Source organism: Manacus vitellinus, unplaced genomic scaffold (assembly GCF_001715985.3).
Source record: "Manacus vitellinus isolate BGI_N305 unplaced genomic scaffold, ASM171598v3 scaffold_8_pilon, whole genome shotgun sequence".
Lineage (NCBI taxonomy): Eukaryota > Metazoa > Chordata > Aves > Passeriformes > Pipridae > Manacus > Manacus vitellinus.
In genome coordinates this window covers 14,756,919-14,829,007 of record NW_021940864.1, presented here as the reverse complement: position 1 = coordinate 14,829,007, position 72,089 = coordinate 14,756,919, and the positions used below count along the sequence as shown (strand labels likewise).

The window sequence follows — 72,089 nt, the reverse complement described above, 5'->3', positions numbered from 1 at the left end:
TGATTAAACAAAAAAAAGAAAAATAAACCCCCAAACAACAACAATAACAAAAAAATCTAGTAGGTTGTTCCTTCCCTGTTGACACAAGTACCATGTCCACACATTGGCCCTGCACACACTGAAGAGGTACTTAGATGCAGACAAGCTGTTGCTGTCATTATTCATAAGAGTATTTCCATTAAAGTTTTTCAAAACTCTCATTTTCCTTCTTTCCAAATTAAATTTTGTTTGCTTTTGTCAGCTGACATTTGAGACCCATTGAAACACTGGAAACAGGCTTGGTTAGGTGCTGCCTAAAACTTCCCAGGGTAGTGGAATGGTCAATAAACTTTGTCCTGAAGATTTTTTGGTTTAAGTTAGATAAGAATAACCCTTCTCAAAAGAAAAAAAAAAAACAGTTCAACAACAAACTAGCCCAGCCATAAATTATACGGCATTAATAAAGTTATGTAACTATAATTTTTTTTCTTACATTTGTATAATCTACCAGGGAATAATTTCCTAATCAGATAAGAAGAAGAATGAATGTTAAACACACATTGCTTTAAAATAGATCTGGAGTTTTAGTTTCTTTGGATCTCTGTTGCAAAGATGTTTGGATCAAAGCTTATTTCTTTAATGACAAATAAATTGCATTAAACACAATTATATGCCTTTCATAAAGATTCAAAGACAGAGCTTGTCAGCCATGCAAATATTTTGGTACATGCATTACAGGTTTCTTCTGGGCTGGGCAACCTCTAATTTAATTTAAGAAATGAGTGGGGGAGAATCATATTTATAATAATAAAATCACTGTTTCAGAAGAAAAGAGTAGGAGCCTGTTTACTGCCTTCAGTGGGCTTTAGATCAGAAGCAAAATTATCACAGTTATCTCTAATGCCCTTAGAATTATTGTAATAAACTTCCTTTTCTTCTCTTCGGTATCCACGTGGAAAATCTCGTAATCTCTGCTAATTTTGAGGCAACAGTTTCCCTGACTTTATTAGACGCTTTCCAGAACTGTGTTAATGAAACAATGATACATGACAGGTTGAGTGTTATGGTCTAATAATGATCTGCCTTGGAGGTTAATGGCATTTGGCTGGAGCCTTTTAGTAATAGGCAGCGTGTGCACTCATTGCCCAGGTGTAGCGTTTTTAATTCACTTTGGTTTACTCCAGGCTGTGTGTGTATCATCGAAACACTCGCCCCTTCGTTCTTCAGCCCCAGAGTAGCCTGAGATTTGAGGAGAATGGCAAGATTTTGCCAAATACGAGTAATGCATCTCAAAACAGAGACGGGTGAGAGGAGCCTTCCCCCTCCTCGTCTCCTGGCCGCAGCCTGCCCGGCCCGCCTGGTGCCGTACTCCCTTGCCTGGTGCCAGGCTGCAGCTGGGCACAGAGCCGTGCTTTGCTGGCCTCTCCCCCTGCCCCGCTCTCCTCAGGAGGAGACAGCCTGGGCTGTGCCACTTGTGCTACATGCCTTGCAGAGAGGGTTCAGCTTTGACAATTAAACCTCGAGCATGCAGGGGCTGAAAGGCCGTGGGAAGCAGGCAAGAGCAGTCTGCTCCTAGGGTTTGGAGGCTTTTCAGGTGGATTAACTTCAGCCAGGGGGTTGGAATGAGCAGGGTGGAGGCAGGGGCAGAAGCAGAGTAGCACGGGCTGGCATGAGGCAGGACATGCTTCCAGTATCACTGATGTGGTGGTGGTGTGTGTGTCTGTGCACTGAGGCAGTGTGCATTTACAAATGTTATGCTTTTTGATACTTGAATGACTATTGTTACTGTAAAGAGAGGTAACAACATGTGAGTACTGAATAACATATGTGTAATTAGCTCAAACCTGGGAGAGAAGGAGGAGGCATTTTACTTAGCTGAGGTGTGCTCACTCTGGAAGAGAAAGCAGCCCAGAGGCTTAAGAACAAACTTTATATATAATTTCCTTAGATTACAATTCAAACCCTCCCTCAAATCCTTCTGCTACAGTAAGAATAAGAAAACTGAAACCACCTACTTCCTTATTGAGTTAACACAACCAAACAGTCCTGGGGGTATGAAGTAGAGCACTGAGTACAGACGCTGCTGGGTGGGAGGGACGCAGATGCTGCTCTTGAATGAGACACCACTGCCTGCAACTCTGCTTTTCTGAGTTACTTAATGAACCCAAGCGCTGCCCTGCATCTGGTAGAAAAGGACCAAGAAGAACAAATCCGGGTCTGATTCTCACTGGATGAATTTTGCTTGTGGGTAAACAGGCTTCGGGTCCCAGCATTCACTTCACTGAGAATGACTTCCAGGGTGAAATGCCCCACTGTTCAGAGGAAAGGGCATACAAAAGTGCTGTATATTTGGTTTGATGTTTGTCTAGTAGAGTGATTTCTTTTGTGCTCTGATTTTTGGTTTATTAGGGCTTAAAATGTGAGCTTTTTTTAGCAGACATATTACTAGACTCTGCAGTGATGTTGTCCAGTGGTTAAAAATAGCCTCTTACATAGTAGGAGAAACTATGAGTTTATGGTGCAAAACATATCCCTTAAATACTATCCAGACAACTGATTTGGAGCAAGGAATATTAAAATATCATCCTTGTTGTCTAATGTGTCCTGGCCCAGTTCTTTCTGCTAAAACCTCAGTTCCTGAAAAGAGTAAAGATGCTGCTCCTGTGAGGTTGTTGCTGCTCTGTTCTCCAGAGCCACTGATGTCTGAAAGGGTGTCTCTAGACGAGACCAATGTCTGCAGGGTAACCGTGTGGGAGACTCCGTGTGGGAGACCAGGTGTGCTGTCGGATAGAGGGGGCTCAGGAAGTCAGAGTGCTATTTCTGGCTTTGTCAGGGTCCTGGTGCATGACCTGGGGAAAGGCACTCAGCCTCTCCCTGCCTGTGTTTCCTTTCCTGTTTATATAGCCTGCACAGGCTTCAGGCAGAGTCTTCTCTGTGTTCAGTATTGAAAGTCTACTTTTCATCTTCTCTGAAGGGCTACGGTCCTTAACGTGTGATGGTGGATAAATTAAGAGGTTCATCGTGATCCTGATCAGGCAGTTGCCTATGAACAGCAAACTCGTCTGTGTGTTTTCCTGTGGAAAATAGATGTGTTTTTTTTTTCTGTTACGACTCTTAAGTTGCGCTTTTTTCCAGTTAAGTTACGTTGATCTAAATTCCAGAGAAGTAATAATACAGTAGTCATTGCATATTTTTTTTAAAAGTCAGAATGAACTTTAGGAGACAAGGTGCTGAAGCAATACTTTGTTCCATATGAGTCCCTCTTTACAGTTAGAGTATATCATGAAACATACCTGTGGTATGGAGTAGGAACAACAATTTTTGTGCAAGTAATAATAATTCAGAAAAGATACTTTATTGGGGGAAAATACATCACCAGCAGCCTGAGATGGGGGAGGCAGCTTTATTCCCAGGTCCAGCCAGCAGAAGGTTAGTCATGTATTCCCAGGAATTAGTAAAGACTGCACACTGTTCCCTTATCCAGCTGAGGAGGACAGAGGTTCTCTAGTGAGGGATGGCAGGAAAAGTATATATATTTTTGGCCTTGGTCTCCAGTAGCCAATCCCCTTGTATTCTTGCCCCTATAGACATCCCTGGCTCTCAGACTGGTTCACCTCTGCACTGGCTAGTTTAGTTCAGGCTTTGTTTGTGCTCACATACTCCCTCCCACACCTGTACTCACTCCATGGACACACGGATACTCACACTCTGGTCTCACTCCAGTAGCTGCACTCAAACCCCTATACAAACAAACACACACACACATAAAAAACAGAATCCCTAAACCAGTACAAAAGCTAGAAATTAATGAGACGGTGAGTGCAGCAAGACAAGTGTACCAAGGAGCCAGCTGCTTACATGACCAATCTTTCATATTCCTTTATCTCTCTGTTTTCCTCACATCCGTCCACCTCCTGTCCAAATCACCTAAATCCATTTCTTTCTCTACCTCTGGTGCCTTTCCTAAACATCCTGTAGTAAGTCTTGTGCAATCCCAAAGTGCTCTTCCCCAGTATCCCATAATGTGTCCCATTCCTCTGGGAAGCAACCCCTCTCCATCCAAAAGGCATTCTAGCGTTGACCTGTCTTGATGGGTTTCATGCTTGGGCACTGGAGCTGAAGCCCTGCTGGCACAACCCCAGGAGGGGTCCGGATAGAGCACCTCTTCTTAATTTGGGTTTCTACCTGACCTTGAGCCCCTGTACTCTTCTAGGATTGTGAAGATCAGGCTGTGGTGAGCTGATAGCTCCCTTGGCTAGCCAGGGCACAGTATTAATTGGGTTTTCCCTCCTGCCACTACCTCTCTGTGCTCATTTGGGGGCATGCAAATGAATTTTTATAACATAACCTAGCACTCTTGAGATTTTCTTTTCAACTTCATAAATAACTAAGGGAAAAAATGTGAGCAAGCAGGAACCCCCAAATCTGTAGCTGGCTAATTCATAGCCAACCAATATGCCTGAGAAACATATGTATCACCCTTGTCAAAACCATATAGGTAAACCTAAGGAAAACTACTTTTTCATATTAGCAATTCAGCTCTTGCTTGCTATTTCTTTTGAACATCATTCTTCAAACTGGAAGTACAAAACCATAATTAGTACGCAGAGCAGATACAGCAACTTCAAAAACAGAAATCAAGGAATAACCCCCGAGGCAACATAACCACATCTTGGTTGTCACTAGCATGTTACAGAGGCAGTAATGATATACGGAAGTGTATGGCTTCATGGGGAGATGAGATAGGAGGCATTTATGAAGGTTAACACAATTTCTGCGCAAAAATTGAAGGGCTTTATCTGATGATGATGGCAAGTTTTGTTCTTGTGGTGGGTTAAGTTGCTTATCTGCTGGTTGTTTGTCAGGCTGTTGTTTGGAGCAAGGTGAAAGCTAGCAGGTTCCCTTTCCCACTCCTGTATCATCTAGTTACCAAATTCTTCTACAAGCTACCAACCTCCTTGTTGACCTGATAACCAGTCTACCAACCTCCTTGTTGACCTGATAACCAGTCTGATTTTCACCCTCAGCTTTTGCAGAAATGGTTTCTTTTCCAAATAAAAAAAGCAAGCTGGAAGAAAGAAAGGAATCGTAAGTCTTTGTCTTCCATGTGGTGCTGGGCAGTGGTTGCGTGTCTAGCACAGAGCAGCCTTTTATGAAGAGGCACTTACTTCAATTTGAGCAGGCTGAGCTGAGCTGAGGACTGTGCCCGGTCAGAGCTTGTGCAAAAGCTCGGTGTGGATGTACAAAGGGACTAGTTGACTGCAAGCCAGAATCTCATAATCACAGTATTTTTGGTCTTGCCTGTGCTAAAAAAAAGAAAAAACAAACAAACAAACAAACAACAACAAAAAAAAACCAAACAAAAAAAAAGGCACAGCCTTAACTGTTCCAGAGAACAGTGTTTTACGGAACCCACAAATACAGTTGAACTGGTAGGGCCAGTGTCATAGTATTTTATATTAGAGTATCTTTCCCATTCATTCCTGTATACAAAACCATGAATCATGCTGGTAGAAGATACTTAAATAAAGCTGTTTCCATGTCACCGTACCAATGGTCTCAAGCAAATGCACTTTCTCACTGTCACAGTGACTGCCTGATACCCAGGGAGGTACACACATGCACATGTACACTTTGCATGTGTGTGTGCATCAGTACATACAAAGACCCCGGATGCAGTCATCCCCCTACACCTTTGGTGGGAAAGGAGCTGGGTGTGCTGCTCGGACAGGGAGCAGAAATCCAACTCTGCTTCATCAAGGAGCTCTGAAAAAGGAATGAGTGGAGATGCGGATGAGACCAAAATGGGTTACTTGGAGAGTAATGTAAACTATGATCACAAAATTTGACCCTAAAACATAACCTGGAAGAAGAAAACTGTATTAGTAACAATGCTTTGAGGCACAAGGGAAAAGAGGAATAGGGTAAACCACTCAGCTCTTTCTTAAAAAACAAACGAAAAAACAAAAAACCCAAAAAACCAAACCAAACCTTGTATTTTTTCACTGATGTTATTTTCCAGGTGCAAACACATAAGAGAGTTGTTAGAGCAACTCTATGAGGTGCCCTGTGCCAGAAGACTTCTGTTCTCTCCCCAGATGGGCATTAGTTATATTGTTCTGAGCAGTTGTTGAGGAATACTACAATGTTTACCCTCAGAGAACTTATTATCTATGATAATCTGGGTAAAACAACAGCACTTCAAAGTAAAGATAAAACATAGATAAAGATATTTTTCCACCTGTGACTCTATTATCCTACTCTATTATTCTGTGTTTTGACCGAGTAGTTTCTAATTTCTTTTCTGTTTTTCTGATAAAATAATTGGTAGGTTTAGTTGAGGTTTTCTGAACTAAAAAGTGATGTCTAGCACTTTTTTCTTTTCTTTTTTTTCCCATGAGAACCTCTTACTTTGTGGTTGCTTGAGGAAGTTGACTTAAGCAATTTAAGATGTAGTCGTGGCTTATTTAGAAAGAGACACTGGCTGTTAACACAAAAATATATGCCTAAATATGCCAACAGGTGCAAGGGCTGCCTAATCACATGATGATCACAGGAAACCTATTAACCATACTGTTTGGGTTAAGGACAGGTCATACTGATGATTAAATACAGAAAGTAAACTTTTTTCTGTATTTTTTTCCTCCCCCCGTGTTCTATGTTTCTATGTTCTAGATTTAACATGAAAGGTTGTGACACTGATTAAAATCAGTGATAGTCATACCTGTAGTAGGAACAGAAATAGAGGTGTGAGGTTAAGCAAATGTCAGCACTCATTATGAACTTCTGTGCTCTTTCAGGTCACAGCTTTCAAATAATTTCTACGTATTTCTAAAATAAAGCTCTTGAAAATATATTGTGAAAAATACAAAACTATTGTCTAAATTATTGCTTGGATCGCTTTTGGCTCCACAGGTCTTATGTAAGGCACCATTTGGATTTTGTTGCTAGGGCTAGAACTTCTCTTCCTCACTGTAAGGAGAGAGCACACAAACACAAAATAATCTTTGGAGTAGATTTCAACTTTAGTAAGGAGGGGCTCTCTTCTATGCTACCTGTTCTATCAGGTCTATAGTCTGTGCATGTAAGTATATATACGGCCCATCTCAAAGCCCTCTAGCAGCTGAGTGAAAATCTGTTAGCTTTCTGCATCACAGATTTCTTTAGGCAGGGTAACCTTGTCAATTCATCCTTAGCTGTGATCCAAAGCATTTCACGCTCTTGATATTGTTGTGCTTGCTGGTTTGATGTGCAGGTTACAATTTGACTCTTACTTTTTCCCCTCTGATCATGGCTTCTAGATGATATAAATTGCCTTCGAGTTAGTTGGTGCCATCTTGCTGCTATACCTAATTTTGAATCATCAAAACCTGTCTGTGGAGCATGTAGCTACATCTGGTACTTAGCATAGCGATGTTTCTGTTTGAAATCTGCTTCCTAAGAGTGCTTAGAGAAAAATCCCAAGCAGTGTTCTCCAGCACCTATCCTTTCCAGGGCAGAAAGCACATCTGCCTGTCTACAGCAAAGGCAGTGCTTCTTAGAGGTTAGGTCCACCATGCCTGCGTGTCAGGGTAAGTCTTTCAGCAGCAAACAAGGTGTAGGGGATTCTGTCCTACAAATGGAAAAAAAATAAGCGATTCATCTGGTTAGAAGGCTTCTTATTGTGCTCATCTGCCCTCATCCCCAGCAGAGCAAGGTGACATGAAAAGCAAGATTTTTATTTTCCAAGGTGCCTTCTGACATGGTAAGGTAAATTCATTCCTGTCTGGCCTCTGCCTGCTGTTGACTACACTGGCCTGCAGTGTATCCTCTATCTCCCTACCGAAATCTGCATTTGCAGTTCAAAGGTCTTACTTTGTTAGTCAGCTGGTGCTACTGTCCACACCTTTGAAACTCTACAGCAAATAGAAGTTGCTGGTGGGTGTTCCCCTCAGGATCTTAACCATCCTACTTCTTTCAGTTTTATGGTGGAAAGTTAATGGTGAGGTAAAATTAGTTAGAAAACATGAAAGCTAGACTTAAGTGACAAATCTGTAGATTTTCATACTTCTACTTGATGCTTCTTATTTGCAAGGTGGGAGCATGTGAACCCCAGCTCTGTAGCATTCTGTAATACAACAAAGCTCTTGCAATCTTTAGAAATCATTTCCCTTGGTGTAAAATCCCCCACACCGTAATGCTGCAGGGTACAACTAACCTCTGTTCATCCACTAAATGGTCTTCCTCTTTAAACTGTCATAAAAGGATCTTTAAATTGCAAGTGTTGGTAAGCAGTGATGACCCAATGATTAAGAGATTGAGTTCAGCTTGTTTTGTTACAAATTTCTTCTTAGCCTTCAACATATTGCCTAGACTGTTTGACTTCAGAGCATATCCTCCTTGTCTGGCAAGATATCTTAAAAGATAAGGATGATATGAGAAACTCCTTCCTTGTAGTCAAGCAGTCTGTTGTTCTTCCTACCTGGTTTGTCACCCACTGACACTTCAGGAACTCACCTATGTGTTGGATAACCCAACCCTTTATTATACAACTGCTTTCGCAAGAATAAAATTTGGTATTACTGTTTCAGTAAGCACTCACTTTTATTCTCTTGACTATTCCTTCCCTATGTTGCTTAAACATTCTGATTTGTATAAACCTGATTTGCTTACCTGATTATTTTTAAGATTTTAGTATATTTAAGCACTTTTTCCATCTGATACTTGTGTTACTTACCTAAGATGGAAAACATGTCTAAGGTAGAGTATCTTCTGAATGTTCCTTGGAGATTAGAGTAACGTGTTTACTTCTCTGGATTCTCCATCCTTTTTGTGTCTTTGCTTGAAGCTGCAAAGCACCCACCCAGATGTGCCCACTCCTGATTATATGTAGATTTTAATTGTGTATTTAGCTGTAGGAGAAATTGTAGAGAAGGGGGCAAAATGGTGACTTAATATCATTTCAGCTTATTCTGTTGGGGGTCTCTCTTGTCACAAATCCATTGCCATGCATGATTGGATAAAGTATTATGAAAGGCTCTGCATTTTAGAAAAGGGAAACATAAACAGTATTTTGAGTTACATTTACATCAATAATAGTAGAATTTTTTTTTTTGTTAGCAGAAAGTAAGAGTAGAAACAAAGTTATTGGAACATTATATCATGAGCTGAAAATAGGGCTGATCCAGGCAAATGAGAGGGGGAAAAAGGTATTTGCATTACAAAAGGTGCACAGTTCTCTACTGCTCAGCTTAGTATTGAATAAAGCCACAACAGCTGCAGCGACATCAAATCTGTTCCCCAGAAAGGAAGAAACCACCTTTTTTCAGTTAATGACAAATCTTGGATGGAACAAAAAGACTTCATTTTGTCTACATTTCAACATTGTCTTTTGTTTTTATGTCAGCTTTAGAACATATTCCTCCTGTGGCTCATCTTACATAGCTTTGTCTGTTCTGTGTATAAGTAAGGAAACCTTACATCTCAGAGATACAAATTTTTTGTCAATAGCTTGAGGGAGGTTTTGAGGTTGACCATACCAAAAAACACTTATCTGTGGCAATCATGCTGCACCTATCTCAAGGCAACTTTACCAGAAGACCTGTTGATGTGAAATACAGAAATTAAAGAGCATGTTTATGTCAGTCACAGAGGGCTGAGCTAGAGCCTTTAGTTTCTAAATACATGTTCATCTTATGAGGATTCACAGGAAGCCTGTGCAGAGCTGTTATTGCTGAGTCAGTACCTGGGCTGTGTTTTCCTGGAAGTACTTGCATAGCCTGTCGATGCCTTTGCCTGTGTATTCCCATCCCTCCATTACAGACCTCCATCAAATGCAGTACTTAGTATAAAGTTCTGAAGTTTGAGTGCAGGTTACTGGCAAGCATAATAGAAATCCAGGACTTGACTGTGATGGAAAAGAGATTGCACTTTTCATGTGGGATTGGAGCCCACCCCAGTGATGTAGCAGACCTCAGTGACCCTTTCCACCTGCTGTGTTCTCTTTTTTCACTCTCTCCTCCTCTAGTATCACTCAGCCTGTCACTCCTGCTCTTCCCACCAAGAAACTAAGCGTTGAACAGCATTTTCTGAAGATACAGCTTCCACACTTCTCCTTTTATTCCCAGCTTGGATAGTCCCAACAGTGGCATTAGTCTTTGTTCTTGAGAAAAGGAAGCCCTTGGAGAGTTGGAGAAGGGATAGATGCAGCTGTGGTTCTGTCCCTGCAATGCAAACAAAGAGCGTTTGGATATTTGTACAGCTCTCTGCCTGCAGTGACCATAGCACCCCGGAGATAGATCAGAGGTTAAAAACCAACACCCTATTGTGCTCTTGCCTGCCTGAACACAGTGTAGGAAGTCTGAATTACCTGGAGCTGAGGTCCATGTTATTCCTTGCTAACAGAGAAACTGTGCTACTATAGAGAAGTCAATATAAATGCTGAAGGGTAGGTAATGTATTTGGCCTCCTGGAAAAGGGAAGATATTTTGTTACATGGTGGACAATACAGCTTGCTTAAGCAACCTTTGTGAGCCAAGAGGCTTAGGACAGGTGATCTTTTAGGTGTGTGAGATTTGCCAATAAACCTGAATGTGACTGTCTGAATAGACGTGAATCAAGTTCACCCGGTTCACTGAAGGTGAATCAGGACTGAGACATGACTACTAAAAGCAACAGATGTATCATAAGATACTAAAGCCAGAGTACGAAAGTATTGGAACATTGCTATGATCCTGTTGACACAAGAAAATACCTTTGTGCTCTACTGAATCCACGCTATTCCATAAGTAGAGGCAGAATTGAAAGCCATAGGTTTACAAGATCGGTATCTGATGTTCTTGGTCCTGTTGAGCTGCTCTTTTGTTGGCATTGGCCCAGTCAAATATTTATCTTCTGGGGAAAAAAAATTCATTTCTTGTCTAAAATACTGAACTTCCATGAGATGGGCTCTATGTTTGGAAATAATTAGAAAAACAGTAGAGAAAAACAGAGAAAACAGTAGAGAAAAACAGAGACAAAACACTGAAATACCTGACTTAGAAAGAGGTTACACAAGTTGACTGTAAACTGAAATCTGGGTGTAGTTCTCACATCCACACTTATTTCGAGTTTCAATCAATAGCAGGTCACATAGGTATTCACCTATGTCCTGAACATATGCACAATAAAACCAGCTTGAGAAGTATTTCTCTTATTCCACGCTGACAGCCGCATTTGGGAGAAGAGTTTAACGATGTGCTCTTCGAGTTCATAGCCTTTAAATGTGTGTTGTCAATATTGAAGGTGGAAGAATATTACATAGAGCACTTTCGTCTCTAAACACTTTATCTTATTCAATAACAACAAATGCTTATTTTCACTTTACTTCCTGAAAAACTAAAGCAAAAAGAGTTTGTGTAATTTCTTCTCTGAGCTACATGCTGGTGTAAGGGATATTTTATTCTCACAAGTAGAAGTCTGCATTACTACATTTTATATTTCAGCTTATATTTTAGCTGTGAATTAAATAAAATAAAAAATTGCTTGAATGCTATGCTGATCAGAACTTAATAACTCTTTGTTCAATTTTTCCATTTATGCCAAGCAGACAGGATCACTAACAAAGTCTCCACAATGGTTTGGCAACACTTGTACTTTCAAAAGACATTGCACATGAAGACATTGTAGGATCAGTAAACAAAAGAATAGCTAGACTAATTTAAGTAGTTTATAGCTTTGAAACACCTTGTAAGGTATGAGAATCCCCAGTGGGTATAGGAATGAAGGAGGTTGCTTTTGGGCATGCTAACTTCACGTTCCTAGCCAGCCATGGTTATAGTCTGTGAACTCAAGCTTGAAAAACCTTGAACATAATGAAAAACACAGGAGGTGAATACTTCAACTTTGCAAAAACCACTAAATTTAAGAAAGGAAGTTAATGGTCGTACTTGATAAGAAAGAATACAGTTTTCAAATTGGGCTAGTAGCACTCAACTCTGCATTAGAGCTTACTTTACACAGGATACATAGAAGAGAGTTGATCTGGGGAGGTGAGAAAGACGTAGAAGAATAGCTCTGGCAATGGTTTTACATCCTTTTGTCCCCAGTAACAAGGTTATGTAGGTGACCTAATGAATAAAAACAAAGACAGTTTATGGAGACAAGGTACCAGTGAATTCAAGACAGGCATGCCTTTGGCCAGGAACTGTGACTGATGTTTGAGTCTGGGTAATAGGATCACTTTCAGCAAAGAAGAACTCATGTTCAGAAAAGATGTCAATATCCTGGACAGAAACCTGCCTAATGGACAGGAAACCATGTGAAAGGGGAATAATTTCTAGCTTGCTTATTTGCCAAATAAATGTTAAACTGTGTAACACAAAGTTATTGCCTGACCAGCAGTTTCTTAGCAATATTAGAAGTTCATTTGCTCCTTTCTCTTCTTGTCTTCTTTCTCCGTCATAAATTTGCTTTCGGCTGAGGAAATTATCTAAACTATATCAAATGTTACACTGACAGCAATTCACACTCTCGTATTCCAGACAGAAGAAACCCCGATTCTGGTTTTGGGAGTAATATTGGTCCTAGTATGCCCTGAGAACCCATGGGACTGTTAAAGTCAATCCTGTGTGGAGCATGAAAAATTTGAGACACCAGAAAGATTTTATCTGGTATGCAAAGGATGAGAGTGTGAAAACAAATAGGTAAAATTAACAATAAAATAGCTAGTCCAAGGATCTTTCATCTTTTTTAATTATGACTGGGTGTTTTATCAGGCCTTTGTACATACCATCAAGATTAAAGGCAGGCCCTTTCTCAGGGCAGTTCAGAGGTGACTCTCAGTAGCCCAGTGTAATAATCTGCCTCTTGTCATTGCCAATAGAATGAACCAGGAGAAAGACTGGTATTCAGCAAGTAATGTTTGGTGGTTTGTTTTTTGTTTTGTTTTTTTTTTTAATACTGTGCCCAAAATATGTGCTAAGTCATATCTCGAGATGACAATTTTTGCCACTTAGGTCTAGAAGGGAAGGATTTCTCTAGCCCCTAGTTTATCTTGGGTAGTTGCTGTCCAATATATGGGTAAAAAAGGAACATACCAGAAATCATGATTCTTGCCAACATCTCGGGCAGTTGAGCATTTTAAGTGATAATTATGCTCCTGGCAACGGGTTAAGCCAGATGTTCAGGAGCAGCTGCTGTCGACCTGTTGGCAAAGTTAGTTGCTTCATGGTATGTTGGAGTGATTCTTGGCATCCTTCTATAGGGCCAGGGCATAAAACTGAGAGGAAGTTAGACTGAGTATAAGTTGCAACAATATACCATGGTGATAGAAATGTACATCAGTAGTCGGTAATGAAGAATCTTGAAAATGATGCTAATAACTCTGCAGAGGATGGAAAAATACCTCCTGGGCATCATTAGTCAGTGATTTTTGCTCATCAAAATCACTATTAGGAGTGGCATCTGGATCAGATTCAAATAGTCTAGCTCTGGATTGTGGGAATATGACCTAAGGCTTTTCTTCCATCACAGGTACTCAAAATTCAGAGACTTGAGATTTCTTTGCTAGCAAGTTTTGTGAGGAAAGGAAACACAAGGTTACAGTGGAAGGTCACAGCACAGTGAAGAGGAAACATACAATAATCTTGGGTCTAGCATAATTTCTTCAACCCTTATGTACTTGTGTAATTCCTCTGATTCTCCTTCATGAACAGCCCAGAAGGCATCTCGGTGATTGTGGGAGCTGTTGCCATGATGATCACTTGTTATCACAATAAGGACTTTATGAGTTTCCCGTAGATAAGCAGGCCATGCCAAGAAAGGTTTTGAAGGAGCTTTAGTCCTCTGCTCACTCTAATGGATTCAGAAGCCAGTTTTAAAAACTTGCCTTTATGGACAGCGAAATTAATGAGGTTTTGTTTTCTTTGCATTTCATACCACGACTGGAAATGTTCTGAATAGGATGGTTTGCATCTGTAAGTATGCTCAAAAGGCCATATTGTCTTAATCGTACATTTACACAGATAATTCAGTCTCCAGACCAGAGTCCGTTTGTGTTTTGTCACCCCTGAGAAGGGTAAACAATTCACTCTGTCAGTGAAATGCATCTTTTCTATGTGGTCTAGGAAAACCGAGTAGCACAAAGAAGAGGGGAAAAAAGTGTTAAAGTGTTTTTGCAAATATTAAACCGAAAGTGGGCAAGCTTTACTTATCGGCGGATCTACAACTAAATTCAATGTAATTTAGCTGTATGTATGTCTGAGATTTACTTAACTAAATTTTCAGCGTTTATATATGCAAAACACTTGATGCCTTCAGAAACCAAATATTGACTCTGGCTGCATGTCATCCTGACCAAGTCCGATTTCTCACCGTGAAAGTTCCCATACCCAGAACCTCAGGTGTTAAGATCTTGTTGAACGAAGCCGAGACATTTGCACTCAAAGTACCTTAGAATGAGATCCCAAGTCTCAGCCTTGGGTATTTATGCGCATGTTTGCACACGAATGGGCTTACATAAACAGGCATTTGTGTGCTTCATTGCTTCACTTTTCTTAGGTAACGCTTATGAAAAAATATGCGTGCTTCTGGGAAGAGCCCATTAAGAACTTTTCGTCAGGGTTAAACTGTTTCAGGGATCCTTGGGGGATGACTGAGTTCGTTTGCCCGTGGTTTTCTGTCCTTCAAACGAATATTGCTAAATGGCAAGCTGTGTAGAAAAAATAAGGTCATTTTTCCCACTGCTTACTGGAGAGGCATAAAGTTTGTGTTTTGAACTCAGTGCTGCACAGTTGTTTTAACGAAGAAAGATATGGCATAGTTGCACAGGTCTAGATTTTCATTTCTGCTTACTCATCCCAGAGGGCTTAGTCTGTTAGGAGGTTTTTTTATTGTGAGTATAAACACTGCCTAACCATTTGTCGTGATCAGATCTGCTGCTGCTAACGTTTCCTTGAGGAATGAATAAGAATACCTCAAGAAAAATGTTTCTATCGTGAGGGAAGATTGCAGAGTAAAATATACACACATTATTGCTGTTCCTGGAATAAGTATGAAGGGTGGATGGGTGAGAACATGTAACACAAAGTTCCAAGAATAAATGAGATAATGTTGTGATGTTCCTTTATTGTTATTGTTGTTAAATTATATTGGTCTGTTTCATAACATATTTGTGTTGTTCTGTTCCCTGAAAAGTAACTAATTTTGGACTGTGTAAATGCTTCTTCAGGTCTTGCCTGAATATATGGGGGGGGGGGAGAAGGAACCTGTCTCTTCCCTCCCACACACAGTTAATCATTAAAGTGTATTACTCTATATATTTCCTGCTGCATATGTATTCTGCCTTTAAAGCTGTTCTTTTACATCTAAACCAATTGAGGGGAGAGATGGTAATTTGGGAGTTTCAGTGTTTATTTTTCCTTTGTTTCCAAGTGCCTGCCCTTCATGATACTCTGTAACATTTCTTGACAATTTCTCTGCAGAAAATATTGAAAAAAAATTTGGAATAAACTTTAAAATTTATTGAAGAACTGTAACTGAAAATCTTTTAGTAGTACAATATCTCTTGTTTCTTGCTTTCCTAAGGTGGTTGACAGTTCAGGACAGTTTTTAGGTCGATTTCCTATGTTTAAATCAGTGAAATAGGCTCCCATTCTTTCACACGTTTCTGCTGAATTTTAGAAGTCTCCACGCTGAGATCAGACTGCACTGTCTGAGGATGTGGAAGGAAAAAGCAAATGAGATGGTAAGGGTTAAGCACGAAAAATAACCATAACAATGTGGCCTTTTCTACTGGTGGACTGTAGACTATCGTTTGTTCTGCAAATGGTTTTGCTTGTCAAAGCTGTATATGGTTGTTAGTTTTGACATGGAATCGAGGCACTGTTTGTTACTTAGTTTTGTTTGCCTTTGCTCACTTTGTGCAGCTGAACTTCCTTCAGAAAGATATGGTGGGTCCTCCAGAGTATTAAAAACCTGCAAGAACAGCAGCTGGACTGGGATATTGTGTAGGAACATCTGCAAGACTGGAACTCTAGATGAAATTCAGCATTTTAACTTCACAGGGGCAGGTCTGTTAGGGTGCATGAGGCAGCGGGTGGGGTGTCTTCTAACTGTCCTGGACCTCATTGTGTCCAGGGTGGTCAGTGCATCAGGCTGTGATTTGTGTGGTTTAAATTAATATGTATTAACTGAGGCTCACAGCATCACCCCTGCCACTATCTATGATTAGGATTTGGGAGCTTAGCTGTTAGCTATAATTGCTTAGCTATAATGACATATGTGCTGAAGACAGAAGGTTGTCCATCAAACAGGGAGCGTGCTACGCCCTTGGAAATGCAAGGGACAAGGGTGAACCTGTGATGCTTTCTCTCTAGCTAGGAAGTGCTCCAGTCAGCAGGCCTGTGGATTATTTTGTGTTAAATTCTAGTTTTGTTGATGCAAGAAAAGATGGGCTGGGCATGAAGAGGTAAGCAAAAATTGCGCAGGAGATTTATATGTAATGCTGTTAACATTGTTAAACCAAAAAGAAGTGCACACCAGTAAGGTGAAAGCATTACTGGTAAATGTAAGTGCTTAGAGGCAGAGGCTGATTTAAATACCTCCTCTATGTTGTCATCCCATGACTAAAATTTCTCTGTCATGTTTAGTATTATTTATATCTAAGGAAATTTCTGTAGAATCACAAATGCCTTCAAGGTTCCATTCTTGGAGGTTCTTTGAAAATGAACACAGAAAGAAAAATCCCTGCAACCAGAGAGCTTCAAATCTGAATGGACTAGTGAGGTAATGAAAAAAGGGGTTGCTATCCCTGTCTTCCTTCCACACCTTTGGTTCCTTCCTGTGTGGCTGCAGAGCCTTCTTTCCTCCCCCAGTCAGCATTCTGGAACCTGTTGTCCCCCATGCAGCATACAGTCTCAGTTTTCAAATGTAGTCTCAAGACTAACTTCAGGACCTTCCTCAGCACCCTCAGAAGGTCTGCAGACCTGGTGCTAAAACGAAGCAAATGCTGCTGTAGAGGATTGGCTGGCCTGGTCTCCATTTCTCAGTCCTCCTGCTAAAACTGATGCTCCTGCCACTTGCTCCGGCACCTTTTGGTGCACCCAGCAGGCTCTTGTGGCCATGGAGGGGGAAAGTGAGACCCTGTGGCTTTCTGGAGCACAGGCTTTCTAAGAAGAGGTGCAATGTTGTGGTGGGAGCGCTGTTGTTCACTTCTCCACTATCTCCATGCTGCTTTTTGGCCCTCTCAGTTGTGCCCGCCCTCCTTCCCGTGCCAGTGCGTGCCGGTCCCCCCTGGCCAGAGCAGTGCCCAGCTGGGCCGTGCAGCTGGTGGGGTGGGGGCAGGATGGGAGGGCAGCCCCCGTGCCAGCTGAGCCCTCACACAGGAAGGTCTCCACAGGCTGTTTCCACATCTGCCGGAGTGGCGACGTGTCTGCCGGTTTACCCGTGGCGTGTGGCTTGCTGCCCTTACAGCTGCGTGGGAGCCACGGGACTCTGTCCTGTCCTACCCCCCGGGCCCCCCCGGATGAGGATGAGCGTGCCTGGGCAATGATCACGAGGTGGTGACTATCCCTTCCTCTGCTGTGCGTGGGAGCTTCATCCAGCAGCACAGAGAGGACATTCTTCAGGTTGGCAAAACATGGATTGTGCCAAAAACCAGAGAGAAGCTGGGAGGTGTAGTAGGGTGGCAAAGGCTCCACTTCCATCATCCTTTTCCATTGCTCTTCCTGTATCCCTGATGGCTCTAAACAGTATTCCATCTTCCATCTTCAAAGCTGCTTGAGAATAGGTTGCCATGTCTCCTTTTCAATGAGCTTTCCCTTGCAGTACTCCCAGTGACATAACTCACCTCTTTTCGACAGAAGGTAGTTTGTCTTAGGGGAGTATTTATTAAATGTGATACTGTCTTGAATTAACATCTGACCTAAGCACTGCTGAAAGAAAATGGATCCCACCTATTGTGCAGCAGGTATAATGGGGCTTCTTGAACAGCACAGTTTGGGAATAACCCAACTCCTTAATTAACCCTCTTTTTCTATGCCAAATCCAAGCTGCTCAGGCAGTTTTATTCTTTTCTCATGTCTAGGAGGCACTACAATGTTTAAAGATTTCAAATGTAAAGTTACATGTTGATTTTTAATAACACCTATGTCTTGAGGCTGTGAGGGATCTTGAGGTTGTGAGGGATCACGGTCTGTCATTAGTCAGTCATCTTGTTTCAGCTTACTAACCAGTTTGTTGACCAAAAAAAAAATTTTTGGAAGAAATCTGACACCTTTTTGCTCTATTTCTTTAACAGATTAGTTTGTTTTTCTTCGACTCCTGTGCAAAGGGAGTCTGCCACCCTAGAACTGAGCTCCTGTTCGAAATAACTAGCATATACTTATGAAGTATTCATGAAAGGATTCAGGCTTTTTTTTTTACTCTTTAATTATTCCTAATTAAACATCAGAGGATCATTTGAGATACTTGAAAGCTAAAATGCTTTTTCTACACAGAATTCTTCAGATCCATCATCTCTCTTATTTACCTGCCAAGGTACTGCTGATGAGTGGCTCAAGTTGGTCTCCTATGAAGGAGGAAAACAAAAGCACTTTCAAATGTCTCATTTCTCTGGGTGGATGTAGGCGCTGGGTAATAGTCACACACATATGTTGTGGTAGTAGCAGCCATCAGACTGGTACCGTAACCCACCATGAGCTCTGCCTCAGTCCTTCCACATCTCTTTCCACAACCAGGCTCCACCTGATACATGATGGGTATCACATATCAACAAAGACTCCTGTCTTTGTTCCAGGAGTGGGAAAGGACAGGATATGAAAAGCCTTCTTCTGTCTTCTGACCAGTGGTACTCCTTTCCCTGAGGGAAGTGCTGAAGGTTAACCAGGCAGAGCCTATATGGAGGTAGTGTTGGCCCCTGCTGTGCAATGATAAATCTGTCATCTGCCATCTTCATTCCTTCCCTATGGACTGGTTGGGAACAGGAGGGTCAGTAAGTGGTACCACTAATTCCCTAAAGCCCCACTGACTTTCAGTTCAGAATGTTCTAGATGACATGTGAAGGACTTAAAACTTCTGTCATAGCCTAGAATGTATTGTAGCAGTAGTGTGTTTTTGTGTTTGGCTTTTAGCTTTAGGAGGAAATGGGTTGTCTGGATTTTGTCTGTAGATACACTGTGCTTTGAATGGGAGCCATCCTCAGGTGTAAACCGTGGCACTATGCTGCTTGTGCTGTCACCGTGCTACATGCTAAACTTGCCCCCTCCCTGTCTCCATGCTCTTTTACAGGTATATCCAGAATCATTCGGAGAACTCTGAACCATGGTTGAACCTTATATATTCATACTGAGCAAGTCTAGTGACAGTCACAGTAACCTTGATGGTAAACATGGAGTGCTCTGTGACCCTAACTCTGCAATGTACTTGTCACTTGTTCCACAGGCGGTCTGGGCAGTTCCTTAGGCATTTAGAGGATTAGAAACAAAGTATTTTGTGGTTACTATTACATGCTGGGACTACTGCTTCGCTGTCCAAAGCAAGGATTGGGATGGAGATTTGTGTGTGATGTTAAACCAAAAAAACCTCCAACCTTGGAATAAGCAAGTTCAAGTCAAGACAGTTTTGAGATTACGATTTCAAATTTATCAGAGTTGGGGGGGGGTGGCAGTGTCACTTTTTGTGGCACTGTCCCATAATTGAATGTATACCCTGGTGAATCTCTTGGTGAGTCTCTCAGTATCCTATTGACGTGTGACAAAAAGCTCTGAGGAGCACTGGCGGGTTTGTATTGCAGCCCGGGATGGCTCTGTAACAAATCCCCAAGCAAGAATTTCCATCTTTGCCTCTATCTTCTGTCTTGTGCCACGGACTGCCTTTATACATGTGGTTCATGGTTTAGACAGGTTAAGGAACCAGGAAGATCCCAGTCTCTGTGGAGGTCCTAGACATGTTGTACACAGTCACACAGGGAACCAACAGCTCCATGTGGGAGTGTGGTCAGGCCAACACAAATTCTCTGATGCCTGCAGAAAGACATTTGCTCACTGGACCGTCTTAAGCCACCGCTTTGGAACATATGGAGCATATTCTTGACCCTACCAAAGCAGTTAATAAGATTTTACTTTCATTTAAACATGTTCACAAAGCGGAAAGCACTGTGACTCCCTTACATGAATATACATCCTGAGCTCCCGTAAATTACAGGGGACACTGTACTAAGATGGCTTTTTGCCTTTAGGGTTTAGCAGAAAAATTCTGTAATGCCTTTTTTTTTTTTTTGCTCTTACTTGCAAACAGGAAATGAATAAGCAAAGAAAGGCCATTATAACTGTGGTTTCAGAGGCTGTTCAGCTTGAAACAAAGGGATTTCTTCACATTCACACTCATTAGTCTGATTAGTGGGCTTGTAAAATGAAGCATGAAAATGAAACATGACATAGACATGAATTGATTGTACTAAAATCTACACAAACTGCTGCTTGGAAATGAGAGGATGACAGCCGTCTTCTCTGAGCTGTTTAAAAAGTTAAGTTTTCAAAGTAGCTCGTTTTTTTTAGAGCCTGTAAATTACATTTCAGTAGCTGCTAATGGGAAACACCGAGAAGCTGAAATGAGTCTGTCAGGTGATTTATTTACTTATTTATTTATTTTTAAATAGGGCAGAAAAAATGAAGATGTAATAAATTAAAATGTTGGGCAGGAACATGTTATGATTGGATAGAAATGGATGACAGGCTACTTGTTTCCATTTTAAAATTTGAGAGAATACTTGGCATTATTTTCAGAAAGGCCTCTTTGTATCCTACTGACTTCTACCTTCAAATGCACTCTGTCCTGTTTCTTTGACTGTTGCAAAAATACCTGTTTGGTTGGATCTTGATGGGAGATGCTGAAGGGAGGATGAATTTACTCTTTCAGCATTACTTTGGTTACTGGCACCGTGTGGTGTAGGTGCAGCAGTCTCCTGTTTCTAGTATAAGTTGTACAGCTACAACACATTATCTTTAAAATTTGATTTTGAATGCCTAGTTTTTTGACAGAGCTTAGTCCCACAAGCACATATCTCTTTGCTTATAAAAGGATGTAGTTATACGTATGTCTCATACTGTCAAAACTAGGCCTGTCCAACTGCAGTGTGTGTGCTAATGCATGTGACTGCACATCCTTTTTCTTCTGTAGCTCACTTAAAAAAAAAACAAAGCCCAATTTGAAGGCATGTGTCATTGTATTTCAAAGTAGTATTTTGAAATACTACTTTCAAAGATTAGTCATGTTGGTACAGATAAGATCCCCAGAACTCCTTTTGTAATTGTGTGGTCTGCATTTCCAATAAAAGCATCTGGAAAAGGATTTCTGAATACTGTTGGACATTGTGAAAATACAACTCAAGAGAAGAATTTGGCATCTTGGTAGTGAGAAAAGGGAGGTATGGCTGGGGGATTCCAGAAAATTGGAGAGGTATGTGATAGTGCTGAGCATGAGTGTGCTTGAGGGACCCTGCAATACTGTTTTTGGCCCTAGCAACTTGCTGCCATTACCATTTGGCTCCCTGGGAAGAGTGGACTTGGACACTGGTGTAGTGGGTATGCTAAGCTGTCACTCTTCGGGTAGTCAAGCTCGGGGGTCTGGTGTGGAAGTGGAATGTATGGGGTTTGGAAAGCTTCCTCGGGCAATTTCCTGTTAAGCAACTTTTGGCATGAGTGACGTTGCTCTGTGATGCACAACCACAAAGTATTTCCATGAACCATGGAAATGCATTGCCAGGCTTATTTACCCTCTTGCTCCCTGTATAAGTGAATTGTGTGTCACCTGTGCTAAATCTAAGTACATGGATTTTGTAGAGGTGACATGTGTTGGGGACAGCACATGAAATGTGCAGCTTGTTCAGCCACTGCACTTGTGACCCATGACTCGAGGAGCTGCAGTGTCTGCTGGGTATGGCCACAGCCTGTCACATAACACACTGGGTGCTCCCATGCTGGGGTTGGAAGTGCCTGTGGAGAGCACGAGCTCTCCAGAAGACTCATTTTTCAGGGTCTTTTGAATGCTCACCCCTTACCAACTCCTTTGTAGTGTGCATTTTATAGACACATGGGATTTATTTCCTAGGTATGAGTCAGGACATGATTTTGTCTATAAGAATCAAAATATTCTTTGAGACATTTCCATGGAAAGGAGGCAGTATGTGGGGAAAAGGGAAGGGAAGGAAGAAGGATCACTTTTTTGAGCAGGTTTCAGAAGTGTTTTGAGTATGACCATTGTGGCAGTCTGCCATCCAGAGGCACCTGTTGTGGCTCTTGAGCACTGGGCCTGGGCACTTTTAACCCTGTTTATTATTTTCAACATAAGTTTGCAGAATTTGTGTAATTTAGCTAAGTGTGTGTGTTTCTAATACAAAATCTCAGTGCAAAGAAACTCTGCCCAGCAAGGACTGTGTTGCAGAAGGAAGAATGAGAGTACTGTTGACTTGAATGTTCCCTATCTTACCAGTGAGTTCCAGATATTTCATTAATTCCTGGTTCCTCTGTTAGTTACCCAGACAAGTATTTTAGTGACTTTCTTTTTTTTTTTTAAAGATACTTTCTTCTTTGTTTTGCATGAAGTGAGAAAGAACATGCAAAGGAGGGTGGTGGCCAGGGTTGGAGAAGTCCCTATAAAAATCAAAGCACGAGTTAAAGTGCTTATTTGGTATATTAAGATACAGATGAGGGTTACAAAAGCTAGGTTTAGGTCCACTTCTCAGTGCTTGGGTGGCTGTTTGCTGTGGATCGGGGGACGGCAAAAAGGGGTGCTAGAGAAGAGCAAACAGAGGACATAATTGTTCAAGATGTTGTCTATCATTAAACAGAATCTCTTCTACAGAAGAGAGGTTTTGAGAGGAGAGAAGGAAGTTGACCAAAAATTATTCAGTGCTGGCATCTCCTTTAAGATTTCTGTGGTGATCAGAATGGCCCTGAAAGAGACCACAGTATGCACTCCAAAAACTGACGAAAGATTAAAACTAAACTTGTGAACAAGCTGTGTTAGAAGGTGTAAATATGCTTAAAAATAGCACCTCTGTAGTTGTGCAAGGCATGGGAAAACTCATTGAGATGTTTGCAACCGAAGTTAAAATAATGAAGATCAACCAGTTTTCCCAGTAAACTTCCATCGGTTTGATTTCTGTGAACTCCGGTGTGTTTTGGGGGCTGCAGTTAAGGACAGCCCTATCTATGTTAGCAGTAAAGCGATGGACACAATTAGTACTGCCTGCTCTTCCAGGAAAAAAGCCAATAGATGTCATGCGACGTATCTAAAAATGGGTGGTGACGACACCCATTTTATGCTTCGTTTGATCCAGTGTAATACTGTTGTGGTGCTGCTGTGTGGAGGAGGGGCTGAACTAAATTAATATATATTTGTATTGATCACGAGGCTCATTATATGAGTCAATTTTTGCAGTTTGCCACTTAGAAGTTTGTGCAACTTCTGCTACAAAATTATGCCAGAGAGCTGTGTGCTCTGGTCTGGGTTTTTGACAGCTGTGGGTTTTTTGTGTTTGTACTTTCCCTTTCTATCTCAAATTTGGTGTTTATCAACATCTTGAGAAAGAGAAAGCAAGACTTTCAAGCTGCTGGGTTTGTTTGGGGTCTCTCTCCCCCCCCCTCCCCCGAGAATATAAAATAAAATTTAGTTGCATAAACAGTTGTAACTGGGAAAATGCATTCCTGCCAATGTCTTTAGAAAGAGCTTTATTCTGAAAAATTCTGCTGAATTGCCATAGTAATCACTTTACTGTCACTCTCTCCAGTGGACATATGAGTGGGTTTTAGTTTGCCTGTAGGAATGTTAACCTTTGATTTTTCCGACTGGACAGAGAGAGATCCCCATGGATCACTGTTCTCTGTGGCACCACAGGGTTCCCCAAGTTCTGGACATCCAAACTCCGGAGTGATTGCCCAGGGTTGAAAACACTGAGGGATAAGCTGGAAATCATACCCTAAGTGAGCTTGTGAGTCAAGCACATAGCAGCATCTGGAAGCACTGTAACAAGTGTACGTGCCTCTCTCTGTCTCAGGCTTAATTCTTGTCCTGAACAAACAACTATTTGTATGGGAAGACGGTTTGGGGAACCAAAAATATGGATTCTCTTGCCACTACTGTTAGCTCTATGGTGACAGGACTAAAAGAGCAAACCCATCCTGCTCCTCTTATGGCTGAGAAATTGTTCTGGCTTTACAGACCAGAGTTCAACCATCTGGGGAATTGCTCAACTCTGGTCTCATTTCCAGAACTGCAGGATAAATTATACACACATCTGAAATTTGTTGGGATTTTTCTCGAAGCACAGTGTCAAGGGGCTGATGAAAGAGACTATGTTATCTGTGAGCCAGCAGAATCTTTTTCATTCATACCCCACCATTGCTTGCTTGAATGGAAACAGGCATCTAAGAGCTGAGGAAAACATCTGACATGGCTTGGGGGTGGTGTTGCAGCTCTTGGGGGGGTTGCACTAGCTTCTTATGAGTCGGAGCATTAAATCTGCTTTCATGTCAGGGCAAAGACTGTGGTTTGTTATGCCCAGCAGCTAGAGTGGGAATGGGGTTTGGACATTTTCAACATGAGCTCAATTCAATAATCAGAGAAGCTGAGCATTTGGCCAAAAAGGGCTGAGGGTCTGCCTGATAGTTGTATCAAAGAGACAGCCAAGGCAAACACATGACAAGAAAAAACCTACAGTGGAAGTCTCCAAATTTGTGCTAAAAACTGCTGCCTGCATGGAGGTGTATGTAGAGTTGGGGCAGACTGGAGCAGGCTTGTCAGGAGGGGAAGGTGAGCTGGAGAAGAGGAAGGCAGCATGAGGTAGAAATCGGAATGATGAAACCATAGACCTAGGTAAAGACTAAGGGCTAGTGGGACAAATGGCATTGGGATTAGAGGAAAGGACAGGAATCAAGACTAAACAATAAAGGTTGCTTGCTGCAGCCAAGAAACATGTTCAGGTGTTGAGAGACTAGAGGACATTCAACATTTGATGGATAAACAAGCTGCCAAGATGCTGCTCCTGTGTTGGTGTGATTTATCGTGGAACTTTGGTCCTTCTAGAACTACATGCTGGAGGATGACATCAATATGCCTGGAGGAAACAGTGCTTGGGGTAGTTCTCTTCTGCCATAAAAGACTTCCCTGTTGTTTTGCCTTTGCCAGTGCTGTGGGGAGACAGAGCTTCAGTCACCAGAGCCAGTGGCAGTCCTTCAAAGATCAACAGCTAGACTCTAAATCATTAGCTTAAAAAATATATAATATTAAAAGTATGCCTGGTGGGGGGAAGTCTTTCTGATGCTGGTGCCTTTGAGTTTCTAACTTGCCAGCTTTGTCTGTAGTTCCAAGAGCTAAACACAGACTTTTCAAGTGAGGAGTTTGGAGGATAGTTTATTTTTTTTCTTTTTTAATGAAGCTAAAGTGATTTGGGTTTTTTGAGATGCAACCCAAGTGCGTTTAAGGTGCAGGAATTTCGACAGCAGATGGTGGACAAGGGGTGACGCAGCAGCTGCTGCCTCCAGCTGCCTTTTACTGTCCAGTGTCAAAGGCAGGTGCTGGCTGTCTCACAGGTAGTCTTTGCAAGCCAAGCTCATGTATGTGCTGCTGATCCCTAATGAGACATCTTAGCCACTAAGTTACTAACTGGGAGGTGTGACTGAAGAGAATTAACTCCTTGGTTACAGGAAGTTAGGCCTTCTTCAAGGAAAATGTTCCATGCGAGACCTGAGGCACATCACAAGCTGCCAAAACTGCAGGCTGATCAGACCAAAAAAAAAATGTTTGAGTAGCTAAGGTTTTTCTCACTTTTGTTTTATTTTTGTTTGAAGGCATTTTTAATGTGAACACCCAAAACTGGGGTATGTCCAGGCTACTGGAGCCTTCCCATGGTGCTTTTGTTGCATCAGTTAACTAAAGAAAGCATCAGTGATCTGAGCCTGGAATCCACTCCTGAATCCTCTGCAGGCAGGGGTGGGCTCAGACGTAGCTGTTGGCTTGTACTAAGGGAGCAGGACAGGGATGTGTGATAGACCTTGTTGTCCTAAGAAAATATTGTTAAGGATCTGCTTTTTTCTTGGAAGTTATTTCTTCCTCTCTTGGAAAACCTATAATTAGGAGTTGGAGGGGAAAAAAAAAAAAAAAGAATGATTTTTTTTAGATGTAGATGAATATTTCCAGTTCTCCACTGTAGCTCTTAAAAAGAAATAAATCTGTGTGTCTGTGTGTTTGTGTGTGTATGGCATGTCTGTGAATAGCTTAGGGAGAAGTAACAGATGAAACCTTCACCATCTAGTATCAGAGCAGTTGTTAGTTTTCCTGGGCTTTGCCTACTGCTGCAAGTGAGCGTGATGTATCACCTGATGTCCACAGATCTCAATATGGTTTAGGACTTTGTGTCTTGACTGAAAAGATAGTTATCCAAGTTCTCTGGGATTTTTTGTATTTTTATTAGTAATCACCTATTGAGGATTTCCTATTGTATTTATGTTCTAAAAAAATGTTTGCTTGATCATTTTAAGATGATGATAGAATTGACAATCAGCCAGAGATGGAGACCAGCCCAAGTCATGAGAGCTTGGCGAAACAGGCTGATTTTTCAGTAGAATATAATGAGTGCTGAACAACATCATTGGGTGCAGTGCTATGCTGTTAGAGATACAAGATCTGATGCCAAGAAGTGGAGCTTTTAGGATATGAAAGATGATGTACAGCTGAATTTTAAGCACTTCTGCTGGCCTACTGGGAAGGAAAAAAAAATCTAAAAGCTGTAATAAATCCCCGTTCAGCAGAACAAAACTGAAATATTAATACATAGTTTGCATTGTGTTTCTGGCCAGGGTTTGGTTCTTTGGGGTATGTAAATTGTAATGTCAGTGTTTAGCTGTCTGGGATGTTCATATATGTAAGGGAAAAATCACTAAAACTCACCAACATGAGAAATGTTTATCTACTATGTTCCTTCAGCATCTTTGAACATGGAAATGGTAAATTCTGGAACTCCAGATTGAGAGCGCTAAAAATCAGCTATGTTTGGACACCCAAATAATAATGCCTGACAACACTATTTTATATTATCAGTTAGTGACTGCAAAGAAATTGATCTGATAGATTCATCTCTATTTAAGAGATTGTTTGTTGTGCCTTTTTTTTTTTTTTTTTTAATCCTCAGCTGGATTATGATCTGATATGCTGAGTTAGTCTTTGTCCACGTGCCCCAAGATCCAAGGGATACTTAAAACGGGAAGGCTGCAGTCACACCACCGGTCCCTCTTCACTGCTGGATGTTGTATGGTTACTGTTAATTACAACAGATTTAGAAGCAACGATTTACTTTCTACTCTTGCTGAGTGTCCAGTCTAGAAAAGGAGTTGATGATAGCCCACTTCCACAGGTTCTTAGATTTGCTGCTATTTGGGAAGATCACAGGTGCCTGTGTGGGCACTGCATCTTTCAAAGGCAGTTATCAGAAGGGTCAAGCAATATCAGCTTCCACACAGCTCACCCAGTCTGAAGTTTAAGTGCATGTTTGGAAATTAATTTCCCAATGTGTCTGTCCTCCTTCAATGGGATCAGTGTAATTACACAGGCATAACTGGCATTTCCTATATGGAAAAGGAGTGATCTGTTTAACTGCAGCACTGGGATAAAAGGACTGTGTGGGTAAAGCAGAGGCTTGGAAGGCTTGGCTGAGGAAAGCAAATTCACGGGCTCATCAGGACTGCTAGAATATGATGGCTTCTGTTACTCCACCAAAACTGAAGTGGGGAACTGGGGCAATTCTGCCTCTAAACTGTCATTTGGTTGGCTTAATTGTTTTTTAAGTGCAGCATAACAACAGGCACCCTCAGCTCCTCAAACAGAAACACACAGTTTTCAAATGGAAGCAGCAGTCTGAACCATAGGTCATGTTTCAGAAGGGCAGTGGTCTGCAGGGCATTAATTCTTCATTTGAGGAAAGATGGATAAACTCTACAAAGCAGTTCACAATATGGACCTTTGGCAGGCTACTTCCCAGCTCTCAAATATGAGTAACATTTGATTGTTCTTTCATTCTTCAAAGATCAATGCAAACCTTTATTTTCTATAAATAATTTAATAAATACTTTTGTTTTACAATGATACAACAAATAACAAATTCATAGCAAATGAGTCACAAAGAATTTAGGATCAGTATACTTTAATAAGGTATCAGTGTCAAAATACATTTCCTTATCAAGTTAAAGTTCCCATACAGTTATAATATTGTCAATAAGAATTCAGCAATATAGATTATGAAATAATTATGATAAAAAGTATGATTAATATTAAGACATGGAATATTTTTTTCAGAGTGTTTTAGTAAACTGTTAGGGTATAACATTTTTAATGCTGAAACTACACAAATAAGAAACAGAAGAGCAGTATTCAAGTGTCTTTAATCCTTGAAGCCTTAAGTCAGTGCACTGCAAATTTGTCAAATCTGGCTTGCCAATTTTCATCAGATATTGAAGTTTGCAATATATTTTTTCCACACAGTAATAACTTCACTTTAAGAGTAGACTGTTTTTGGTAATAAACTCTTGAAAGATTGCCTATAATAGGGACTATATTTTTTTTACATCATGTACCAATAGCAAAAGGTCTTCAGCTTTTCTAAGTGTGTGTGGTTAAGACTCGCTTAACACAGCGAACTCTGAAGTGCTCTATGAACCCAAGGCTCTCTCTCTCTGCAAGTGTCAGTGCATGATATAAAGCAATTTTATACACCAAGCTTCAGCAGAATCAGAAATCTCAAAAAATATATTTTTGTTCTAAGTTTCTGGGCCAGATTTTTAGCTATAGTACATTGCCACTGTTCCATTTTCTTCGATGAAGCTACAGTGATTCATACCAGTGGAGGAAAGAAGATGATATATACCAACACAGATCTAGGTCTATGTATTTTAAAGTCAGAACTGCTCACCTGCCTTTTACTGTAATTTGCTGTTTAGATATGTTGTAATTTCAACTTTCAAACCCCTTTGCCTTTGAAAGCATTCAAAGCCTTATTTTTCAAATATGTGCATGACAATTAATGATAGTTGGAAAGGAGCTCTGAAAATGTCTGGCTGTCTTTTAATGACTTTTAATCTAAGGCAAGTAAAAATAAGAGACCTCGCTGCTGGCCACTCATCTCACTACAAAATCCTTAATTCTTCTTGTCTACCTATAACTGAGTTAGCCTAATACACTGGGAAATACTACTTTTAATTTTAATGATTCGATCTTGCAATTATATTGCTAGCTAGCTTATAAAATGAAAAAGGGCAGAGGTGTTAGTACTGGCCACTGCTCCGATTCCTGAAATATCAGCAACATCATAACAAATACTACTAGTTTCTAGCAGAAACAGCTCTTAAAGTTGTTGTGTCATAGATATAGCAAAAGTACCAAGAGATGATTAACAACTGACCCAGAGAGAAATAATAATTATAAAAAGATCTGTTTTGTGTAAAAAATAAAGGCAAAAACAGAGAACAAAACCAGAAATTTCAACACAAATGAAAACACAGGTCTAAATCCTCCACTGGGGCAAAGCTGTAGGACTCCCTTGGTTATAGAGTTAAGCCAGGTTAAGGCAGCTGAGAATGTGGCTTGCTTCTGAGGGAAAAAAGCTTACAACGTGCAACTTTCACAGATACCCACAAACATTGCATTTCACCATTCACATTTCTTCCAACAAAGTGTATAAAAATGAAGGGAAGGGGTGGGAAGCAGAAGGCTGGGATTTTTCCTTAGTATGCTTTTCCAAAAGATATTAAAGTTACAATAAAATAAATGCTGGAAAACAAAAAGACTCAAAGGATTTTAATTTGGCAGATCAACAAAAAACTGTGGTTGGAGATCAAATTTGTTTCATTCATCTTTGGCAATAAAAGTAAATCTTTGCAGTACTACAGCCAAAGTATTACATGATGAGGCATTTATACCACAGCTTTTTATTAGCATGAAATTTGAAAAAAAAAATTTCAGAATATAAATTACAGGTAATGAGATAAGGGGAGGGTAATCAAATTCTCTAAACACAACCTTAATTGCAATAGAGAAAATACAGTAGATGTATTTCTTTAATATGAATAATAAAGTGAGTAACTTCAAAAGGCCACTATTTGGTAATGTGGACAGGTTCAATATCTAAGTAAAATCCTGTAAAAGTGTATTGGTATTAGAAATTGTCTACTTGCAAAAATATATTTAAAAACTGAAGCTGTTTTGAACAGTATAGGCCACAGAATATTGCAGGCCCGCTCAGGTTGCCTGGTCCAGTGCTCTGAGCAGTTCACTGCCCTGCAGAAGTGTAGAGCTACCCAAAACAGGGACATTCACCTCACAGTCATATCTTGTCAACTCAGGCAGCAAGTAGGGTTCAAAGGAGGGCCCCAGCAGACGACTGGTCATACCTGGAACAGATTAGTGAAGTGAGTCATGGTGCTGAGACCAGAAAGAGCACTTGTTTCTTCCCCCCCTTCTGTTTATATCAGTAGTGATTTTATTTTGGTCAATTTTATGTCAATATGCCAGAGTTAACCTATGCACCATTCTGACTTAAACTCCTGTAAGCGTGTCACACCTCCAAATTTAGATTGTTCCAAGAAAAATTATATTAGTGTACGTGAGGAAAACTGTAGAAAACAGTAAAGTTTCTAAATTGACATCCACTCACTGTATGTATTAAAAGGAATGTATACACGTCCCCTTTAATTACTTATTTCAACTTCTAGAAGGCACATGTTAAGATTCTAACCTACAAACCTTCCATGTTAATACTGTAGTGAAGTTGTTTAGTACGATGTAAACAATTCCATCACAAGACAAGAGTATGGATGGAGGATGACAGGACCTCCAAGGTAAGAAGATATTAATTGAAAGGAAGGGTGAAAATACTTTTCCTTATATATTACAAATGTTAACATTTAAGTATCACACTAAACCACAGAACTAATTTTTCATGTTATGAAGCAGTACGTATTTGGATCTTAGCTTATCATCCTCCTCCATATTTTTTTATATGTTTTCTTTTCACGGAATCAGTATTGGAACTAAATACCAACACTTTCCAATTTCTGCATTTGACAGCTCTTACCTGATGCTTTATGAGCTGGCTGAACACTGTAGTCCGGACAATGGGAACTGTAAAACGGAGGGGGAAACGCTCCTGCTTTCAAATTCTCACCCGGACTGCCACAGGTGGGTTGATGCCGCTGCTGCAGTTGCAGTTGATTCATTGGTTGGCTCAGACCTCTTGAGTTACAGACAAATTCATCTGGCATTTAAATAATATAAAAAAAATTAAATGAAGCCATTGTAATAATTATAGTAGACAATACTAATCCAAAGCAAAATGATCTTTGGAGTGATGGTGTCACAGCGTAAGCAAATCTACATCTTGTCAAAAAGGAAGCCCAGAAAGAGCACTAGCTCTAGAAGTAGTATTGCACACAAGATATGCATGTGTAAGGAAACACAGTGTTGTAGAGAAACTGTATCTATCAGCAGGAGGTAAACCCAGCTCCATTAAGCTGATTTCCATTATCTCCAAAGCAAGTGTGAACGTACCTGAAACCAACTACCTGGTATTTATCAAACGCACCTTAAATTGTTCAGCTCTTAGCGATACAACTTGATCTTTAATTTTAGTGTAGTGTAATATTTACAGAGCTTATTTACATTTCCTTTTGAAAGAGCTTTTGTATCTATTCAACCTGTCTTAAAATTGTGCTTCAACATATAATGTTGCGAAACCACTTTGTCTTACCAGTAAGAACACTTGTGCTGAGAGATTTCTTTTCTGTAACCAAGGAACAGTTTTCCCCTTTGAGAAATTTCATTCTCTTCCACATTAGGTGAGATGGGTTAATGACAGATGGATCTCCCTAGAATGTGAAGGAAAGCAAACCAAACAATTACAGTGATAACCACGGGGAGTCCAAAGTTGTGAAGGGGGTGCATTTCTTATGATTACCCCACTCAGCTGTTGCAATGCTTGTTCTTCATAATCCAGTTGTCGTTTCAGTTTCAAACTGTTAGACAGAGCAATTCTTGCTGGGTTTATATCTATACCTCGTTGTACAAAAGCATCCAGGGGCCTGTGGAGAGGAGGTATCCATGAGTGCACAGGGAAGCAAATCTCAATCATCTGATTAATTTATACATATTCTTCTTTCATTTAAAGACATTTAAGGTGTCTTTGAGACTTGCCAGTGGACAGATCTCAAACGTAAAATGTTTTTTATTTCCTTTTATTAGTCATCCCACAATCTTTGGAGACTTTTGACGTTTGGGATCAAAGACTAATGAAAGATTAGCATAAACAGCCTCTAGGGATCTCCAAGCAGACATAGAAATGCTGTGGAAAAAGAAAGTCATGCGATTTTTAAGAAAAGGATTTGAGAGCCATGTCTGTCCCCTTGCTTTGCATACTAAGTATGAACACACAGGTCGCTAACTGGGGACAGACCCTCTCTTTCCAAATGCATATTCAGACACTGGTATTTCTGCCCACAAGAAATCCCAAAAAGCAAACTGCACAGCTTCAGGTTTTAAAATGACCATTACTATTTTATGTACTTCCTGAACATTTCAGTGTGACCAACACTAAAGACCCAAGAGCTACTTAGAAATGTCTAGCTATGAAAGGCAACTTCTAGGACTGTAGCCTCTGATCTACATCTCAGCACATATTGTTTACATGTGTAATAAAGCAAACAAGGTGAGGAAGTGTTGTAGAAAAAGAGCCTGTAATTTTAAATCTTAGCTGTAGTATTTACATATGCCAACAATAATGTGCTCTCATCCCTCCTTCTTCCCCATTTTTTGTTGTGAAGGAAACATATGCCAGGTGAGAAAATACGCACAGGTCCCTGCTTATTGCTGCACCAGTAAGTCTTTTCAGTATGTCAAGCATGCTTTGCAAAATTAATGGTGTAATTTTAAACTGATCAGCAGGAAATCCATTCACATATCCTTACAGGCAATGAAAAATTTGCCCACTTCAGCTTCTACCAGACTCACTGCCACTGGGAGAGCACTACATTAATTTCCCCAGAGGTACAGTCCGATGCCTATCACAACAAAATTGTTCCAGCTGAATTGAGAAAAAGAATTTTTCAAGATTACGACCCTTTTCATCCCCCGAAATATTTTCTGAGTAAAATACATAGTTGTACTACAAAAGCACTTACCTTTTTTTATATATGGGCACCCTTGGAGAATGTAGTGGTGGCCCTGAGGGGGAATTTGATAGGGGTCCTGAGTATTTATCCATGAGTCTCCATTTAGCAGGAACATATTCTAATGGGGGATCAGGTGGCCACTGGGTGTTCGGTCTTCCTCCCATCGAAGACAGAGGAGTGCTGGCTTGGTCATGGTATGGTGGCAGTGATGACCTACTCATATTGTTGAAGAACACCGATGACAGGGACCCATGACCACCAGGGTTAATTTTTTCATTTGATATCTGTGGGCAATATTTCTCTGGGAGGAACTGATTCTGTGAAGTAGGAGCAACGGGTTGGAAGATGGTAGTCATGCTACTTAGACTCTGCTGGGTATTTTGTGCACTTTCAGAGAGAGGACGTTCCTCTTGGCAGATTGGACTGAGCTGGAAATCTTCTCCATCCATAGGAATGTAAGGAGCCAAGGTTTCAAGGTCCAGTTCATTGAAGTCAGTCTGTGCAAAGATAAAGTAAGTTCATAAAGAAACTCAAAGTTAATAATAGTTGTGGCACTTAGTGTGATATGGAATACTAATAGATGTTAAGCTGAAAAATCACCATATGCAAAATTTACCTACATGAAACTGGCCAACTCCTGTTTAAAGATGTCTTATTTCTATGCTAGTGTACATGTTCATCATATCTTCAGCAAAATTAAGACAACAAACTGAAGGAAAAAACCCTCCCAGATGAGCAGTATTTAGTAAAGCATCTTGCATACAGCCTGCAACATCAGTGTGATCTGAAGTAGATCACACTAAGCTTTGAATAAATTGTCTGTCAAGACTCTACAACATGTGGCATGTAGTTCAACCACAGGCTTTTTCATGCTAAAATAGAAAACACAGCTTTCTTATAATCTAGCTACATGAAAAAAGGTGTCTAAAAATGCAAAAGTGGAAAAAATTTAGCTGGAAGGACATTATCACACTTAAATCGGTATTCTTTTTTCTTTTGGAGGACTTGTCATACCCAGATCCATTTCTCTTGGCATTTGACCAAAGTTGAACAGAGAGGATAATCAATGTTGGCCCACCAATCAGCTCATAACACCCCTGTGGCACTTTTCTAACACTCATTTTCCCCACCAAAGCTGCTGATGTGGTCGGACACACCTGAGCAAACAGATGCTAAATCTGACAATACTGAAGTTTGCACATGTCAAGTCTTGCACTGAGTTTGATCCTGATCCACACTTGCCTCCTATCTGTCCACTCTTTCTCTTGCTTTGATTTCTATTTCTATGTCCAGGCTTAGATGAAATTTCTTCAGAACATGGACTACAGCCTATTTAAGTCTGCAAATTGTGTTGGCAAATTGAAGCAACCACCTCATTTGGGCTCCAGTCACCACGAACCTTCTGTAGGATTAATAGATGCAGACGAGTGTAAGGTCTGTGCTACCAGTTAGCAGTGCCTGTTCTTTTCTCTTGACTATAAAGAGGCATAAGCTCTTAACAAAGGCATTTCAATTAAGTATCAAAAGTTACATAAGCTGAATCAGGCCCACACCTTTTATTCACTAGCTCACTTGATGTAATGTTACAATAGTGGATTTATTTATTTATAGAGAGAATTTCTACACTTACACCCTGATTAGGATGCAGGAGATAGAAACCATATGTTATTTTATGTGCAAGTAATTGTCAAATCTCTCTGAAAACCTCCAAGAGGTAAAACAGGAATATATCCAAAATTAGATTCTGTTTTGTAGTTAAAGGAGATGTGTGCTATAAGGGGCATTCCTCTCTCATTTAGTTGTTTTGCAAGAATTAGTTTATTTATTTTTTGTTCTAGAAAGGATGTTTGCTCATTAGTCATTAGTCAGGATTAAAAAAAAATTGCTGCTTATGTTACATATCCAATCCACAGAAGCCTCCAAATTCTGAAAGCTCTCTGGTGCTCCTTTCTTCTTAGCAGTGCCACCAGTGACACTCCAAACCTAGTGCTTCAGAGAGTTAGGGACAGAAACTGACACTCCAGTTTTTGAAAGTGCATTGTTTTGTTAGTGTTGTGCATGAAAGATTTGGTGTGTACGTACAAATGCAGTTTGTGTATTGTATCACAATATCTGCACATACAATATGCATCTGTACTGTCTGCTAGCAGGGGACTGATTTTTGTGGCTTTTGGAAGAGATAGTTCCTTACCTGGGAGGTGCACTGACTTTTTGATTCTGTGTCCATGGCAAACAGTTTTTCAATCACCTCAATCTTAAGATCTTCATCCACGGAACTGTAATAATCTTCTGGGCTGCTGGGCTGCACGAAAATAACAATTTGTTTTAAGCAGCAAGACAACCACGGTATTGGCTTAGCATCACGTCATTTATACCAAGCTATTCAGTAACAGATCTTTCCTATGAAAAGCAAATGGTTGAATGTGCGTTTAGCGTCCTCAAAACCCAAAACTGTCCACTTCTATCATATGCTTTTCTCCAACACAAGATTGTCAGTACAAAACAGAGGCACCAAATACAGGAACCTACTTGTCATCTTAGTTTAAATGTTTTTTGGCATCTCGGACCAGGAATGTACAATATTAAATATTTTTGTCAAGGACAGAGATGCTCAGCAGTATCTCCATGCTTTTCTTAAGATTGGACACCCTCTCGTAAAGGCCATCTAAGAGTGGCTCCAGCTCTTGGGGGCAGTGCCATGAAATAATTCATTCTTTCAGTGGGGAACTCCATGGAGCTGCTTTCAAAAGCCAGAGTTGGGTAAGCTTCCTAAAGATCACACTTTCAAGTTAACAAACAGAAAGAGGATGGTGTGGAGCAATGTTCCTCATGACCACACAATTTTACCTTGGCTTTTTATTTAAGGCTAACTTCCTGAAAGGTGGTAGCATGTCCTTCTATTAGTTGTTTTATAGATAGCAGTAATTACTGAGGGACAGCTGGGAGACAATGAGGACTGCAATGTAAAGGCAGGATATAGTTCCTGTTTGATTGTTTTGTCACTGATCCTTAAGGTATATGCAGTACAGGAAGGATACAGATACACCGGGCCTTGTTAATAAGCAACGAGACAGGACTGCTAACATGAAAATGTTGTCTACGTATACTGATGGACTTGCATACAAAACATAACATGCTTTCTTTTTTTTTAAAAGCTCTCCTTACCGTGGAACAGCTACTGTTGCTGCTTGCACTAGGAGTACTGCTGCCAGGTGCAATCTGAGGCATTGTAAAGGACGGTATCGTCAGTGTTTCACCTTGAGCAGGGTGGCTTTTCACTTCCACTGGCCATGCTTTGTTTGGTGTCAAAACAGCATTGCTGAAGACAGGGGCTTCCTCAAACTTCTGTGTCCCTGGATGGAGTTTTAACAGTATTAATGAATGCTTTTAGCTTGTGCAGTGTTATGATATAACTGCAGCTATTCATTAAAAGTAAACACTGCTCCTAGTTGCCATGACAATAAGTTGGCATAGACTTAATGCACATTGTTTAGTCAGCAAGAAAGCCTGATTCTGCTCTCATTCACAGAAATTTTCCACTGGTGTGAGCATGTGGGCTCTTTTAGCCATTACTCCCAATTTGTACAAACAGCAAACAGACCTTGTCTATTAAGTTTCTAAATGTAGGTTCACACGTGGTTCTTTGTTGTATGAAAATAATTTATACAAATACTAACCAAAATCCAGGGAAATAATGGCATCGCCAGGTGTTGGTGCCAGCTGAGCAAGTTCCTCTGGTTCTTCTTTTAACTTAGTAAACAAGAAGTCACTCTTCTCTGTCCCAGGGATGCCGCTGTCATAGGCAGTGCTCATCGTCAGCAGGTGAGGCTTGAAGAGCGATTCTGTTTGGTCCATGGAGAACACAACATCGTTCTTCTCAATTTCACTAACAAGAAAATATGTTTTAGGCACTTTGTACTCTACAAATAAAAGATACGGGTAACGTAGGCAGTACAGACTCTCTATAGCTGGGGCTCTACAAGCCATTTTGGCCTCTCAGTTGTATGCCAGGCTCTCGACAGGCGAGGCATGGTTCCAGCGTTGCCGAGCACCGCCATCTCAGATGACGCAGAGAGTGTGGTCAGGACTTCTGTGGGAATACTCAGGGCTTTGTTGCTCTGCTTTTTAAAGAGATGTAGTCGAGGCTATAATGACCCAGACTATCACTCAAATAAGTATTTCCTATTTTGGCCCCAACTGGGACCAAAAAAACTTGAGTTTTGCCAAATGAAGGCAAAATTCTTGATTGGTCCTGATTTTTGAGGTGGTAAACAGCATCTCTTAGCAACATATGATACCACTGCTACTTAATTTTATCTCTTGGTCACAGCATTAGAAAAACAAAACAATCTAGCTGTTGTGTTACACAATAAAATCTTCAGTGCAGACTTTATACTCCTTTGTATGAGCACAGCAGCCACTCTGCAGAAGAGAAAGGCTGTGGTGTATTTCAACAGTGTGTATGGGAACAGGCATGCCACATTTTTCATCGATGTCTAACATCAGTAAACAAGACTGAACAAACATGACTAAACTGATTTCAGAATAACAACACTGAATAAATAGACCCTTCAAAAGTTCCTCCAAATATTGCATTTCTTCCAGCACATGAATCCACATGTGTCTTTTTCTGTCCTGTACAACTTACCTCAGCACATAGTTGACGCAGACGATGCACTGTGGCTGTAGGTTCCGCGTGTTGTAAATCACGGTTCCTTGGGTCTCCAGCCATACGTATCCACCGTGCTTGGCAAGCATACGGTACTGGCCTGTCACTACTTGACCTTTTGTACATACTGAGAAAAGGGGGCAGAGATATAAATAATGCAGCAGGACAGGAACACACAACATGTAAGGTTTGTTTTAAATAAACCCACTTCTGTGTTTCTGTTATGCAGAACTGCACCGAGACACTTGTAACCAAGGCTGCTTAACTTTGGGAAAACTCAGCCATTTTAAGTATAAAAGAGGACATTCATTTGAGGTTTCCACTCAAGATTGAAAATTTGAGTTTTGGCATTTGGCTTCTTGAGATGGTCTGAGTCTTCAGATCTGAACATGGGATTTTAAAAATTTAATATAATATCCCAACTTCCCCCAAAATAATGCCTGCTAACAATGTTTCTTGAGAGTCCCTGTTCTAGAAGTGCCTTGGTTTGGGCTCCCAAGTTGGTCTGTAGAAAAGTGAATTTATTTAGGAAAAACTATTCATAGTTTCCTTATTTAGGTGTTTGAGAAATACAAGAGTCAGATGATTTAAAAGCTATATGCACTAAAAAAAAAAAAAGCAAAGGCAAAAACCCTCCAAAAATCAAAAATCTCATGGTTTCTCTTTATATTCCTTAGAGTTAGAAGCTGGAGACATCAAAACCACAAATAAAATTAGGGTGTCATTAGCACAGCATTGGTCTTAAGAGGCTCAAGTAGCAATATCAGTCATAAAAAAGCATCAAAACTCAGAATGGTAAATGGGACTGTTTTATCTAGAAAAAAACCATCGAACTACTGTATTTCTCCTTCTAGTTGAACTGTGCTGTTCCTCTGCAATAGCCTGGAATTAGTAGCCTGGAAGGAACGGAGACCCATATGACCAAATCTAATAATGTTCATATAACTCAACATGTTTTTTGAGCTGTCCCGTGTTTCTCAAGAAATAAACTGATGATAGTACAACTCAGTTTTAAAGCTTTGTTTAAAGGTTTGAAGGGCAAAATCTGCAGTCCTGCTGCCCTCTCCCTCCAATATTTTGCAATATGGTGTCCTGCCTGTTGTAATTCAAAGTAGTCAGTTCAGGAAAAATACTGACGATCAATGGCAATAAAATTAGGGTTGGAATACACAAGCAATACTCATACTAATAAAAGCTTGTACTTGTAAGCAGACATAGTTGTGCTGAGTAGCAGTAGAAGTGGGAACTGGCTGAACCAAACCTTTGACCACACACTGGCAACCTTTCCTTCTAAACAGCTTTTATGCCCCAAATCAGTATGCCATCAAACTAATGCCCAAAAAATAATGCAATTTGACTCAGTAGGACTGGAAAATTGATTCCGCAGTCTTTGTACAAAAAAATTCCTTGTGAATATGGCCATTAAGAGAAGCTATTTATTGTCAGTCCCTCCTACATCACCACCATACAAATGTACAAATTCAGGCCTATGAAATGCAACAACTGTTTTGCAGATAATTGTTGCTGTGTTTATCCTTCTATTTCTGAGGTTTGTTTGTTTTCTTCCTAGGAGTATTTAATCATCCTTCATTTAATTTATTTAGACAAAGTAGAACATTACTTTTATTGATTAAATACTTCTGGTGGAACAAAATCAAAAGGCTTTCATTTCAAAGTGTTTTAGTGACTGGACTGTTCTGCTCTGCTTGTGAAACATAATTACACTGCTTCCTAATCATCAGCTCATCAATAAGAGTCACAGTGTAGGCGCCTGTTACATTACAAAGAAGCTTTTTACTGCTTTAATCTTTTTTATTATTATTACTCAAAGCATGTCATGTTCTGATATAATAAAGTACAGCAGAATCCCTCCATGGGGTAATCTCATAAATTACTAATACACTTGTAACTGCTGACTTTGTTATCAACGCTACATTTAAGGATCTGCCTTCAGAGTGAACTTCTCACTTCTTTATTTTTTTATAAAGTATACATTACCTGTATCTTTTCAGAACCAGTAACATTTGAATCAACATCTCCAATTATATTCCTTATCTTTGTGTGGAGAGAGGGGGAAGGTAGGGATGAATTTAATAGAACACAAAAACATGATTCACTTGGAAGGCTTGTTGAACTTCTGCTATGTACTACCAAGTTGCAGATCCCAGGTGGTGACACTTGGTTCCACACTGAAGTCAGCAGCAAAATTCTTATTGGCTTTAATGGCAACAAGACCAGCTCTTAGTGGAAACAATCATAGATTATTAATTGCTGAATTGGAAAATACAGTTCTACAGTCAATCTGTTGTGTAGATTTATGTAACAAGACAGGAATTTTCATCTTGCTTGTGTAACATGAAAAACTGGGTATGCTAAATGCTGCCAAATGCACTCCAGTCTTCCCTTCCAGAGTGACTAATTAAGACTTTCGTACTCTATATGCAACTATACTTCCAGCCATGAACACAAACACTATTGTGGCTTGCTTAAACATGAGGTTGTTATTTCACCTCAAGAAAAAGAACTAACCTAAAGCTGCAACAAGCATGATTTATCACTAAATTAGATGGAAGGAAAGGGAAGGGGTTCTGCTTCTACGCAAGACTCACTTGAAGTTTTTCTTTTCAAACTTCAGTCTCCTTCCTCTATTTCCTATATGTCTTTACAACACTAGCTGGCTGGCACTGTCAGAATTGATGACTGCTCTATTGCATGAATACATATATTCTACAATAGCATACTTCTAATAAAGATTACTTTTTAATAGAAGCAAGTGTGCTGAACATGAATTTTGAGGTGGATATTTCCATGTATAAAAGGATACAGCCAGGGAAAATTAATAAGTTCTACATAGCTACATGCTTGGAGGAACAAGTAAGGTCTGTATAAGCTGTATACCTGCTTGGTAACCCTGTGCATTAGACAACATCTCCATGGCACACATAATGAAACCTAGGCATTTCCTATTTGGAGAGCTTATGTGTGTTTTCTGAAGTCACAGCCTGCCGTCACTTAGTCTTTTTGATTGTTCTCCAAGTTGGTAAGAAGTCTGACGGTCCCAGCAGACATGGGAAGTATTTATGTTAGAAAAACTAAAAGGGTCAAATTTGCTGGTGATGTAAACTGATAGTTATGTTGTGGGCAACAGCATTTATGACAGCACAGACTTTGGTCCTGTGCTTCTCACAGTAAAAAGATAATCCATGCTGATCCTATGCTATCATAAACACTGTGAAACAGTTTGATCTTAAAACATTTCTAACTTGTGCAGTACACAGTGCCTTGAGCACTTCTGCTGATGTAACACCCTTCTAAGACTTACTCTTGCCTTCATTCTGCTTCTTGATCAGTCCTCATGCCCTACAGCAAAAGTTTGTAGGACATGGCCCTTTTCAGTAGGCACAAATGTTATCTAGACATACACTCTGCACTTACGTGACTTTAACTGAATTGCCAGAGTGAGGAGCAAACTCAATCAATGCCTGGTTACAGGGGGTACTAGAAACTCTCCAGAGATCCTTACATGGACGAGTCCCAACTCAGTGCTCCCATTTCATTAACTAGCTAGAGATAACAAACAAGGGCTCACTCTCCTCCTCTTTCCTGTTGCCAATGGGTTTGCCAGCTCCCATTTTATTCCCTGTGTGGAGTTGTCCATTCTTAGAAGTGCAACTCTAAAATTCAAAAGCACCAGTGCAGCACACCCCCTGATTTCACAGGATGACTGTCGATAGCTCAGCATAGGATAAGAACATTCTATCTATAATTATCACTAATTCCTTTTCACTGTTAAAACCAGTAAAATATTACATAAGAAACAATTAAAAAAATATATTCCCAAATAACTTTCGCTAAGTATGGGTTGATCTATTTTTTCTTTTAAGCAGCTCTGGAAACAGGATGATTCATATCAACACTGTTTTATAGCACACAACTCTTATCACTGCCAAACATTCTTTCAAGAAATATTTCAACTTAAAACTGTCCTGAATCTTTGCCATTGGAGTTAACAGATATTCCCTTTTCCCCTTGTGGTCAGACAGCTATTCTTTGCTGATCCTTTTCTTTGGGAAGTACAGAAATAATTTCTGTAGATCTGTTTGGTGGGCAATTCCCTACAGACATGACCTAAGTCATGGGCTTTTTCCTGAGGACAGAGACCTTTATCATAGCAACTACAAGGTGTGTGGGGGGAGGGCTGGGTTTGAGCTTGTAGATTGCAGTCTAGCAGCTTTGCTTTGTGTCTATAAAAAGAGCAGTAGCAGAGGTTTTAGTGATGTGTTGCTGAGAACTCTCCAATACACTGGGTCAGCGCCATAACAGCCAAGGAAATGTCATTTGTACCACACTGTCTCAAGCCAAAGCACCAGCTGGATAGAGACTGAAGGTTTAAATCCATTATTAAGACACCTTATGCGATAGAGAGGGAAAGGGTAACTATATGATCTTCTGAAGAGAGGAAGTAGATCTTGAATCTGATCTCTGCTCCCAGAGTAAATCAGGTACCTTACATTAAGAACAGTTAAAACTGGCAGTTCATTTAGGCATAAGAGTAACAAGAAGATGTTGTTCCCAGCTGTAGATATTATTTGTATAATGAATATCACTTTTAGAAAGGTTCCTTTCTGGTTTGGATGGGGAAGATAGTTGTTATTTGGTAGCAAAAGACAGACATTCAAAAATACACTGCAGTAAGCTCTTCCTATTTCCCTTTATAGCTGCTCTTCCTGCTGAGCCCAATGGCGCACCAAAAGGATAATCATAGAAAAGCTTGGGTTGGAAAGGGCCTTAAAGATCAACTAGTTCCAGTCCCCTGACATGGGGGTTTTCCATCAGACTAGGTTGCTCAGAGCTCCATCCAACCTGGCCTTGAACACTTCCAGGGATGGGGCAGCTACAACTTCTCTGGAAAACCTGTTCCAGCACCTCATCACTCTCACAGTAAAGAATTTCTTCCTAAGATCTAATCTAAACCTACTCTCTTTCAATTTGAAGCCATTGCCCCTTGTCCTGTCTCACTACATGCTCTTGTAAAAATTCCCTCTCCATCTTTCTTGTAGGCTCCCTTTAGGTACTGGAAGGCCACAATTAGGTCACCCCAAAGCCGCCTCTTCTCCAGGATGAACAATCCCCACTCTCCTAGCCATCGGTAAATGCACTTCTCACCAGGCTAGTACTGCCTAACTCAGCTTTTCAAATTTTCAGCTGAACCTTGCATTATACTTTAGAGAGACAGTGGTTCTCCTCTCTAACATCCAAATTTAGTTTTAATTATGGCAAAAAACAGAGCCTCTGGAAAGATCAGCAGAAGATTTCAGGTAGGCAAGCACAGTAACCTGTAAGCCTTCTAGCAAAGTGTAAATACTGTTCGGGGACAATATCTGCACACAAAGAGTATTTTTATTTTCAACTCCTTATTGAGGTACCTACAAATTATGCTTTACATGCAAACTATGAAGAAAAAAACGAATGTGACTTACAGTTCTGATGACTCTTGGTCATACTCTCTGAGTCCAAGGCATGGTAGAACTCGTAAGCTGAACGACCCAGCAGCTCCTCTGGATGGTATCCAATCAACTCTGTTATTCTTGGTTAAGAAAAAGGCAAATATTTAAAATTCAGGTCACTGTAGCCTTATGCTTACATGTGGAAGGCAGCTATCAGCTCTAGTCCTTAGATTAAGAGAATTAAAAAGAGCAATATGAGAAATTCTGAACTTCTAAACACATCAGGAGCTGCAGAGGACTTCTGATTGCATTCTGAAATATCTCCATGTTCAGAATAAACTGCTTTGTACTACTATTAGAATAAAAATTCCTAGTGATGTCATTATGTGTATTGCAAATTTTCCCAGGCCTATTGCACACTAATAGAAGGTATAAACTTTTATTAATAACAAAGTTCTCTACATGCAGAAACTCCCAACAACCACCACTCAAAATCAGATACATGTGAGGGGCGTAGTAGTTAGCACCAACAGGTTTAAAATTATGTGAGCATTTAAAAAACACATGTAAAAGGGTTAAATCACTACTTTGGGTACTGCATTTAATAAAAATGCAAGGTGAGAAATTAAGGGCAGTTAAAAAATATCAGCTTGTCTACTTAGTAGTTCCTCAATTATATGAGAACTTTAGCATATGGATTAGGTTACTTGGATGACTAATCCACAAACTAAGTAGGACTTTACACAAAGAAAGCTATGATCTCAAAAACTAGACTTTTTTTTTCAGAGTCTTCCTGAGTACTCAGGCAAGACAGAATTTCTCACAAGTTCCTGAATAAAAGAAAATAGGTCATCAAACTATGCAGATGATTTTCTCTAATGAGGGGGTGGAGGAAAAACATTCTGTTTCCCTAAATTCAATTTGAAATGCCATCACATGCAACTTACAGGAAACACAGTAAGTAAAAAAATAATTCAAAACCAAAGATTATACTATATTTTGTTTTACAAAACAGTGACACTCTTGGTTGCCTTTTCTTAGCTTCTAAACTCTAATAACATAGCAGAGAGCAGTAGCAGAAAGGACTACAAAATGACTCTGAAGCTGTCATAAACTTTTAAAAGCTGGGAGGCTTGCAAGGAATAGTCACATCTTGCAGCACATCACTGCTGTCAATGGCAGTGTCCAGGTTTTATGCCTTGTCACTAAACTCTCTTGGAAAAGTTTTATCTGCCATCACCACATTTGATTTGTGGTGTTGTTACTTTTAAGGGAGACATCTTCAGGTTTGTGTACTCCCTGAAGGATAGCCTTGGCCCAGCCCTCCAGACAAAAGCACGTCTTTACAAGACAGACATGTAAATACTGTGAAACAAACTGAGCAACAGCATGGCATTCCTCTTCTGGATCTCCCTCCAGCAAGGGAAGACAAATAAGATGGGACTATTTTGTGTATGGTTTGAACACCAAGGCACTGAGTCAGCTTTTCTCTCGACTCCACAGAACTGTATAGCTCATAGCCCCAGGATACCTTGGTTTTGTCACTCTGAAAACTACTCTGCCTGATTTCCATAGAACAAACCTGGGTTTATAATGCCTTAGTTGAGCAAAAGCTATAGCTTGTATTGGGTTCCCCTCAAAAACTTACTCTCCTGTTTATGTTTACAGTTTTATTTACATTTACAGTTAGATCAAGAAAGGGTAAATTCTCGAGACCAGTTTTCAGAGTTGGTTTTTTTACTCTCTTCACTGACAAGCTTCTGAGCTTTTAAATTGCAACCCAGTCAAATCTGTAACTTTTCTCTGAAACCACAATTGCTTTTTCTTTCTTATTGAAAAGTAGTTCTCATAATGAGTTGGTCATCAGAGCTGAACCATCAAGAGAAAACAACAAATACTGAAGAAGCCCTAAGAAAAGTAAGGCTTACAAAATAAAGTTGCTGCTTGCCTTTACACAGCCAGCTGGGACACACTGATGTAAGTGAGCAGAGGCTTTTGCCAGGACCAGTGTAAATACATGGTCTTTAAAAACAGAAACCATGGCCTTTGGTTATATAATGGCCCAGTATCATAAAACATCCCAGTTAGTTTGGAGCTCATCACAGAAGGATTTTAAAATTCAGGAAGTTGAGGATTTACTCTTAATCCAGTCATTGGGAGCTGAGAGCCAAGTGGGGGTTGAGCAGCAAGAAGGAAAAGGAAATAAAGATAATGGGGGGGAAAAAAAGCATCATGTACTCAGCAGCATTAGTGCAAATCCAAAACCACATTACAGCCTTCATGGGTGTCAACAGTGGAACTCAGATAGCAAGCAAAAAATACACATTACAGCAGGCTAAAGGACTCTTAACTCTTATCACATAGAAATTGCAATCTCTATGCAAAATTGTGTATTCCAATCCTGTAATTCCCCCTTTCAAACTGCTCCTCACTGTTCATAATGAGCACCCTCACTATAAAATTACTCTTCTTGTCATTTCATGGCACAGAATGACTTGTGGCGTGATCCTGCTGTGACAATGTCTAATTAGATCTAATATAATCTTGGATGAAAGTTAGCAAGTGGTTAACTTTAGCAAGGTGGTATCTTTTTATTACAACCAACTACATATTACACAAAAAGATAAGATATCAAAGAATTACCCCACAACATTGGTTAAATTCTAAACCCATGCCTGGTAACAGTGAAATACTAATAAAGAATAATTGTTTTAAAATAGTTACTTTAAAAATCATAACAAATGGTTAAACAGCCTCTATACCTTTCTTGACCAACCTGTTGATCTGTTAACACTATTCAGACTCATTCCACTTCTCTTTAAAGACTTCTGGGATAAAAATTATTTTTTTAAAAAAAATATAGTGTTCCTTTCTCCCACTCCCCAAAAAAATCCTAAAACTGGCTGAACAGTGTTTCCTAGATACATTTTTAAATGCCACTATTTTAAAACAAACACCCTCTCTTCCAATAATTGTTATCTGGATTAGTTTTGCGTGCATGAATTGGCAGTTCACACCCTCCTTTATTCCTTCTCTGGTGCTGTTGACCCTGAAAAGCTTAAAAAAAGATCTTGTAGGCTTCAGGCCATGCAGGGCTGGAAATCAGATTAGACAATTTCATGCCACATTATGCACTAGGATCTAGGTGGACAGCTATCTCCATCTCCATCACATCCATCCTGTGACTCTCCCAAGATGTTCATGGAAGAAGACTGGCCATAGCCAAGAGCCCAACAGCACCTGGGCCAGGAGGCAGCGAGTACTTTGGCACAGGACCTTGCACTGATCTCACCTGAGCATCACTTTGAGGTTTGCCAGGGAGGTGCACCCTCCAAGCTCCGCGTGCTTTCTACAGGAGCCTCTTAGCAACACGAAATGGCAAGTGAACACACAGAAGACAAAGTGCAAAGGAAAAGGCACTCCATGGAGCTATGAGAAGGAGGAGTACATAACTAAGAAATTCAGGGAAATGTCTATACCCCATGGGACCAAAGGGTCATTTACAAAACTGAGTCCAGGACACAAGACTTCTACTTTTGCTTAGACACCAGACAGAAAATTGCTCTTTGTGCAAGCTGTGGAATGACAAAATTAGAAAACAAACTGCATGGTGGTTTTGGGTGGCATTCCTGCCATGGTAAGCTTTGTGTTTCCTTTGCATCTGTAGAATGCTAATTAGGAAGATGATAATAATTTTTTGTTGAAAACGACAGGTAGATTGCGAGACTGTTTATTTTCCTGTTAACCACTCATTTCTGAGAACACAAATACCTTTGGGGGAATCTTAATTTTTCCTGACTGGCACTTACAGTTTTCTCAGCTAAACTTGTCATCATGATGTACTGAGGTCAAAATCTCAGAAAACACAGTAAAGAGGTGTGCAGTAGCCATCTGCAGTAGGGGATCTGTCCCAGCTACCACCACTTAAATGCTTTTTGAGTTCTACTTCAGTTTCCTTTAATATACAATATATTTATGTACCTTAATATATAATTTTTGGAACATGGAGCAAAGGCACAGTTTTGTGCTTAGGATGCACAGTTAGGAAAGAAGTGATCTGAACTTTGTTTCTAGAACTGTACAACCTTGCCCTACTTTATCTCTTTGAGACACAGCAAAGCAACTAACTTCACTGCTTCAAAGGCTGCTTCTCCTACAAGATGAGCTAGTTCAAGTATTTTGGTTTTTCTTAAAATTGTGCTTTTCTGTCCCTTTAAAGGAGCACAAAGGTTTTTATCGTATATCATTTCTTGAGTCAAAACAGTATTGTAAGAACCATCAGGACTGAGAAGTCAGGCCCTTTTGTGAAAGACTGCTCTAATGTTTACTGCCCCAAAAAATAGTTGGGTGTATATTTTTGGGGCCATGTGTGGACTGTGTGTGTGAGGGTGTGGATCTCTTAACAAAGTCTTTTTGTATTCAAACCGTTACCAGGTTATTGAAGTTAAATTGGTCTTAAGGGGAACAAACAAAACAAAGTTATACTTAAAGAGAAATGAGTGAAAAAAAAAAAGAGAAAAAATAATAATAAAGCCCAACACAGACACTATGCCTGGAGTAAAGCACTCTGTCAGCCTGCTACAGCAGGCGGCAGGGCAGTCTTGCCAACTAACCACATTTCCTCTCAAAAATATTCATGGCTCCTTTTACTCTAACCCAGGCCAATAACAAAAACAAAATGCAAAATCCTGGGACTCTTGGCCACTCCTGAGAGGGATGGCTGGCCTAGTCAGGTGTATCTGTCCTACTAGGCAAAAAAACTAGATGGATACCTGAAAATCTTCACCAGGACTCTGTCACTCCTACTCATTGGATCCATCTAAATCCAAGTCTCATTATTAGCAAAAGAAGTTAGTCACATTTAATTCTTAAATATGACACATAACAAAAGTCAGTTTTGTCAGTTGTGGATCTTTGGCTTCAGATATCATCACTTCACTGTTATCTCCATGTTGCATTTTCCCCTGAGAAGGGATGGAGGGACAAGAGGTCCATTCAAATGCTTATTTGCATTCTCACCTAATTTAAAAATATTCCCCAAATATAAGTCAAATGGCAAACTGACTTAAATCCTCATCCAAGGTCCTGTGCCTGCATATTGCTGTTTTACTGGGACATAATTGGAAGCACAATACAACTCAGTTTCCTCAGTCAGGCACAGTCTGAATTCCACATGTATACGCACATGAGAAACCTAGCTGGGACCAGCATTATGGCATTACTTCTTCCTGCACCATCCTATTCTGAATCACCATACGTCCTCCATCACTCATTTTTTCTTCTTCAACTCTTCCATTAGAGTATGACTGCCATTAGAGTATTACTAATTGTATTTCTTATAATCAGGAACATACAACATCCAATGGCAAGCCACAGCTTTAAAGTAATGAAGCACATAAACTTTTCAGCGTGCCAGTGCCAGGGAACCTGTTGGTGATGCAGCCTCCAGAGTTTCCACCTGCACATCTCATCCTGTGCAAACCAGATTTGTTTCCTTATCTATCCTTCTCTCCCCTCACAGATGCTACCCACGGCAATTACAGGCAAAGAGCGCTTTCCTCTCCCCTCCCCAGCAACTGAGAAGTCACAAGAATGAAGGTGAGAAGCAAATGCTTTCAGAAACCCATTCTCCTCCAATGGTGTTCCTTTGTTGTGCTTAAAGCATAAAGGCTCAGACTGCATGTGCTGGGGCACTTGAAGCAGTTTTAGGGCTTTCTATCAAATTCAGATACAGTTTTCACTTTCGTTTTGTGGATTTCTCCACCACAGAAACATACTGCCGCTATTCCTACCTACTGATTGGCCCCGTGGCCCTGCACAGGAAGATATGCTGAGCATTAGCTTTGACACCAAAGTAACAAAATTGTCTTTGTACAAAGACATGCCGTTTTTTCTGACTAAAACACCCTCACTGGTGATCTTCCCAAAAGTGTTGTGCAGCTGAAATAAATCCTCACTTGGATTATTAAATTGTACGACTGGTCAGCATTTCTGTATTACAGCTAAAATAATCCTTCCTGTAAACCACTTATCCAAGATAAGTGGAGCAAGGGAACATTTTTGAATCACTCTCCAGGAATGGCTGAAGCAGGCATTTAACAGAACAACCATATTTATTATTCATATCTCACAAACCTTTCTTTGCAGGCTCATCACCTTGCAAAAACTGTTTTAAGACTACAAACATTTTCCACCTAATTACTGGTAAGTCATAGGCCCACATACATAATTATTTTTGGAGACCAAATTATATGGGTTACTGTCTCACACATTTTAAATGAGGGATGGCCAGTCTTGCCTGCTTCATATTGCACCTACCCTGTACCCTCCTAAGGAAAAGCCAAAAGAATCAAGGTACTTCATATCAGCCAACTTGTCTTTGTTACTAGGTGTTGTAAGGTAGCCAGCCTATATTTTGCATGTTGCTTTGTGACAGACGAAGGCTATAAGCTTTCCTCATAAGAGATTATCCTCAGAAATCCTATCATTTCTTTAACTGAAAATAAATATTTTCTTTGAAAATAAAAACTTATTGCTCCCAGGAAGCAGACCTGTCCACACCAGATGAACTGCAGAACATACTAGGACCACTGCAGAAGCCTGGTAGAGGAGGCACACTGCCTTCAATATCATCAGCCCTGAACTGGAAAGACACAGACTCTTATGGAGAAATGAGCTGGATCACTGCAGAAAGGACAGAGTACGTGTAAAAGGGTTTAGGCATCTGACTGGCACATGCTGCCTTCCCTCCTCCACTCCCCAGCCGGGATTTACATACTTGGCATAAGCTGCTCCTTCAATGCAGTTTGTCTAGCAGCACCGAATTTGATAAGAACAGCTGAGTGTTTTGCATTTTTATGTGTCTAGTGATGTGTTGCCTGTTGGAGAGAAATCAACATCTCTTCTGGGAGGGAAGCAAGAGCCAGGCAGATCTGCTATGAAGAACCTGAAAGGTTTGTGAGGTCTCTTCCTTCTCTGGCCTGACTGGCTTTTTACAGCTTTATCAAAGTCTCAGTAAAACATGAATGAAACATCCAACCAAAACTATCTAGTATAAGATGTGCTGCTTTGTTGTTGTTTGGTTCTGAAGAAAAAGAATCTCTAAAATCCCTACAAGTCAAATCCTCCAGAGGAAGCTGTTGTATTTCACTGCCATGTGAAATATTTTCTCTGTAAATCAAATACCCACTATTTAAGATGGGGTATAATATGTTATTATTTTTAAAATAAGCATGTGTCTCTTTAATGGGATAGCATCAGTCCCTCTAATTCTCATTTATAATGGCTTATGAATTAAGTCTTGTAGAGACACATGAATGCTGCAGTAAAGCAAAATCCTCTGCTACTCTCCTCCAGCCTGCCACTGAATGGCACCAGTAATTTAGAGGTACACTGTTTTTAATAACAAATCATTCCCATATTGTTGCTTTCCCCTGCAGCAGCAAAATCTTATTGATATCTCAATATTTTCATTGTGAAAGTATTAACAAAGAAAAAAAAATGTCTGATTGTGATGACATGAGAGGCCATTTCTAGTTATACTTGCTGCTCAATTCTCAGAGAGGGCAGAAGGTCGGTCACAAGTTTCACACTTGCAATATTGCTTTCATCCACAGCTGCTAACACTGCTAGTTTATACTGTTGCTTCGTTACATTGTTTAAAACAACAATCTTACTTAGCAAAGTTTAAAAAAACCTTGAAAGGTTGAAAAAAATAAATAAGTTGTCAATCCTGTGAGTTTTTGTGTAAAATGTGAGCATATATTCCACTGATAACCCTACAGGCCTCAGAGGTTGCTAGCACATCTGAATTTCAGGAGACCGGTTTCTTTAGGCAGAAAAGTCCATCTTAAATTCAGGAATGACTTCATAAACTTCAAAAACCCCAAAACAAACACCAAATTCACAGCAGTAAAGACAGAACTTTCTGGGTAAATGGGGAACAGGAAGACACTTCATCGGAAAGGATCTCTGGCTCACTCACACACATTGAAAACAGTTATCACAATATGTAGAGAGGGAGAAGAGGTAGATGGCACAAAATGCCTTTGAGATCCCAGGAGAAATCAGGCAAGTGAAGTGTAGGGGGATCTCCATTTTTTCCATTTAAGAGAGAAGTGTGGGGAGCAGAGGACACAGCCCCTTGCCTGATCCAAGATTATCCCCTCCCCTTCATTTCGTCACTAAAAGGAGCAGATAGATAACCAGCAAAGTTTGTTTGCTTTTCATTGAGCAAGAGGCTGCAACCCCATTTCAGAGCTGCAGGTACTCTGGGTGCCTTAGCAATTCTTAGTTAATTTAGATCATAAAGTACTTGGTAGCTAACCGATAATTGCATCCTGGGCCAAAACAACTGTAAAGCAGTCCTTGACTAAGGTCCATACGGCACCATTTGAGACATTCTCAAAAACACGAGAACAGAGATGCTGCATACTCTTCAGTTTTATCAGTTAATCCCCAAGAAGCTAATGCTTGTGACTCCGAGTTGCCTCATCATCTGCCAGTAAAACTGAATTCCTCACTTGGCAGGAGGAGGAAATACAGCAGGAGCACCATTTTGCCTAAATTGAGATTTGAGGTGGATTAAGTGAGCCACTAAATAGCTGTTTTGGTAATGGACTGTACTTTCTTCTAGTTCTTGCTTACCAGGTCCACATGGTAGGGCATTTGGAAGAACTTCTTGCTCTGTTCAAGAAGGTAGAAACACCTATAGAAAGGAAAAATCAGTGGAGCTTACCTGTCATCGCAGTAGGTAAATTTCATGTCCATGCTATGGCGACTCAGGAAGGTCTTGCTGTCCAGGGGGATATCAATGTTTGAAGGGTGCTGAATAGGCTCACACATGATTATAAGGCAGGTGAGCAGAGGCTCCTTATATCCACACAGACTGTGAGGAGGGCAAGTGTTATACACTTTAACTTGTCCAGTGCAGTGCAAAACCTGAAATAACAGGAAACAAACTTAGAATGCACTTTCTCTACATGCCAAAATGTTTTTTAAAATCAAACCCACTTATTATGGATCAAATATGGTACCTTCCATGTTGCAGACTTGAGGTTAACAGTTCTGCCTCTGTTGGTAACGGTGCATTTCATTCTCATAAAGAAGTCACGCTCAGTTGACATCTCTTTGCTTTTCTTTCCAAAGCCTGGACCTGTATAAGGAAAATGGGAAATGAGTTTTCCCATTTTCCTTCTTAATTTCTTCTACCTTTAAGCATGAAGGATTCAACAGAAATGAGAGACTAATTCTCAGATAATTCACCTGCAGAGACCATCAAAGATGCATGGACCATTGCAGAGCAGCTTGTAGGGCTCAGACCTAAAACTTTAAGTGGAACTTAAATAGGACTCTGTGCATTTAAACCTGTGTTTTAGCTTGCAGCACGCAAATCTTTCCAAAGTGTTATAACTGAAAACATTATGCCCGTATTAACTCGATGAGAGGAAAACACTAAATAAACAGTCCTTATGCTATCATATTTAAGCAATATTTGGCAAAACAAAACAAATCTGCAAAGCATTGAATAACAGTTAACCATTATTCTAGGAATGAGAATTCTCTTTACCATGACTAACAGATCTTTACTGCTAGCAAATTACTTCATTTGGTTATTTAAAAAGCAAACAGTGACTTTTTTATTTGCATTTTTACCATTTTTCAGACTCAGATTCTCTCGAATTTCTTCGTGGTCACATGGATGAGTGAAGTCAAAAATGCTGTGTCCAGTTAGTTCCACCTGTGCAGAAGGAAGAGCTACACTTAGTCAAATAAAAGCAACTGACAGTATTTATCTGTTTTCAAATACAATTTATTCTAATGAAACTGGTCACTAGAACTAAGTGCATCAACAGGATGCTCACAAACATGTGACCCTCCCTTTTTTTATCCTATCCATAACTTCTTATTTTCTCTTATCTTTGGATTTGCACAGTGCAGTTAACAGTCAACACCACTGGATATTTTCAACATAGAAGGAAAAAACCCCAATCCACAAAGCAGAAAAGGGGGGACCCAAAAGAGCAGTTCTATCCCTCCTGTCCCATAGTCTAAGGCACAAGTTAAATAAATGCCTTCTCTCCATGGAAATATCTATGAAGGCAAGTTTGCAGTCACCAAAGACACTACAACTTTGATAGGAAGGGAAAGGGAACTCCCCACCCCTACTGTCTGCTGTGCAGGGTACCTGCCTGAGAAATAAGATATTTTATTTCCAATTTTTTTTGCAGTGACACACAGCTGGGTTTTTTGCATTTAGGCATAGGACTTGTTTCTAGGAACTGTGTTACAAAGAGAGGAAAGTGTGAGAGAACAAGTTACCTGGGTAAGACCCATGTATTTGTTGACATTCTCTGACAAAAAGATCATGTCTCCATCCTGTGTCACCACGGCAATAAATCCCTCCAAAGCTTTCAGGTACAAGTTGTCCATCTGCTGGTCTGCCTCTACTTCATTCTCATTGTCAGCACATACTGAGAAAAAAAAAAAAAGAAAAAAATAGCACTTAAAGCCTTCAGCACCCTAGCCAGCCTTTTTCAATGCAAGCACATCCAGCTACAAGGTGACAAAATATTTTCCTGCTGTTAAAATTTCATTTCCACAAATTCCTTCTGGTGGGGCCTCCTAAACAGCATGTGAAAGGCATGATGCCCTTATTAGCAGAAGGGCAGGAGATACTTTTCTAAACGTTCTAGCAAATACAATAGACTCTCTGTTCACCTTTAGTATGTTTCTGCAAGATGTGTTTTCAGTCAATAACACCAGCATACTCAGGCACTGAAGTGCATCTTCTTTGTGCACGTTCTCTTGGCCACACACAACATTTGTACCTCCTAACAGGCACAAAGTATACGGCAAGTCTTACAGAAGGTAAGTAATTTGTGTATTCCGAACAAACATCTAACAAAGGACTTTTTCCATCAGGTCAGGTTTTCCAAGAAGTTAAATATGGTTCCTATAGAGTATGTCTAAATAGACCTCTCCACTCAATAAGGAGACATCTGTTAACACTACTTCTAGAAGAAAAATTAGAAAACCTCTCCTTTGAAATCGTTCTGGGTAAATCCATCTTTCATTCCATAAATCTCAGTATTCCTCGGAAAACCACAGATCCATCCCACTTTTTCATGTGCAGACATCAGAACTCCCTGTGCTCCACTCCACCAAACTCCGACAAGCTTCGTCACCCCTCTACACTTCTCCTGTCCCACAAGGAGGAGAGCCTCAGATTCGGGTTATGTCTCAGATGTTTGCCTAGGCAGACTCATCTTACACTTTTTCGGGGAAGGACATGCCACCATTGAGCTGAAATCTAAGGCCATGCTAGAATATTTATTACAGTGTTTTTTTGTTTTTGTTGTTGTTTTGTTTGTTTGTTATAAGCTTTCTTGGTACTTTTTGGCTGCACTGTCACAACAATTGATGGCACTGCGATGCCCTCAGCTATGTGCTTCACATGGCCCATCTCCTGTGATGGGAGGCAGTATGTAGGCAAAACTGCAAGCAGGGAGGAAAAGGGAAGGCACTGCTTCTCCTAATACCAGTCACTCAAGAGTCCGTTTCCCTTCTATGCTTTTAAACATGTTTCAGTTCCATGAATAAGAAGCTTTCATGGGATGATTTGCAGATGACTAGTATAGAAAAATTCCAGTGTAGGAGCTGGTCCATTAATTTCTTTATATATTTTATGTGAAACTTCTGGAACTATTTTTTTACAAAACTATTTACAGATATTGCATCTGGTCTCTGTACCTCAGACATGCTGTGGTGAGCTTATCTTTATAGTTTTGTCAGTTAGCCTACACATTTGTTATCAGTCATTGCAAATATATATCATTGTAAGGCTCTGAATTTGGGAGGGGAAAGCCAGTAAACGAAGCAAAAAAAACCCCCAAACAACCATGACCTTGTGAGACAACAAGGGTTTAAGTACTGTCTAGATCAAAGGTGCTCCATAGCCCTTGGCAGTAAGAATGACATAAGAAGAGCTGCATCAATTCTGTTCTGTGTCCCTTCCTGGTGGCACAAGAGTGCTCCAGGCTGGCCCCACCACCAATTTTGCTGCCCAGAGGTTCCAGTGGTAATTGCATCAGCTTTACTCGCAAGAACAGTGGCACTCTTAAACAAGTTTCTTGGAGAAGCTGCTCTTCTTTGTTGGTTTAATGTTGCAATTTCAGCATAAAGTTTTTTGTTCTATAGCAAACATACTGTTAGCACTTGAGAAAAGTCTTTAATTCTTGTTATTTGCTTTCATGAAACAGCACATTGATAATTTCCCTTCTCTTTCTTATTGAAATACTCATTTTGGGGAGAAGCCTAGAAGCAGGAATGGAGTATTGCTTTGTAAAACATTATTAGAAGTGGTTTGGGTTTGGTATTTTTTTGGATAAGGAAGAGGCTGAGCCAAACTAGTGCAGTTTTTACTTTGAAGTATTAATGAGTTATAATTAAAGGCTAAGTTTGATCTATATAGCTCCTGCAAGTGCATCTGCTAGTGCCTAAGGATGGACTGCAAGCAAATGCAGAGGGATGAACACTTGCAATGCAGAGCCCACCAAGCCCTGTTGGAACAGATGAGTGGTGACAAAAACAATGCTGGCTGCTGCTGCTGCTGCATCCTCCTGTTCTGCAACATCCCTCCCTGGCAGCAGCCCATCACCCATCATGCAAACAAGGGAAGAAATGGACTCAGCCCTGGAGCCATGGGGAGCACTTTATCACCCTTTGCTTCTCAACAAAGCAAAGGTTGACACTCTCTGGGGATGGCCAGCACGGGCTGGGGATTTATCATTTCATGTCCCTGCTCTGCAATTCTAGCTACACACACAGGGGCCAGTTCCTCCTCAGTACAAAGCAAATGACTTCAGGAAATTACATCAGAACTAGCATTTAAAATACAGAAAATACACAATAATATTATTTGAATAGTATGCACTTTGACCATAATGACATTTAGGGAAGGAAAAAAAAAAAAGTGGGGAAAAAAAAAAGAGGTAAGTGACCATCTGCTCCCAAGCTTGTTTCTGCTGCGTAAAGAATGTCAAGGGTCTTTTTTTACTTTTCCGGAAGCAAACAAATGGTTTATTCAGCAGGGATCATGGCTATAGCCCAAGACAATCAGCCAAGTGTGGGTTCAGAGAAAAAATGACTTTTCAGCTCTAACCCCAGACCCTCCTTTCCATTTTTTTTTCCCAGCTCATTAAGTTTGCATTAACAAAACATGACCATTCAAAGGCAGGAAGGCTATTCAAAGCATTTGTATTCTTAAATGCCTCCAACAGTGAAAGACAAACACTTTACTTGTATTATCAGATGATTAAGTTTGCTTTTCCATGTATATAAATTATATTACTTATACAAACACACACAGAGGACACAGGATCACTCACATTAGGGCTGCAGGTTCAAACCCTTAATGTCAGAGCTGAGCACAGCACTTAAAAGATACAGTCAGCTTTAAAGTACGTGGTTAAAGGGGTTTGTGGGATCAGAGTTCAACTGTTTTTATTAAAATTATCTTCGTCCAGCTGGAGTAATCTGTAATGTGGACTGAGAGGAGGTAGGGATGATTGTGCTGCTCTGCACCCCATCTAACATAACCACAAATCATGACCAAGTGTTCTGCGGACACCTTCCAGCTTCCCTGGTAACTCAATAAACCCCACTGCACCCCATCCTTTTTTCTTAGCAGCCCTACCACGGCAGGAAAAGGGGAGGTGGCAGATGCAGGTTTCTTGCAGTACTTAATAGCGGATGCTCACATTTCAAAGATGGAGCAGCTGTAGCAAGGAAAAGTGTAGGCACTATCAGGCTGGTACCTCCAGGAGCCACTGTGCTACTGCTGCCCATCTATTCCTTGCCTGTCCTCCATGAGCAGCCCCCAGCAGCCTACCCTGGGCAGCTCCAGCACTGGGGGACACACCAAAGGTGCATGCCTTCTGCTGCTTCCAGGTTCTTTATGGTGATTGCAAACAGAGTCCCAGAAGGTGTCATCTGTACTAACCCCCTGAAACATATCAGCTACCTGAGGATCCTTAGTCTGCAGCAAAGAAATATGCTGGGCATCACTGTGGTGGCCCTAGCATGCCCTGTATCAGGTAACTTGGTATAATTATAGTAATATAAATAATAAATAGTAGTCCCTCCTATGTCTGCAGTCTCAGCATTATAGCATGTTCCCTTTCTCCTGTGAAAACTACTAGCTAGTAATACACAGAGGGTATACACACTTTAGGAACTGACACATCAGAAGCAATTCAGTCACTGCCACTAGTAAAAACCTGGTTGGCTTTAGAAAGACTCTATCTTGAAGATGAAAAACAAATAAAGGCATGGCTACTGCAAGCTCCTCCTCAGGAAGGATCCCTATTGTCTTTCACTTTGCTTTAAATTTTCTTCATTAATTTACCTTGGGGCTGGACTGGGGCATTAGCATAAGAAAATTCAGCTTCAGGTGGAAAATATTTGAGAAAGCTGGGACCAAAGAGAAGTGGGAAGTAAGCATGAGAAGCTGAGGGCAGAACTTCAGCCTGTGGTTTCCAGGAGGTCTGAGGTCACTTTATCGAGATAGCAGCACCCCACGTAGACTTGCCAGATTTTCCAGGTCTTCAAGAAAGGTAACAGTGGGACTCAGTTTATACTGACTTTTTTTTTTCTATTTTTTTTTTTTTAGCATTGCTTTTCAAAATAGTTGGTAACTGAATTTTGAAATAAGGATGCATTTTTTTTTTTCCCCTAAAACTTTTTTCATCTCCCCTCTACAAAGGGGAGTACCTCAGGTAGGGCACCATGACAGTATAGCAGGGAGACTGGACTGCTAATAGGTCATTTTACGTATAAGTTAATAGCACATTTAGCAGAATGAAGTGCTGTAATATAGTGTTCATATCACAGCTACATTGATGGAGACTGGCCAAGACTGTGTTCATGTTACGCTGTGAAGCCTACACAGGAGGAGAATCCCTGTCTAGGTGACATCAGAAGATGTTGAAACATGTCAGAAAGCCTCAAAAAAATGCAGTGGCCTCTCCGGGATGACTGTTAGAGCTACAGGAGAACCCAAAAGAGATCAACCATGTCTCATGTCCCAGCATTTGAAGGGTCATCCACTGTTCATATTGCCCTAAGGCAGCATTTATTACTGCAGCAAATTTTGATACAGTATTTTTCAGTCCATGTCTCAGTCTGTATTAAATTTTGATAAGTATTTATTTTGATAAATTTTCTAACGACCAAAGTAGTAACTATTTATTGAAAAGAAACTTTGAACTGTGATAGCAAATGCTTATTGCAGTGTTTATAGTAACCTTTTATGCTAAAAATAGCTCTTGTAAACAAGCTTTGATTAATTCCCACTGTCAGGATGTGCACTGTTCCCAAGTTTAAGAACACTTTTTCCGTAGATGCTTGCTCATTTCCTTCAGTCCAACCTCCTGGAACAAGTCTGAAGGCTCAAAAATCAGGCTCTCCTTACAAGAAACAAATGCCCAGGTATAAACAACCTCCTAGCAAACAGCCTATATTCCTCTTAACACCTTTGATCTGACTCAAACGGGCCTTTTTGGTTAGTTCAGAGGTAGATGGTGATAACATGTGTTTCTATTGGAGGTCACACAGTCACCTGCACAGAATTTTCCTGGATTTGTCTCTCATCCTGGTTCCTATAAGTACCAGAAAGCCACTTAGATACTGTGCATAACAGATACCAGGTTATAGCTGCCACTCCAGAGGGCTGTAAAAACTGCCTGACGCCAGCAGCCAAAAGTTAGGGAAGATCTAACAGCAGCTTCATCCTGCATCAGAGAGAGCAGCTTTGAGACAGTCTTGTCTCTTCCTGGTTTCTTGTTTTCCATCAAAGGAAAGCAACTGATTTTTTCCCCTTTTTTTCTGTCTTGACAGAGCAGTACATCCTGTTCAAGGGGATATTCTCAACGTGTTCAATAAAAGCTTCCAATTTAGGTACATCAAGAAAAAGCTACTCTTTAACTTGAAGCTTCCTGAAGGGCTCTTATCTCCAAGTGCACAAGCAACTTGGATAAAGAGAACACTCATGCTAGTGTCATTTTGATTGCAGAGTTTATATCTAGCCAAATCATTCAGATGCTGCTCCCAGGAAGTTGCTTCGAGTCCTACAGCCATCGGTGTTGAATGGCAGGATACAGCACCCCATCAGACCAGGTTTTGAGACCCATGGGACCTTCTGGTGCACTTTCCCTGAATAAGGACACCCCTTCGAGCAGCTGAAGCACTCAGCACCTGGCTCCACTCTCATTCTTAGCATCACTATAAAACTATTTTTCTAATTTAATAAAAGCAATGAAGTAGACATGCTATTTTTAAAGCAGTTTTATGCCACAATGTCCTGACATTAGATGCAGCTTGTCCAGACATTCAAAAACAATGCCCACACCAATTCTCCCCACAGTTTGTCCTCTTGCTTAAAAGCCTAGAGAAAAGCTATTTTTTCCCTTCTGCTCCCTGCTGGCTTTCCGGCTCTGTTGTCTCCCTCCCTTGAAACAACTTCACACTGGCTTCCTTGTGGCCTCCCTTCTCCCAAACAACTTCCTGTCTGCTTCCCTGTTCCCTCCCCATTTCTGCTGCTGTCTGCCTGCACAGGAGCAATTCCCAGCCAGTTTCCTTCACTGGATTTCTGCACAGAAGATACACTTGGGTGACCACACAATTGGGATGGGATTAAAGCAAGCTGATAGCCTGATTAGCCTGATTAAAAAGTCCATAGTCCTGCCACACAGAAACTCACTGGTACCAAAGAGTTCTGGTTCCTGTAATGCCTTTAGCATCAGCATGGTTCAAATAAACACTTAAAATTATTGGCACTGCATATACAGGCTTCCTGAAATGGATTCTCTTCTTCATATTCAGACAAAAAGAGAATATCTGAGTCAGCCTTAGCAACTGTCATGATGTTAGCTGTTAACCAAGACAGCCATTCTTTAGCAAAAGCCAGTTATTCCTCTTTGGTCATCTATTAATCCCCCTAAAAAGCATTAGCCTAACTTACTAGCTACACTAAAAATAATAAGGGAAAAGTACAGCTAACAGTTTTTCTCACTGAACTGAAGAACTTAAGATCTGAAGTCCAAAAGCTCCACCACTGATAAGCATCAGAATGCCTATTTTCAGCAGCAACTTTATGGGATCAAAACCTTTACTTGAAATGAACAAAGATCAGTTCTAAATTTATCCCAACCGTTTGAATGTGACGATGGCAAAAATGTATTATGCCAAGAGAATTAGGAGACATCTTGAAAAATATTTAAGATTATCATAATTAAATATTTCTGCTTAGCATTCCAATTATACCGTGTACTGTTCTGTGCACAACATGGAAACAGTATTATAAAGCCATTGTTTCAGTTTGCTTCCTGTGATACTAATCTCAATCAGGCCGTCAGACGAACAGCCTGCATTTCTAAATGTTAAAGGCTTCCTCTCCAACATTCCCACACAGAATTGCCTACTGTGAAAATCAAAGGGAAACGTGTTACTAAGTAAAGCAGCAACTTTTATAAAGCAAAACCTGGTATTTTTTACCCTTTTGAACTCTGAGATATACAACCAGCTATTTCCTATTATGATAGGATACAAGGGCCAAGCTTGGGCCCTGCAACGCCTGCAGGAGATGTGCACCCTGCAATCCAAAAGTCAGGATTTTTGGAGGCACGTAGCAGGAGAGCTCTCAATGAGGGCTCAGATTCAGGGGCTCTGCCATTCACCTGCTGGAAGAATGTGGGCATAGATTTCCCTAGGTCTTGGCTTCCCGACAGATAAATAATCATTATGCAGACACAGCTAGTAAAACAGCCCAAGTTACACAAGTGAAAAGCCCTATTCCGAGTCAGGGAATAATAGGAAGGGGCATGAGACACCCAATGCCAGTAGACTGAGGCTGGCAAGTTGCCTGCGGCCATCTCTGAAATCCCATCTGGAGCATCAGCTTGCAGAAAAATGAGGGTGCAGTCCTGGGAAGGGCCTTCCTTTTTCTGCTTTAGGCAAAAGTGCCTTGAAACGGAGAGATGTGTTTGAGAATCAAGCCCACAAACAGTAATACAAAATAAAATCTGGTGTTCTGGAAGGTTTTTATAGAATAAATAAGAGAAATGCTAATCAAGCAGTAGCTTTTTTCTCTACTATAGTTTGAAGCATTTTTCAAGCTGCACTGCAAGCTTCTTTTAGTGACACTGTATGTATATAAAAATGCAGTAAATGTTATTTCAATGTCCTAATTAATGACAGAACAAGTACTCTCACTTTACTCCAGTATATAATCCAGCCTAAATAATCTGGGAATATATACTCCAGTATATACTCCAACCCAAATAATCAAAACAGTTTCAATAAAGACAAAAGGGGGTTTGCAGGCTGGGATGGGCATTTGCTTCTCATGTACCTTCACGTCCCCACCTCCCAGTTCACCTGTCATAGACGACACAGTATCCTCCATGCTCCCCATCAGTCAAATCAGACTTCTCAAATGCAACAACGAATTTATGGCTAAGTTCCGGGGTGCTAAATATGCACATGAAACCTTTGCAGCAGCTTTGCTTGGGGCTCAGAAAGTGTCTAGAGCAAAAGCAAGAATTAACGAGCACAAACATCACACAAGCCCAGTTTCCATCTTGTTTCATGCTTGTCAAAGCATGATAAGCAGCAAACCTCTTCATCTGTGAGCCTACAGTTGCATCAAAAACCTACCACTCTAAATTAAATTGGATGGCCTTCTAGTGAAAGCCAATGTCCTTATAAAGACTGACATTATTTTTAGAGTTCCACAATCAAAAATATAAAATGTAACTTAAGTATTAGCTATACTCAGAGTAGTAGATGAGCAGCAGACATGGGTTTCTGGCTTGAGTTCTTTCATTTAGATGTATTTTTATTATCAGAAAATAATACCCAAAATTTCCTGAAAATCAGTCCCCTTAAAGTACCCTAATTTCAATTCCTCAGAATAGAAGCGTCAAAGACTTTGAAACTGTTATCTACACCTCTGCTATTTAAAGATGCAGCCATGGGCAAATCTGCACTTGACTAACAACACAAATTTTAATGAGAGGACTTCAATTTAATATTTAGGGGGAGTTAATATTGGGGAAGTGAGTGCATCAGGCTTAAGGCTAAGGAAATAACTAGCATAGAGAAAGCATGAAATATTAAAGCACAGCCTGTTGCTACCGTAACATTTTATTTCCAGATTCTTTTCTAACTGCTGGGTACTGGTGGTACTTCAAGAAAAGCTGCATGAATCACATTGTTTTTCAAATACTGTCACAGAAATATCCTATCTTTATATGTATGTATGAATATTATATATACATACTGAGTTGTCATCACTATCAAATGAGTCTAAGCCTTTAGACTACAGAAGCATCAAAATAAATGTTTCATCTGTAATTTTTTCCTCACTGAGAAATGTAAACGTATTTGAAAAGTTCACTTTAATCTTTGCAGTCCAGCAAATGTATTTTTCTGATGATGACAACATCCAACTATTTCAGGTCAATTTTCACAAGCATACAAATTATTTATTTTATATGTTACAGCCTTTCCAAAGTTTGCTTTTCCTATGCTGGGTCAGTCTCTAGTTCATGCCACATAAATATCTGAAGAACTGCAGGGTTTTTTTTATGAGAAAGTTGCTAACAAATTGGCTTGTTGTATGGTAAGTTAAGAACATTTACCTACCTACGCAACGCAACTTCTTCAAGTATTAGTTACATGACGAAATCAGAGATGATTTCCAAACACTGTTCAGCAAATAAACTTTACTTTTCACAGAAGTACATGTTAAAACCACATTCTATAAGCAAAGATGAAAATACCTACATTTTATACAATAGTCTTTAGCAGAAGCCAAAAGCGCCACAAAAAATTACAGAGCACACAGAAATAGAACTGAATTTGCCATATATTTCAGACTAACCAACAACAAACCAACAGCATACTCATCCACAAAATGGGATACTTCCTAATAACATTTATCAAAATAATTGCTATGGCATGACTCAACTTTTCTGAAAAGAGGAAGTGCAATCATGACCTTATTGGGAGTTTTGCCATTAATGAAGTAAAAGATGAAATTTTGGGTTTACCTTTCCCAAACAATGCAGGCGTTGTTTCGCATTCTTAACACTTATAGGTCACTGTGTGAAAGTTCTTCTGGAACATCAGTTGTTTTCATTGATGTTACAGGCTACTCAAGCCACAGATTTTCATCAAATGATGATTCAATTATAGGAGCAAAATAAGAATGTTGCTGATTTGATCAGTTTTCACAGGCTATAAAAATTATGCTCATTTACATTTCTTACTAGTCCAACATGAGCAAGACTCTACATAGAATCCATTCACATCAAGTATTTAAAAGTTGTTTTAGCTATCTTAGTCTACCTTGTCATAAACAATCTACATACTATTTATTGCCAGTGGATAGCACAATTAGTCCTTTCAGACAAAGTATTGGACCCCCAGAACTTCCCAGTTGCTCTTTGAATGTGGTGGCACAAAGATGCTTGCCATGCCAAATCAAAATTTATTTCTTTCAGCATGGAAGCTTAAGGTGCATGTTTGAATTCTGATTAAACTCTTAAAAGCTTAAACTCTTGTAACTGAGCTTAATAAATCACATTCAGGAGTTCTGAGAGGTTTTTTAGAGAGGCAAAACCCCTGCACTAGTTGTTATTTTGGTAACCCTGTGCTCAAAGAAGAGCATGCACAATCTTACCAAGATGCCATCAACTAGCAATAAAAATTAACTTCTTTTAGCCAGGTGTTACCTGAAGACAGAAGCTTATGAGTCCGTAGGAAACTGATTGCCAGGCGCATTATGGATGCCTTGTCCAGGTGGGAGCTGATGTTGTGGGGCAGAGGCAGCTCATGTGCCAGTTCATAGAAAACTTCGGTCTCTTTGCTTCTTCTGCATCTTGCTGCATCTCTTGACTTCTCCTTCCTCCGTTCGGAACTGCTCCTGATAGGTAAAGAAGAGAAAGGAAAAAGCATTTCTTGAAATGCAATTCACAACTTGAGAGGCATTTATGAGAGTTCATCTTTTCACCAATAAATCCATTCTGTCAAGTGGTTTAAATCAATTGGTCAGAATTTAGTATCTATTTGCTCCTTTTAAAATGGGAATTAGGAGAGGACTGTCACAGCTGGAAAGGGCTCTGGTTCTACATAAATCAGCCTTTGAATGCCCTGAATTCCCACTGAGTGTGAGGACTGAGATCTGCCTTAGGCAAGAGATTCAAAATGAAATGGCAAACTATTACTCCTGGGATTCAGGAAACATTAAAAATAATTTTTTTTATTTGTTCAATCTAAATTTACTTACTCTGGGATGGGTGGCAATCCATTTTAAAGCTAGAACAATAACAGTGTATAGAACTGTGTCATAGATATTACAATGTTGTAGAGTTTCAATGGCTATACACCACATTAAAATAAAAGTAGTAATAGAATATCAAACTGTGTTGGTCTGTAGAACTGTCTCAGCTCTTAATCCAACACTATTCTGGAAAAACACCTTTCCTTGACCATAAAGGATACAAAATGGGAAAGAAAATACTGTTGCTTGCAAGACAGTCCTCCTTTCTAGAAGCTATTCTAATTAAATCACCATGACTTCATTTTCTATGAAAACAGATTCTTTCTTGAGTAAAATAACATGACCAATAGAGCTAACTGCCTTAAAACTCCACAGAGAACAGAAGAGCAGGAAATAACAAAGGGGAAGACATTTTATGAAGCAAGTATGCAAAATTAAGCCACTGAGGGACAAATTTAAATTTAACATGTGAGAAACACAGGAATACGTTTATAGGATTCTGGAATAGGGCAGTTTAAGAGGAAACTCCACTGACACCAAGGTTCTTTTATAAAGCACGATTCTTATTTTAGAACATGAAGCACCTGAATCCATTCAAAACCATCAGCTATTTCAGCCCCATGTAGTTCTGCTGATACTACAAGTTCCTACACTTGCATAAGTTGAGGAATAAATTTCTTTACAATAGACTCTTGCAGTAGTCCACCAGTGCAAATAGCACTGAATAGCACAAAACAGACAGAACAAGGTGTGGAGTAGATCAGTTGCTCTGTTTTTGCTGTTGTGGCTGCACATTCACTTCTAGAATTACCAGCAGCATCTCTCCATTTGCAAGACTCCCAAAAATGAAGCAGCCTACAACCTGCTTTTTCCAACATCAATATAAAATAATGAGCCTATAAACTAAAAATGGATCAACCAAAAAACCCCACCCTATCAAAACAAGGAGTTTCAATAAGTATATTCTGTTGAATTAAGATTATGAGGAAAACAAATATTAATCACATTACTTAATCCTAGAAACTGTTCCAATCATGACCAGAGTCATGCAAAACTGCATAGAGTAGAAAAATGGTGTTAATCCATAGTAATGTATTCTAAAGAAGATGACTGTTTCTTGAAGACTCAGAGATCCTGCAGCAGCTTCTAGCACTGAAACCACTGAAGGTTTCATAAATTAGAAAGAAGGAAAAATAGCCAGGATGTGCACTAAATGCCAAGAGTAAAGTTACAATAGCATGTTTGTTGGGGTCAAACAAGGCTGGGCACTCGATATCATCATCCAAAGCAGGACTGGGCTCAAAACAGAGCAGTAGAGCCCTTATGCTGCAAAACACATGATGGGCACGTGTGCAATCAGGTAGGTGCTCAGCAGTGGGTGTGCTAATAGGGCAAGGGGCCTCATAAATTCTTAAACTACCTTCTCAAGATCCACAATCAGCCCTCGGCAAACCTTTCACAATTGTTTTGCCCAAGATGACTGTTTTATAACTTGGTCTCTGTTACAGGAGGCATGTGCTGGAGAAGGTCTGTACACATTTCAGTACAGAATGGCAGGATCCAACTTTGATAATTACTTCACAGGTATCCCTGAAGTGAACGCTGACCCACACGAGTCTGAATCTAAAGGACCAGATATTCACAAAGTGACACTAATTCACTACTTTTCTCCTTGCCAAGTAAGAGTCATACTACATCCATGTAATTAAAAAAGTCCCTTCATACAACTGTCTGAGAAGACACAACAGAAAATGCCCCATGTTCTCCTGGGGCAGGTGCTGGGTACAGGGGAGTCATGTAAAACACTTATACCAATGCAACTTTCAGAAATATACTCTCTAAAGAAAAATGTGCCTAAACTGTGCCTATAAAGATGCTAGACTGGGAACAAATCTCAGTTTCTAATTATACTAACAAAATAAATGAGTAGAAACAAACCAAAACCAAACAGAACAAAAATTTTGTGGTAATATTTGTGAATATTCTGCCTCTTGAAAAATTTAACTTGAATCGTCTAAATCTAGATGCTACAATTTTCACATTAGAACCAACTTGGTCAAAACAAAATCCAGTCCCTCCTCATTTAAATACAAAACTTTGGGAACCAAGGACAAAGCCAGGTCACAATTTATGCAGTAAAAACAGGTTATATAAGAGACGGTCTCTCATGACATCATTCTGGCCACAAAGAAAAATATTTGATTTTGCTAACCTCTGTAAATATAATTTTGAAGTGTGGCTAATGAAACAAGCTGGTTTCGTTAACCATGGGTTGCTCGAGGTTTCTAATAACTTAAGCTATGAGTAGAGAAAGATTTTCTTTCTCTCTGCTGCAGATGCTTTCCCTCAACACTGTTTCTGACTGTCTTGCTCAGGTTCTCTACAGAGAGACATCATAGTTCATTACACACCTCACAGGAGCTTTCTCACATCAGAAAACAAGTGGAGGAATCAGCCTGCCTGTGCTTTCAAAAGACTTTTCGCTTGCCCATTGTCATTTTAAATAAACAAAAAACTTGCTTGTTAAGCATTTCCCCCTGTGGCTTCCTACACCTCAATTTCCCCCACATCTTCCCTCACTCAGCACACCCTCGAGTCTCCTTGTTATTGTAGACAACCCAGGATAAAGCACACCGAGATCCAAAACATCCCCAATCCCACTTCCCCCCAAGACATCCATTTTGCTTGCTGGCCCTCCCAGGGATGCCCATCTCAGAGACAGTCCTGTGCTTACTCATCCTGATTGCAAGTGCCTCCCAAAAATGCAGTTAAGTGACAGAATTCTGCAAAAAGTAGTATTTTCATGGTTTTCACTTGCAGACCAGAGGCAACTCTCTCTGCAGTTATTCCCATGTTATGCATTTCACCCCAGGTGAGGCCGGACTACCTATAGCTGGAGAGTGACAATGTGACTGCCTAACAACCTGCCCGACTGAATGCCAGGAGGAAAGGCCAACCCCAAACCCTCTTCACACATCATTCAGGCAATAGAGAAAAGGCCCAAGCTCTAGCTAATTTATGAATCATTCCCTCCTAGCACATAAACCACCCACTTACGTGGCAGAAAAAGAGCACATGCCTGCGTCATTGCTTGGAGAAAGCAACGCAAGCAGAAACCTCATTCACCCAAACCTTTGACAAATTTTAGAAGTGCAGAGGGGAGAGAGAAGAAAGCCACCATGAATCAAGCCACCCGTACACTGGTCCGGGGCCCAGGGGTACTGCAGGGGAAGACTCCTTGGAGCACCCCGACCCTCACTCCTTCAGCATTACTGTTTCCAATAAAAAAACAAGAAAGGAATGGAAAAGCTCACATTTCTATTGGAAATAGGGAGACTGAGCTGAGGAATGGGCCTGGGGACTCCATCCAGGATTTGGCTATGTAGAGGGTGGTCGGGAGACTCAGTGAGAAGAAATGGGGAGGTGCTGCTTCCCAGCAAGGACTCTCTCAGGGCTGCTGGATGATGCTCTGGTGCCACAGTGCTTACAGGTGTGCAAGGCATAGAGAATGGAAGAGTTAAGGCAGCACAGGCAGTTCCCTGCCACAGAACACAAGTACGGCACTGTACCCTCAGGACAGTTGTTTACATGATTTCCCACTCCCTTCTGGCATTCTTAGTCTGCACTCTGAAAATAGAATTTACAGGCCAACACATATGAGAAGAGATGACAAACAACTGGCAAGTATTTGCCCTCCCAGGTGAAGCTTTCAAATTTTCAGAAGCAGTTCTCCATGCTTCTCCCAAGAACCCAAACACTGAACCAGTCCCAAGGCTACACCCATGCACAGGAACCGAGCATGAAATCCAAAGGTTGAAGGCATCCAAAGCGATGTAGGAATGCCCTGCATGGATCCCAGGAGCCAGATTCCTATCCTCTTGCTCATCTCCAGCAGGCCCTTGCAACACAGCTTCACTGAAATAGGTGGAAATGCTTGCACACAAAGGTCTTGCACATCTGAGGTGAAGATCATAATCTGCCCACTGCTGTGGCAGTTCCAGGCTCCAGCAGCCAGGAAAAATGCTGAGGCAGCCAACCCGGGCTGGGGGCTGCGCTGCTGCCACTGCCCTCTGCAGCATCTCTGAAAGGCACCAGCAACCCAGAGACAGGAGGGATCAGTCCAACAAGTGTTTGGGCAAACAGACCACCCCCTGCATTGGGAGCTTAGGCACAGGCATACAGCGTCACTCAAGGATCCGCAGTCAGGTTAGGCACCCACACAACCCTCCTTGGCTCAGCAGACAGGGACTGACCTGAGGTTTCAGTCCTCTTTCCACTGACTGTGACTGTAGTCGCTCTCTGCCGTTGCAATCCTACCAGTACTTCGCCTCCGTCAGTAACCCCTGCCCACCACCTCCACCCGTACATCTCCCTGGTCCTTCCTGCAGGCAGTTACCCTGCTCCAAGCCCTTGGTACCCACTCAGCTGATGGCGGTGCCAGGTCGTCAGCTTCAGTGATCTTCCCTTCTGTCAAGGACATTGGTGGCCTCCTCTAAGCTGACGGAGGGGACTTGCCAAGACAGCAATCTTCTCCTCAGGGTTTCACCGCTCTTCACAAGTCCGTATGGATCGATACTCAGGTTGTGTACACACACACTCGCTTAAGATTCAGCAGTGCACCAACTGCACTGAATTACACTCCCACCTTGTAGGTTCCAGATCACAGAAGCTTTCAGAGAAATTGTAATCCACACCTCGCAGAAAAATACCTTATAGGTAACCCGGCAGCCTTCACTCGTACATACACACTGCGTGGCACGTTCGGACAGCTCTTTGAATTACGCAGTGCACATTGACTCGCTTGAGCTTACTTCATGATTTTGGTGACCCTTGGACTTTGCTTCAAACTGCCATGTATGCAAGCTAGTAAAACAACACACATATTACTTTATATCCAATGGCTGGTTATTAAATGTTTCTAGCTTCAGCACTTTAAAGGTCAAGAATCCACAGAATTAAGTTGTCACATGAAATTTCTGTAGTAAATGCTCATTTCAAATGGTTTAAAGGTAAAATTTCAAATGCTAACTTGCAGAACAAGAAAAATGCATTCTATGGATTCAAAGATAAGAAAATACAGTACAAATAAATGAAAAAAGATCAGATGCTTAGCATAAAAAATATTTTCCAATTAAAACCTGTAAAAACTCAACAAAAATATTTTAACAGGCAGTACTACCTTAGATAACAATGAAGATTTATTTCAAACCAGTAAATGCATTTTTTGCTGTGTTTATATTTTGCATTATCTTCTGCTTGGCAAATCCCTACATTATTTGAACCAGGATAATTTTTAAAACTGAGTTTTGCTGACTGTGAGGCAGTCCATAGCTATCTCAGAACCACACCACTTGACTGCCCCAGAGATGTGCTTGCAGACACCAAGCAACCAGCAGTCATGCTTACTTAGCCTTAAAATTCCTTTTAAAAGTATTTGTAACCATTCTACCTGACAAGCAGTTTATTCTGGATGACATGCTGTGCTTTTGAAAGCTCCCTCCGTTAAAGTAATAAAAGTAACCATTGGTAAATAAAAAGTGCTAGAAACAGCAATTTACTCACTCACCAGGAACTTGGGCCAAACTATGAAAGCTGTGAAGGAAACCCATACACAGTGCCATGTGTATGTGTATACCTCTCTCCAGTGAAAATAATTACTTCTAAAGTCTGAGAAGACACCAGATGCCCAGTTTCAGCACAACAGTAAAAGCAAAAGGAAGGGGAAGGACATAGAGTTATTTTTGGACAGAGAAAAAAACCACCCCACCAATTTGAAATATGTGGAGGGCTCATGGAGGGCAAGTGCTAAAGCAGTGTTGCTGCCCACTGGGATACCTTACCCAGTACACAGACAGAACAAATACAAACAATGCCAAAGTGGAGAATTCATTAATAAAGGAAATGAGAGTTCGAAGGTAACAAGAAAGGCTACTAACAGAAAGGGCTATTACAAAAATAAGGAAATGAAGTATCTTCCACCCTTCCTTTAAAGCTGCCCTAACTTACAGTAACTCACCACCAACTCCTTGGCTTGATTGAGGGATTTCTTGTGTTTCTGTACATACTCATTAAATAACAAATCACTGCTAGTTCAGCAAAGCTTGAAATCTACTGCCATATGTGATGGAATTCCTTCATCTAAGTTTAAAACCAAAGGCTAGATGAGGCCTAAATGAATACCAAACTTTTGGTGACTTCAAACGTATTTATTATTCACTAATTCCATATCACCCTAGGACCACCAGAGCTGACGGTAACACATCCAGGAATAGGCTTCCTGAACAGGGAACATATCAGCTGCTTAGACAGGATAAACTCTATATGTACTTTAAAGCCACACATAAGACTATAACTTCTCCAGTGTCTGAAGTTCTGATGGTACCTTTAGTAGTAATAATTAAGCTGTACTGGATTTGTATTTTATTTATTTTCACTAACATTTCTGGCACTTTTTTTCTGGAAAAAAAAAAAAACAGAAAACAAAACCGTGGTTCTGAGACAAAAAGCATTATACCTATACAGTTTTAAAATGTTTACAGCACTAGCACCTTTTTTATACCACTAGCTACATTTAATGCAGCTACTGAAAGAAAAACACTTTGCAACTGAAGTTGACACAGCAACTAAGTAGTACTTGGGGAGTTCAATGTTGCAAACCGCACTGAGGCTGCAGGAGCACTTACATTTCTTCAAAGCATTTAGGTTCACAATATGTCAACAAAGTCTGATAAATTTAATCATAGTAAGCAAAACAACATCTACAGGATTTATGTTCTTCCGTTTTTTCTCTAGTTTATGAGTACCTTGAACTTGAGAGATAAGTATTAGGATTTCGGCAGCCATTAATCTGTTCCTGGATTATTTTACGATGCTTCGACTGCAGCCTGTCCCGCAGTTGCCACGCCAGCACAATCCTGGTACCTCAAAGGATGTGCCAAGCACACTGCAGCTGGGGTAAGGCACAGCCTCACGGTACTACAAAAGGCCCAAGGCATGCAGAGATGCCTCCAGGTTGCTGTTTGATCAGCTGTTAGAGCAGGTAGAGGCACTGCCTTTTTGCCTTTTCAATCCATTCCCTGCATTAGGGCCAGATGACTTTTCTTCTGGTTTAGTTTTCAGGAAGAGCAATATCATGCTCCAAGTCACTGCATGCTCAGCAAGCCCCAGTGCTGGTAACAAAGGGTCAGAACAACTCTGGATCACCCTTGTAAAGCTGCTGCAGCCCACACTTAGAACAGGTCAGTGAAACATGTCCTCCATTTTCTCAAATATTAAGGAAATCTGGGGAGAAACAAGCAGCCCAGGGCACGGTCAAATCTCAGAGGAGCAGCAAATCATCTCAACTCAGTCTTCCCTCCCCAGAGCGGTTTTGCAGTACTCTGCTCCATCAAGATACTGGATCATGGATTCTTTCCCTGTGGCTATTAGCTCTGATACCAGCCAAGATAAGGCAGGCTTCAGAAATAACCTGCAGACTAAAAAAA

The 72,089-nt window shown here is 40.4% G+C and overlaps 1 protein-coding gene across 1 annotated transcript; it reads right to left on the bottom strand.

The window, feature by feature from the left end:
- Nucleotides 1–28,032: 28,032 nt before the first annotated feature.
- Nucleotides 28,033–69,146, bottom strand: EPAS1 (endothelial PAS domain protein 1). The gene is made up of 16 exons (XM_018085149.1): nucleotides 69,027–69,146; nucleotides 64,058–64,248; nucleotides 53,583–53,734; nucleotides 52,917–53,001; nucleotides 52,298–52,416; nucleotides 52,000–52,202; nucleotides 43,296–43,402; nucleotides 37,795–37,942; nucleotides 36,824–37,032; nucleotides 36,312–36,499; nucleotides 35,338–35,448; nucleotides 33,156–33,643; nucleotides 31,937–32,060; nucleotides 31,730–31,847; nucleotides 31,058–31,237; nucleotides 28,033–30,374 (listed from the first exon to the last, which is right to left on the bottom strand). Exons 1-16 carry the CDS (start codon nucleotides 69,083–69,085, stop codon nucleotides 30,223–30,225), a joined length of 2,634 nt encoding a protein of 877 aa, XP_017940638.1. The 5' UTR covers nucleotides 69,086–69,146; the 3' UTR covers nucleotides 28,033–30,222.
- Between the last annotated feature and the right edge of the window lie 2,943 nt (nucleotides 69,147–72,089).

Coding starts and splice junctions, on each gene's coding strand:
- EPAS1 (XM_018085149.1), bottom strand. CDS start 69,085: ATGTCCTTGACAGAAGGGAAGATCACTGAAGCTGACGACCTGGCACCG. Junction 53,735..64,057: donor TCATAAGCTTCTGTCTTCAG/GTAACACCTGGC, acceptor TTTTTTTCTCAG/TATGTGCTGACAATGAGAAT. Junction 37,943..43,295: donor GACCAAGAGTCATCAGAACT/GTAAGTCACATT, acceptor CCCTTTTCTCAG/TATGTACAAAAGGTCAAGTA.